Raw genomic sequence first — 72,089 nt, forward strand, 5'->3', positions numbered from 1 at the left:
ACCCACAAAAACCTCAATCCAAACCTTACCCTGCCTTACAAGACCTGCAGGGACACAGACAGAACAGCTAGAGCAGAGACTGAGGAAATGTCCAACCAGTGCTGGGACCAACCCTAAGACCCACCTCAGGGAAGAGATCCAATCCCTGTCACTATTAACGATACTCTGATATGCTTGCAGACAGGAGACTGCATTGTCTTTACACCATAGTTTAGGCTGTTTTGAAGCCCATTCTTTTTATATCCTTTAAATCTTTTATTAGTTCCATTCTGATAGAATGTATCCTCTTGAAGTGTTTAAAATGAACCTAAAATACAGAGTATTCATGGGTGATAAACTTAAAAATTGTAATGAAAATGATAAGGCAAGAATCTGCTCTCCTGCAAAGGCCAAGTTGCAAGGATACAACCAGGAAGCCATAATTCCTAGGTGCAGCTGAAGTCTTGTGGCCATGACCTGAAAGTTTTAAAATCCTGTGCTCCACTTCCATGTCCTCTCTAATTTTCCTGCCATCTGTATATGATTTGAAGTTCTTTTCAACAGATGTAGAAGTTGAGGTTAAGAGAAAGCGAGAAATTTATCGAGTCAACAAGAAAGAAGTAAGTATGGGAGCTAGAATCAAAATGTCAATGTCAAGGGAGATTTTCCTTATCCTCAAACAGAGCTCATTATAGCAAAGATACAGTTATGGCTGGCAGTGAGAGAACATGTGTGTGGGGGTAATTTGTATTTGAGCTACAGTGATCTTGATGGTGAATATAACCTCTATCATACATCTATTTTTGTGCCTGGTGACGCCTTTACACATACCGCTTCCCGTTAGTTCTCATAAAACTGAATATTTCAATGCTCTCATTATTAATTAAGAAACAACGTTAAAGGAGGAATTAAACACACAGCGTTTCACACCTCCTAGGAGTCAGAGCATGGATCCCAACCACCTGTTCCTTAACTGTGTGGCATTCACCGAGGCCAGAGAAGTGACCAGTTCCTCGAAAACAGATGATCAAGAGTGTTAGCTCCAGGGTGGAGACATGAGTTACATGGCTGCAGTAACAGAAAGCAAATTGAGGAGAAAGAAACTCTGGGGTTGAAACAGAAGAGTAAGAAAGGAGTTAAAGAGTTAGGAGAGGTGATAGGTAGGTCTTAAAGCTGAGCTCAAGGTGGTAGGCGTTAGCATTCCTGGCCTCGTATCTCTGCTAGCTGGTCTTGGGCAGGGTTGTGACATGCCATGGGAGTATGTTAAAAGGTGGCTTCTCTCACTTGCCCAGATATGAAAAAGAGTGACTGCGAGCTGGGTGACTGACAGGGATGTCTTCCCTAATCTTTTCTAATGTGATGTTAATGGCTGCATTTTGTGGACACCGGCTCTGAGCTCTCCTCAGAGATTGGATGTTTTAATCACTCCAAGTGTTTCAGGATGTATTATGATCTTCATTTGCCCTTTACAGACAAGGAAACCAAATTTTTCAGAGTGTAACAATCTGAAAGAGGAACCTAGGGAGTAGGAACAGAATTTAACAAACCCTATGGGACTTCTCAGCCCCTGCCCTTTCTCTTATATGATGCTGGTTCTAGCCACTCTGTCTATGCCTTAGTAGCTACAAGAGCCCCCACCAGTATATGCACATAAAACCCATTGTCCAGAAGGACCAGTGACTGTACTAGTTGTCTTGTTCCAGGTGTCTGACTGTCTGTACATGTGAGCTCTAGGTCAGTTGTTATTCCTCAGCCTGGGCTACGAAGTTCTTGGCATGAGATGTCTCCAACTAATCTTGAGATTTAAACAGGCTGTTCTGGGTACAATGGATGGAGAGTTTCTTTGATATAACAGTGGCTTGGCAAAAGCTTTGGAAAAGGTGCTAATTGTGTACAATTGACCTGCAGAGGTTTCCCTTTCATAAATTCTCTTTTTTATCCACTAAAAAAAATTGACTGTTGCTTAGAGCCAAATGTCACTGTGTAATAGCAGAGATTTAAAAATAGATCAAAGAGCATGTCAAACCTTTCCACTCTCCTATCTGCAGGGTATGTGAACGGAAACCCTAGGGAGTAAGGGGAATATCGCTCAAGGCCGAGATGCTTCTTTGAAGTTTTATTTAAAAAAAAAAAAAAACTGCATTAAGTTTCCATTCTCACACAGACATCTGTATTTTAAAATTAAAATGATTTTAAGGATTTATATAACAACCATGATAATTTCATGTACTATTCTGGACACCACCTCTTATCCCAAAGACAACAGAATCTGTGTAAGCATCAGACATAACAATTTTCCAGCCTGTCTCTGTGTGGTCATGGGAGCAGACTTTCCTGATCCTACGCTTTTCTATGTTATCAAAGCCAGAAGGTCACATCTCATAAAATGTCATGCACAAGGACACTGAATAGTGCACAGATTGGGTTTGGAGGCCAAACACGCTATCCAGGCTCTTAGAACATCCCAAAGCTAGGTAGTGGTTAAGGGCAGGTGTTTGCATTTGAAAAAAAGAAAGGTTCAAGTCTTCACTCTGATGATACAAGCATAGCACCTTGAGTCAATTATTTGAGAACATAAGTTTGAGACTCAGAAGATTTAAAAATAAAAACACGTTATAGTACTTAGAATAATGCTTTCTGTATTGAAGATGCTCAGTAAAAAATTACTTTATTTCATTTTTAGAGACCACAGGATTTACTGTTCATGTAAAATTTTAAGACCTGTAGTTAAGAAAGTTGTAAATGACTGTTGTTTCTTGTAACGATTATAGAAATGAAGTGGTTTTTTTGTTTGTTTGTTTTGTTTTTTTGTTTTTTTTTCAGAAGGTTGACGTGTTGAGGGCTCAGTCCCCAGGCTACCATTCCAGCAGGTTTTAGAAACTGTCTGAGGTAGAACCTAATGGATGAAATGAGGTCAATGGGAGTGGTCTGTGGGATTGTCTCCTCTTGGCTCCTGCCTGCCTCTCTGCCTTTGCCAGCCATGAAGCATGCAACTTTTTCCACCCAGTGCCCATGGAACCATGATGTTCTGCCCAAGAACATGGAGCCAAAAGAAACATTGACTGAGCTATCTGAAACTGTGGGTCACAATAAAATTGCCTATCGTTTCACTGTTCACTCAGTTATTGCAGTCATAACTTTGCCCAAGTAACGAATATAATTCTTAAAGGAGAGAGCAGTGTTTAAGAGTAGAAAATACTTAAGCATCATCTACTGGTTCTGAACCCCCAGGTTAAACTATTTACTAGCTGTGAAAAAAATATATAGTTAAAAAATTTCAGAGATGTGCTGCTGCCTGCTCTCAGCCCTTCAGAATATTTGAATATCCAGAAAAAAAATCATTAAAATACATACAGAAAAGCTTTTGAATGCAATCAACTAAGTAAACGTACTTTTTATTTCTCAGAAAGTATAACCACCAGATATTCCTATACACAGGTGTGAATGTTCAAATGGTTAAAAAGCAACATAAATTAGAGAAAAATATTAGTTTATAAACATCTAATAGTAATAGAAAGTAGTAGATGAAAAACATATAATAAATGTCAATCAAAAGTATAGTCATACTGAACAATGTAAAACAGTGAAGTCTTTTAGACTAATGGTTGTGATAGGCTTTCAGTGGGGAAGGGGAACTTTAGTTTTTCCAGTCCTCATAAGTTTATGGAGCTGTTTTTTGTTATAGTCTAGAGCAGACCCTTGTTAGCATGTCTTCCGAAGGAACCCACAGTAAGACTATGATGGTATTTCTCCTTCCTCTTTTGCGTATGTATGTACATGATCATGTGTGTGAGGGTGCATGTATGAGGGACACACAGTGAGGGTTTGTTTGTATATGCCAATTATCAAACTAAGGTGTCAGTTTGCAAGAGACACCCATATTATATTTGGAGACCAGGGTCTCTCATTGACCTGGAGCTTTCCCATTGAGCTAATATGGCTCACTAGGAAACCTTAGGGTTCTGCTAGACTCTGCCCCCTCAGTGCTGGAATTTGCTTCTAATGCCTGGCTTTTCTTACTGTATCGAACTTGTATCCTCATGCTTACAAGGAGAGCTCTTCACCAACTGAGCTATATCTCCCTACTTCCCTTTCCTTTCTCCTTGATGGGAATTCAGCCATTGGGTTTCTTTCTGATCCTTACACATCAGATCCATGTGTTTCTTGCTAACCACACAGCTATGATGTCAAGAAGTCATCTGTTCAGAATAGTCACTTGCCGAGAAATTCATTTTGGAGCCTTTTAGAAATACAGAAAACAAAGGAGGCAGTTTATAATAAAGGAAGGTGCTGATATATGACCTGTGTGGAGGAAGACACACATTTCTTGGTTGGATTAACACTACTTGGAGAAGAAAAGAAGAAGCAAGTACCTGCTTGACTTTTTCCCACTCGAGTGTGGGAAGAATAGGTGCAAGGTTGTGTGGTGACCCAGTTTTTAGAGATATCATTAGCAGCAACAGCCATCCCGGACCCCAAGGAGATGAATCAGACCAGCCAGCACAGGGCCAACAGGGAGATGAATCAGACTCAGAGTTATGCTAGGCTTCCTGCCAGAGACCAGCGTCCAGCAGCTTTCCCTGTAGCATGCAAATTTGATTTACTAGGTAGCTGCTCAAAACAAATAAATTTCTATGATTCTTTCATCATCACACGCAGGCACCTATTCAGGGAATTGCCATAAGCATTAATATTCAGGGAATTGAATGAATATTCAGTGCATGCCCAAAAGATCATCAGAGAGTATTCATGGAGTTCTCTGAAAAGCAGTGCATCTTCTTTTTGCATTCAGCTTCTCCATGGGGGACACATGAAGAGAGATGGAACACGCTTCCTGTGCAGTCCTGAGCTGGGTCCTCACTCATCAGGATTTGCAGGAGTATAATCCAAGCCAGATGGCTGGCGGTCCTTCCTGGCACATCCAATTAGATGTGGATTTATACTTACTTTATCCATGATACTTGATCTCCAGTATTTATAGAGTGTATAGAGCAGACAACCTTGGAAGCCTGTTGGATTCTTTTGTGTAGTCCTTAAAGTCAAGCAACAGGGAAAGCCAAAGCATTATGAATTGTTTTGATGCTGAGATTAATCAGTTTAATATATTTGAAGGCTAAAAATATTTCAGTGAGGAGATAGATACATGCTGGCATTTGAATCTTTGCTCTAATTAGTATGGAAAGTGGATTATGGTATCAATAATTCCTAATTACACTTTAACTTTTAAATGTTAATGATAACACTTATGCCACTAAGAGGAGAATTATATTATAATGGCACTATTTAAACTCCCAAAGGTTAATTATCTTACGCTCTGATATTTTAAATGTATACTTAGACGTATAAATACTTTTTGTATAGACCTCATTACAGTACACATACAGTTTTATACTCTCTCTTTAATTGAAAATTAACTGATTTTTTTAGTATATTGAACATGATGTTTTGAAGAAAATGCACCATGCAACTGTTAACGTCTAGTTAATTAACAAATGTATTACATTGCATAACTATAATTTTTGATATGGAACAGTTGCAAAATTCATTCTCTTATTCATATTTTTAATAGTGTGGTGCATCGTTAGCAACTATAGCCCGTGTGCTGTATGGTGTGTCTCTTGACATTTACTCCTCCTAGCTAATGTAATTAAGTTTTTACTATGATTTGAGTAAAAAATGTCATCCATGGGTTCATGTGTTTAAACACCTGTTTCCCAGTTGGTGGTGATGTCTGAGAACCTTTAGGAGATGGAAGTAAGCCATCACTCGGGGTGAGTTTGAAGTTCTATAGCCCTAACCCACTTGCCGTTCTCCTTCTCAGTTTCCTGTTCCTAGATGAAATATGATGACCCACCCTGCCTCTTGTCTGCCAGGCTGGCTTCATGCTTCCACTGCCATACATTGATGGACTCTGGCCCTCTGGAACTATAGGCCCAGATAAACCCCTTTCTCTTCTTTTTGTCAGGGTGTTATAACATAATGACAGAAGAGTAACTGATACAGCAATTTAACCCCAGAGAAGAGGGGTTAAATCTGGCCCTGCTCCTTGGAGGAATGTGAAAGTGTTAGGAATGTTGGGACACTGAGTGTTATGGGAAGAGCTGCTGAGCCCACAAAACTGAAGTACCAAGAGCAAGGTGGACAGCGAGGACCCAGCTCGTGAGAGTTCAGAGGGAACAAGGATTCAATTTGCTAAGGGCTATGCCGTTCATGTGAAAAATTGGCAAGGAATCTTCTGTATTCTGTTCATGTCCTGAGAATTTGCATGAGGCCAGATCAAAATATAATGGACTGACTTGTTTGGAAGAGAAAATTTCAAGACGGCATAGCACTGAGTCAGTGACATGATTATTACTGAGTACATTCCTTCAGGTCTACAATGAACAGGGCAACAAATGGAGCAGAAACAAAACAAAACAAAGCAAAACAAAACAAAACAAAACAAAACAAAACAAAAAAAAAACCCCTCATAGTCTAAAGAGCAATAGGGAGTTTATGGTCACAGCCAGGTCATGTGCTGAAAAACTGAAACAGCCTGTAACTGTCCACGAGTTTGCTGCCATTGAAAAGAAGCTCCCTGCCTGCACTGGACAATAGGAAAAGTGCACTTAGGTTAAAACCCCACCCAGCCACAGCTCCAGCCTGTGAAAGGAGAGTCTAAGGAGTTTCCCCTCCTAATGGCACGTTTTCCACCAGATTCAGCATACACAAGCTACTACAACTCTGTCCCCTGGAGGCCAGGCTCCATCCCAAGATGGTAACACAACTGTGCTCTCCACAGTTTTACTGGTTTTCGAGATATGAAAGATGCAAAATTGAGGTAGCCATGGATTCTTCTGCAGTTTAGGGAGCTGCTGAGGTCAAACAATCTGTGGTGAGGTCAGAGGCCCTAAGGAGGAGGTTCTGAGAATTCATCGTGTGTATCTACAAAGATGTAGCTTGGGTTTCAGTGGAGATTCCAAGATGTCAGAGATGCCAGAATCAGGAGACATATACCAAGGGGGATTACATACAAAAAAAATGGAGCCAGCTAAAGAGAGGAGATGTATTGCAGGTAAGAAAACTGGAGAGGCAGAGCCTCTAAGGCCTTCAAAACTAAAGCACCAGATACCAGGTATAGAGCTACAAGATTTAGTGTTTTCTCTGCAGGGCTTTGGTCTTGCTTTGGTGCAATCTTTCCTCCTTGTAACCAAATGTATACCCTTTGGGATGGAAACATACACTTTGTGCCATTGAATACTGGGAGTGCATAATTTGTTTCATTTCACACGTGTCTTAGTTATGAGGTTGCTTGAGTCTCAGAAGAAAGTATGGAGTTTGTACTTTTGAACAGTCTGGGGACAGTTAAAGATTGTAGGCATAATGGAGGTTGCGTTAAATGCAATTTCCATCATGCAATGCTCATAAGCCCTTGTGGGCCAGGGATGGAATGTGGTAGTCTGAATGAGAATGCCTACCATGAGGTCATGTAGTTGAACAATTGGTCCCCAGTTGGTGCTGCTAATTTGGAAGACCATGGAACCTTTAGGAGGTGGAACTTTGTGGAGAGAAGCAAATGGCTGGGTATGGGCTCTGAGGTCTCCAGCCTAGCCTCGCTTGTTAGTCTCCCTTGCTTTCTACAGGTGAATGAAAAGTGATCACTCTGCTCCTTGACTGCCAGGTCAGCCTCACCTTCAGCCACACTGCCATGGACTCTATCTCTTCTGGGATTATAAGCCAAAATAAGCCCCTTTCTATTCTAAATTGCTTCTTGACAGATTATCCAGTCATAGTAACAGACTAGAAAAATAATACATTATCCTTTGACCAAATCTCTCCAGCTTCATGCCCTAAACACCCTGACCTTTGAGAGTCACTATTCTTTTTAGTTTTATGAATCATTTTTTGGTACCCAGAGAGGGCCTTCCCTTCTCTGAGGATAATGGGAGGGGGGATGGGGTGTGAGGGTGGGAATGGGAGGAGAGAAGGGAGGGGATGCTGTGATCAGGCTGTAAAGTGAATGAATAAATAAAAATGTATCTACCCTAAAACAAAAGATTGCACTTAGGAGAGATATCATGTACTGTTTATCTTTTTGTCTGACTTTTTTCATTTACTGTAATGGCCTCCAATTTTAGTTGTATGGTATGTAAGAATGGCAAAACTATCACTCATTTTTTATGGCTGAGCAGCATCCACTGTGTATATATGTTGTATTTCCTTTATCTGTTTGTTTATTGCTGAGTCCTGAGATTACATGCTTGGCCTCTTACGAGAGGTGCAGTGATAAAAGCATATGGTGCTGACAGACATCTCTTCAACATACTGATTTCAATTCCTTTGGATACAGGCCTAGTAGGATTTCTAGGTGGTGTGATAGTTTGTCTGTCTGTTTGTCTACCTGCCTATACTGATATATTTTAATCTCTCATTTTATTCACACCCCACTCAAATGGTGCATCCCTAGGGAGCCCTTCTTTGACATCCTTATGAGATTTCTACACTGCTAAAACTGCCAGAAAAAACAGAGTTGTTCAAGTATTTGTTGAAATAATTAGTAATAATTAATAATGAGTCTTTCTAATTTGGCCTACTTAAGTTGTTTTGAGATAATTCTGAGACATGATTCATAAAATCATGAACTCGAGCTTGATGGGTGTTGAAAATCAATGAGGATGTGAAAGATAAAAGGAAGATGGTCTCACCAAAAATGTTTTAAATAATTATGTTGGGACAGTTCTGGGGAGATGGCTCAGTGGATAAGAGCACTGACTCCTGTCCTCTCCAGATCTTACTAACCCCCCCCCTTCTTTCATATGATTCCCTGTACTTTGTGGAAGGTTTGGTTATGAGTCTCATTATCTGCTTTGGTACACTGCTAGGTAGAGTCTTTCAGAGGCCCTCTGTGGTAGACTCCTGTCCTGTTACTTGTTTTCTCCTACATCCAATGTCCATCCCATTTGTCTTTCTAAGTGAGAATTGATCATCTTACCCCGGGTCCTCTTTCTTGTTTATCTTCTTTAGGTGTATAGATTTCAGTATGTTTATCATATCTTGTAGGTCTATATAAGTGAGTGTATACCATGTGTGTCTTTCTCCTTCTGGGATACCTCACTCAAAATGATTCTTTTCCGGGTCTTTTATGAGACTGTTTCTCCAACCAAGGACCATGTATGGATATAACCTAGAACCCCTGCTTGGATGTAGCCCATGGTAGCTCAGCATCCAAGTGGGTACCCTAGTAAGGGGAACAGGGACTATTTCTGACCTGAACTCAATGGCTGGCTCTTTGACCTCCCTACCCCAAGAGAGAAGCAGCCCTGCTAGGCCACAGAGGAGAACTTCACAGCCAGTCCTGAAGATACCTGATAAACCAGTATCAGATGAAAGGGGAGGATCAGTGGACTTGGAAAGGAGCAGGGAGGAGATGAGGGAGGAAGGGTGGGGTTGGGAGGGAATGAGGGAGAGGGGTACATCTGGGATACAAAGTTAATAAACTGTAACTAATATTAAAAAATAATTTAAAAAAGAGCACTAGTTACAACTGCAGGTTCTCCTTCTCTCTCTTTCCTCCCCCCCTTCTCACTCCCACAGACACCTATCTTGAGGTAACCAGGATTTAGCAGATGACCACTGTATACAGTCATTATAGGTTTGGCTTCCCTAATCTGAAAAATTCTAAGTGAGAAATTCTCCAAAATCTGAAGCTGACACCACAAATGGAAAATGGAAACTTGACCTCATGTGGCCAATCTCAATTACAATGTAGAGGCATTAAAGATTTGTATCAAATTACCCTCAGGCTATGTACAAAAGATTGCATGTAATATATGCAAGTTTCATTTTCACCCTGGGTGTCAACTCCAAGATATCTAATTACATATAAAAACATCTCTCAAACTGGAAGATGAAATCTTAAACGCTAGTATATCCTATTGTGTACTTGAAAACCTACCAAAGATGAAAACTGAAGTCTGAAACAATGCTACTTTTAAACATTTCTGGTAAGGGCACTCAAGAGATATTAAAGAACAATTCTTCATATCTCATTGATCCCTTGTAACGTAGTGGTTGGCTTAGAATATGAAAATAAGGGAGAAAGGAAAGATACAGCAATCTGAATAAGTGAGTTAGGGCAGAGGGGAAGGAGGACCACTTGGCCCAGTCCTCAAGTTCACCAGTTAGTTGCATGATGACATGCAGTTCAACAGACAGATGGTATCCACTTTGCATTAAAATATTAAACAGGTTGAATATATAGGCATCACAATTTTTATAACCCTATTACACTTGGTTTTAGCCAAAAGGCTGAGAAGTGACTTTACTCTTTTCATGCAATATTTGTCTTTTAACATGCCAGGAGATACTAAAACTGAGAGTGACTTGTGTAGTCCCTTCAATCACTGATGAACTGCAGTTCTGAGAGTTGAGGTGATTATCACTGATCTAATCAATTCTCTCCTTTGTAACATGTCTTCATCTCCTCCCTTCAGAAGGAAGCTCTCCCAGGACATACACACTGTGGTTCACCTGGCCACTTTTCCAACACTCCTGATGCTCTGTCATCACGTGGAGGATTAATGTTGTTTCTCAGTAGATGCTGCTGGCCTTGGTCCTGTAACTGTAGGAGTCAGTAAGCCAAATGAGAGGCGATATGCATGGACATATGTTGTCCCTTTTGTCAGAGAGAGGTTTTGTGGCAAATATAATAAAATTATATGTTTTGGGTTAGATAACATATTAACATCCTAACAGGAATGAAAAACGTCACCATGTATGATCAATCACCCAAACTTATCTTTTTTATTTTTTATAATTTATTTACTTTACATGTCAATTGTAGCCCTCTCCCTTGTCTCCTCTCTGTCCCCCCTTCCCTCCCTTTTCTTCCTTACCCCCCTCCACTAGACCTTCTCCCCCACCATCTGACCCCAGCCTATCAAGTCTCACTGGGACTGCCTGCATCCTCTTCCTCTGTGACCTGGCAAGCCTGTCCTCTACACACCAGGGGGAAGTGATCAAATAGCTGGCAACAGAGTCCATGTCAGAGATGGCCCCTGATACCCTTACTAGGGAATCCACATGGAGCCTGAGGTGTCTATGAGCTACATCTGAGAAGGGTCTAGGCCCTCTCCATACGTGGTCCTTGTTTGGTGCATTAGTCTCCTCAGGCCCTCTGGGCCCAGATTTGTTAGCTCTGTTGGTCTTCTTCTGGACCTCCTCTTCTCTCTGGGTCCTTCTATTCCCCCATTCTTTCCTACTACTCCCTGTGCTCTGCCTAAAGTTCGGCTGTGAGTCTCAGTGTTGGCTTCAATCTCCTGCTGGGTGGAGTCTTTCAGAGGACGTCTATGGTAGGCCCCCATCCTGTTCCCTATCTTCATCTGCTTTTGGTGTCTATTCTATTTGCTGAATGAGAATTAAGCATCCTCCCTAGGGTCCTCCTTGTTATTTAGCCACCCAAGCTTATCTGAAAGGAAACTAGCATTTTGAAGGTAAATGATGCAGCTGTATCCCTTTCAGCTCAGGCTTCTCTTGCCTTGGAAGTCATGCTTCTTCCTGAAGTCCTGTGATCTTTGGGATGTTAAGCATGTCAGATTGCCTAGGACTATGATATCCATAGCAGTGCTGTTGGCCTTGGATTTTGGAGGGGTGACTGCAGCCAGCTGTATGATCTCACTTTCTCTCTATTGTGAGGGAGGCGGAAAGGAATGCCCATAGCAGTGGCACTGTGCAATCCAAATTGTTCTGTATCAGGGCTGTTGTAGCTGATTTCAACCTCAATCAATTTAGCCCTGAGTCATTCTAAGCACCCCAGTAAAACTGTAGGAAATTTCTGACATTTACTCATTAGGTTATGTATGCATAAGTCACTGTGTTTGAAAAACTCAAAACAAGTGAGGGGAGGGAATGTACAGATGAATAATTGCAGATGGATGCACTAGACTATAACAGCAGAAATGCCCCAGTAGATACAGTGATCTCGTGGGCATGTGTGGGAGCCAGGGTTTCAAGCAGATGAAGTGGATAGAAATTACTGAGTTAAAGAACTGGATGGATGACATTACACAAACTGTTAAAAGAAATAGAAAATTAGAAAGAAAAAAAAAAGCACAATTTATTTAATAGGATCAATGGAGTGTTGACCTGACTATAGGGTGACATGGCTATAGAGATATGGCTAGGTGATTAAGGACACTGGTCCTCTGATTTTCCAGAGGACCCAGCTTCAACTCATAGCATTCACATGATGGCTCCCACATGTCTGTAACTCCAGTTCCAGGGGAACCATCCCAAGGCTTCTTCTGAGCCTCACAAGCATCAGACATTGACAATGGTATACACAGACATACAGGGAAAATGCCCATAGGCATAACATAAAATAATAAAAAATATTAAAAAGATATAGAACACACCATTGCAAACGTGCAGAGGGCAATTATGAGCAGTCACCATAGAGGTGTCGGTCGGGAGGAAGTGATGTAACAGGGTCTAAGGTGACAGTAAGGGGCTGAGCTGGTGTGTGGGAGAAATGAAAGGCTAGGAAGAGGTGACAAAAGAAAAGTCTGAGGCTGGGCATGATGGCACACTCTCATCCTGGCACTCCTGAGGCAGATCTCTGTGAGTTCAAGGCAGCCTGGTCTACAAATTGAGTCAGGCACAGCCAGGGCTCTTACAGGGAGAAACACTGTCTTAAAAAACAAACAAACAAACAAACAAACAAAAAACAAAAAAATGAGAGAGAGAGAGAGAGAGAGAGAGATTTCTCAAGAGCACCAAAGTCAATATCCAGTTCCAGGGCTCTCAGGAGTTCCCAGCTCAAACACACACTGTTATCTCCCTGTCTTTGCTTCTGCTCCATCCACTCTCAACACTCCACTGTCAATTTCCTGTCCACCCCTTGCCCTCTGTGCGTGTCCATGTCCTGTGTGTCTCTGGCTGTCCTCTTGGTAAGCTGTGTGATCTGTCTTAGATGTTGGCTGTCCGCCTGGATGCACTGCTTGCCTGGCCAACATGCCATGTTTCTTCCTGCCTTATTCCCTGGGGTAATCTTCTTGTTCCCTCTATATCTAGCCTGTGACACTGTAGAAATAGCCTAATTTAGAAATATAAGGGTTGTGTTTTAAGTTTGGAAGGAGTGGTATGAAAGTAATCATGCGTATGTGTATTTGCATATGCTAATTTTGTCTAAAATAGCATAGAACAGACTATGAGCACATTAGATTTTTTAAAGTCATAATTACCTTTTTTTTAAACTAAAAATGTTCATATTTTGTCTCTTATTTTTCTACTCTAAACTTAGGCCATTATGTATGTGAGGACCTGGTCCCCAAAAAAATTGAATAAAAACAAAAGAACAAAAGGCTTTTAATTTTTTTAGAAAAGGCATCATTTCTTTTTTAACTTTTGATTGTTTCAGATTTTCCCCTCAGATGTTTGCCAGTAAGACCAACAACACCTATAAACAGCCCCATCTTTTTATCCTGAACCCTACTTTTGCATACGCCTATGAGCTGTTTATTCAAACGTCATCATTTGTGTTACAAGATAACTTGGTTAGAGTGTCTTATTGTTTTTTTTTTTTTATTTCTAAAAGCCTTTCCTTATGTGCACATGTACATGTTTGGGTTTGTATGCTGTATGTGTGAAGAGGCCGGATGAGTGGATAATATCTCTTTGAACCAAAGTCACAGGTGATTGGGAGTCACCCGGAGTGAATGCTACAAGCTGAACTGGTGCCCTTAGGAAGAATGGTGAGCTATCTAAACAGTGAGTCACCTCTCCAGCCCCCACAAATGTCTCATTTTCCATGAATTAGTATATTGTTTTTGCTTTGTAAAAGTCTTTCGCTGTCATCAAACATTCATATCATCCAACAAGTACTTTCTGAGTAATGTTTGCATGTGTGGTACGTTTTTATGTGGAGGTGGATGCATGTAAGCCTTACTAGTGTGTGTGTGTGTGTGTGTGTGTGTGTGTGTGTGTGTGTTGGGGGGAGGGCAGCAATTATCCCATTGTGGAATGGGCTAGGACCATGGCACTTTTCATTTTCAAAACCCACACATCTAACCTTTGGGAGTAGAGCCGTAGTCCACTTTCCAAGTTTTCTTTCCTAGCATCTTTTCCAGTGGATGTGTCCATAGACCAACGTGTAAATCCAAGTGGCGGCACTGTGGATGTCCTCCACTGGCAGGGATGGAAAAGAATACAAAAACTGAAGGAAAGAGAATGAAGTTAACATTTATTATGCTTTAGGCTTTGTGAAGAGGCTTATGTAATTATTTAGCTCAGATTTCATTTTAACTGTGATGAAATTAGGATTATGAGAATTTTAATTATTATATACAATCTAGACATTCAGATTGTAATAGAATTGAGAGTAAGTAAGAAAAATAAGTGAGATTTATTGAGCAAACTGAAAAGTAAGACTATATCAGCCTCAAGATAAGGGCTTGGAGCTTTAAACTAGGAGACTCATCAGTGCTGTGGTCTGAACGTGTGCTCACATCCTCTCATCTCAATGCATATGCTGAAATCTTAGCCCTTAGGTGATAATACCAGGAGGTGGCCACCTAGGAGTTAATTAGATCAAGAGGATGGAGCCCCTGTGATAAGATAGGTGACCTTTAATTAGATACCACCCTCCCCAGCATGTGGGTTACATGAGATGGTCAGTTTCTATGGGAAGGGTCCTCACCAGGACCATGAACATGCTAGCACTTTGATCTTGGACTTCTCAGAGTCCAGTACCATGAGATATAAATTTCTGTTGTTTATGAAATTACTGGATGCACTATATTTTGTTACAGCCTATGTGGACTAAGACCATAAGTCACAATAAGTGTTATGTGATGCTTATTGATCAGGGTTCATTCACATCACCTGATCATTCTACCCAAAACTTTGGTCCAATGAGATATCTATCTACATCCAAGTTTCTGTATCTAATAAATACCTGTATTTATGTCTATCTATATGAAATCTATCTCTATCATTTATATCGATATTATCTACATATGACTTGTCTACATTTCTAGCCATCTATCCTTATATAAAGGGACTATTTCAAGGGATGGGCTTACATAATTGTTCTACTGGAAAGTCCTAAATCTGTAAAGCAGCCTTACTGGGTGGGTACTGTCACAGTAGGCATTTCAGTTCCACCTACGGAATTCTACTTCTAGTCAACTTCAGCTTTTTCTCTTCAGCTCTTTCAACTGATAGAATGAAGCTCACCCGGGATATCAGGATAATCCATTTCCTTACACTCAACTGTCTGTCAATACGAATGGTACCCAACAGTCTCACAGCAATGCCTAAATTAGGGCTTAAATCTCTGGGTCATGTACCCAGTCAAGAGAACACAGAAATGGGCCCTCACAGGTACTTTATAGCTATTGAGTTATTCTCACACACCAGACCTAGTGGAAGACAGAAGAAGACAATTACAGGACAGTTTCATGAACATTGTAACAGATGCATTAGGGAGATATGAGTATATAGGGAAGGGATTAATGGGAATCCCTTAGGGGAAGGATGGGACCAGTCGAAGTGAGTATTATATTTTTAAGATTTATTTGGATTATGACTATGTGCATCTGCCTGCATGTAGGTTTGTGCATGTGTGAACCGGCATTTGTAGAAGTGGAGCCCTAGGAATTGAAGTTACAGGCAACTGTGAGGTTCCTGACATGAGTGCTGGGAACCAAACTCAGGTTTTCTAAAAGAGGACTTATTGGCTGAGCTATTTTCCAGCTCCAGCTGGGACTGTATTGTGCTGGGATTTTTCTATGAATGGTTTCATTAGCTCCTTACAATACTGCATTGGTGGTATGAGTCCTGCTTTATAAGAATGGAATTAAAAAATTACTCATTAACTTTCCAGAACTGTAGTCACTCAAGATTGGTTGCATTAGGCTAAAGAATGATTGTGAGGCCCCATGCCAGTTAAACATGTACCCATAACCACTTAGCACCCCTTACATGTTAATGGAATAGAAACAGAAGGAGTCTATTGGGTCAAAATCAGCTAAAAGGGAATGCCCAAGTATAGGCTTATTCCACTGGAGTCTTGATGTCTCTCCTTTGGTCTCACCTATGAAGTAGATGCTGCTGCAGAACTTCATCTTCCAACCTCCCACCCCTTAGCCACCATTTTTCTGTGAATTGGCTTCCCTGAGGTCACACAGTGAGGAGGACAGCATTACAATGAAATGTTTTCCCTTGACTTTTATTATCCAAATGTCCTACTTATAACCAGAGATGAACGGCACTGGAATAAATGCAGCCAAGAAGAACGAGTAAGTGCATGTTTTCCAGCTGTCATTACTGTTTCCTGGGCAGAGCAGAAGCAGAAAGGAATTATGATAGGAACGAGATGAGCCACAATTTGTTTCCCAAAGAATATTGATTTCAGATGTTCCTGTTCCCCATTCTTTGACAATGGTGTTTTTGAGTGTTCCAATTGACCACCCTTGTCACCTGCCCCCCAAAACTTGAATAACTTGCCCTCAATGAACACCTCCCATCAAACTCAACACTGGCCTCATGGTGAGAAAAGGCATATTTAGCTCCCATTTTAACTTTGTCATCTGATTGAAGTGGGTGCTCCAAATGCCGGAGGACAGAAGCAATTGTGTTAGATTTTTCAGCACAGATTGTTACCAACATGGGGGAACATTGATAGTTTGTGGGAAGCAGAGTGATCTCAATCGAGCCCCTAGAATGACTTAATTGGCTGTTCTTCTTTGAAATCGCCTAGTACTGGGAATCTCTGCCATTTTTTGCATCTTAAATATTCCTTATAGAGGTCACACTTGTCAAAGGATGTCCTGAGTGCACATTCCCCAACCTGCAAGTCACATGTTGAATGTTCTAGGTTCTGACTACCTTTATTTTTTTCCTGGAAGTTCCCTGTGCTGTGTAATTTGGAGGCATTTACGTCTTGCTGGTACATAGTTGTTGACCTCTGGTGATATTTGTAGCTCAATGCAAAATTCTGTGTTGAGCTGATGTGCAGAATCTGCCTCAGGGTCATGTCAAATAGAAAGGGTATTATGCTTCATCTTTGTGGCTGGCAGTAGCTATATGACGTGCATTAATCTAGATCAGTGGTTTCTACATGTGGGTTGTGACCCCTTTGGGGTTCTCATAACAGATATCCTGCATATCCTATATTTACATCTCATGTCATAAGAGTATCAAAATTACAGTTAGGAAGCAGCAACAGACTAATTTTATAGTTGGAGGTCACCACAATGTGAGAAACGATGTTAAAAGTACACAGCTTTGGGAAGGTTCAGAACCACTAGTCTAGTTGCTTAACATAAGGCAACGGATGGACGAAATGAAAAGAATCTGTGTCTGTTGAAATTTATATTCTAGTCAGTAGAGATAGGCAACATACCTTAATGCAACAAATAAACAAATGTATGCTTGAGGAAAACAGACACCATGGGGGAAAAAAAAGAAGAAAACCAGGTCTAGAGGGATTGGGGTCCTGGGGTCATAAAGATTGGGAGCAAGGCAGGTAGGATGGCCAGGCTACTGCATTTTATGATGGAGAGATCTGAGCAAAAGCATCAACATCACTGAAAGAGTTTTTCCCAGCAAGAAACCAGCTAAAGCATGGCAATGTCTATTCTTTGAAGGCACTGCAAGGTAGCTGAATCAGAGTATGTGGAGGAGATTAAAAAAAAAACTGGAAAAAATGCTGACGGACAATATGAGACAGCCATAGAGCTGTATAGACCAATACAGTAGAAGGATATAATGTTTTTCTCATTGAGAGGAAAGAGCCATTTGGGGGCTTTGAGAAAAAGGGTGACAGATTCCAGTTCACACTGTGTAACTACTCGCTCCTGCTCTCTTGGTAATAAACTTAGGAAAAGGAAGAGGAGGAGAAGGGAGATCAGGCAGGAGATGGCTACATTTGCTAGTTTCCTAAGTCTGAAACAAAGGTCCACCAGCTCAGTGATTAAAAACAACAGAGATATAGTATAGCCAGTTCTGGAAATAATAAATCTAAATCAAGCTACTAGTCACACCTTGTTCTCCCAAAGCCTCTGAGGGAAGACCCTTCTTTGAATCCTCCAGATCTGGTGCCTCCAGTGGTCCTTAGCTTGTGCTAATATCTCTCCCGCCTTAGCCTGTTTTCATGTAACTGTCTTCTTCCTGTGTTTCTCTCTATCATCTTTCCTTTCTGCATGTCTGTCCATCCTCCTTCTATGCGTGTCTATCTCTGTGCCCAGATTGGTCTCTTCTCATAAGCAAGCATATCAGTCATATTGAGTAAAAGTCTCACAGAAACAATCCTACTAATAGACCTCCTTCTAAGTAAAGTCACATTTTTAGGTACAGGAGCTTAGGATTTTAGCATAATTTTAGAAACAGTGGGAGTCAGAGGCAACACAATTCCTTGTATAACATGTAGTAATCTCGATGACAAATGGCAAAGGCCAAGAGGAGGATGGGAGTAGGGGGCCTCCTGAGCAGTGAGTAGATTCTTCTTGTAGTGTGATGGCAGAGCCTCCAGACTTTGATGCTGGATTAGACATGAAATATATAAAGGAAGCTAAAGATAACTCCAAGAAATCTTACTGAACAAATGGAAGAACTAAGATATCTGAGAGTTAAGGAAGTTCGGGGAAAAAGAAGATTAAAAAATTTGTTGTTGATATGTTGAGATAAAAACTTAGATAACAATAAATGCTGAGTGAGAAATTGGAGAGATGAGCCTACAATTTATGGTTGTGGCCTAGGCTGAAGGCATGAAAGGTATACATTTATAAATATTCAGCACATGAAGAAAAAGCCAGAAAACTGATGATGACCATGAAAAAAGTAATGTATTCAGCTCCTGGGAATTTGTAGAAAAGACCCAAAATCAGTGCATCACACAGATACTTCCACATCAGGGTTCATAGAGGCAATGATCCCAGTAGTTAAATCATGACAGCATCATGCCTGCCCATCAACAGGATACTCACAATCAAAACTTAAAGAACACAACAGCAAAAGAGTGAGCGTATTTAGCAAAGATGACCACAGTCTGATTGGTGGGCCACTCCATGAAGAAGGCAGGCAGGAAAGGGGGACCTGGCAAAGGAGACTGAGTGGGAGGGAGGAGCTAGCAAAATACAAGAGACTGAGGGGGATACAGAGAAGGTGACGCAGACATTGTCAGTTGTGTAAATGCTGTGGGTTAGGCCAGTTAAAGTAAAGATAGGGATCTAATTAGTAGGTTCAGAAACAGGAACTTATATGACCTTGACAGGGATTGCTGTGGGTTGGGGGTGGAATTCAGGACAGAATGAAAAGAGAGGATTTGGGGTACTGAGGAAATATCTCAGGGAGGTAAAATGCTCCTCGTACAAGTGTGAGGACCTGGGTTCTAGTCCCCAACACCTACGTAAGAGCCATATGTAGGAGTGTGTGCTTGTATCCCAACTCTGTCGTTGGGGTGTAGAAGCATGGAGACAGGCCAGTTCCTGAAGCTCAGTGGCCAGCCAGCCTAACCTAATTGTTGTGTTCTAGGTTCACTGAGATACCTTGTCCCAAAAATAAGGTGGAAAGGAATAGAGGTAGAGAGACTCAGTGACCTTTTGTACTAGTGTGAGCACGGGCACCCACCCAAACTGTGACAGAAAGAGGGAGATTTTTTTTTAAAATACAAGTTTTTTGGGGTTTTTTTGTTTTTGTTTTTTTTTAATCTTTGTTTCCTTAAATATTTGTGTGCTGAAGGAAATGATCTGGAGATGGTGATGTCACACCCTTTTCCAATCGGTCCCCTGCTCTCTTGGTGCCTCACATCCTCCTGCTGTCAGGCAACTTTGTTCCTACCTACAACTCACAGGCTGGCTGCTTCTGCAGTAATGTCCTGTGCTCTGAAGTGTTCCCTCCCTTTGCTCTGCTTCTTGTTTCAGCCTCATCAGACCTCTATTCTCTAAAACAGCATCACAGATATCTCTGGAAACCTCCCTGGGCTTGCGCATAACTGACATCAGACTCATAAAAGCTAAAACATTTGCCAGCTCAAAGTATGCACCCACTTTTGATAATAGCATTACAAATCCAGTATCCACACAAGACAGCCTCCATTCTTTCACCTCTGTGGCCTTTGTACTGGCTAAACTGTCTTATTTTTCTCTCTGTGTTTAAAGAGTTTCCAAGTGAGTACCCCTGGTGTGGAAGCTTCTTCTAGCTTCCTTTCCCATGCTTGCACCAGAATCCCCTCTCAAAAATGCAAAGCAGAGCCTTTGCTTCCCCTCTTTAAAATCCTCCAAGAGATCATGTTATTCTCATGTATATGTGCTTTCGGCTGTCTTTTCACCCATTTCTTTTGGTTGAATTTCTTCCCTATTATCCCATGCCTGAAGTCAGTTTCTATTCATGCTTCTGTGTGAAGCTCCGGATACCTCTTCCCCAACATACTGTTTGAGACTTCCACCAACCAACACCAGGAAAGCTGCTTGCTCTTGCTTCTGTGCCCCCAAATGATTTGCCAGTAAGACAACGATGTTTTAAGATGTATATCTGTGTGCTTTTTTTCTTTCTTGCCCTACGACGCCATCTGTGGAGGTGGGGATTGTGAGGGGGTTCCCTTTCATTTTCACAATACAGAATATGTACCATTCTGAGAACACCATAGGAGCTGAACCCCACACATTAAATGAATCATGATCAAAGGCTGATACTCCCCAGTGTGCCTATCTTGGTCAGGTAGTTGTGGGTATTGAAAAAAATCCTTTCCTCTTCCCAGTCTGCTCTTTCCCAGGACAGGCTCTAGATTGAAGGAATTAGTTTCTAAGTGAATACAGGTGGCTTGAGGCCTACTGTCTGGGTTGTGGCTATAGCAGTAAACAGAAGTCACTGCTGTCCTTGGGTCCATGGAGAAACCTTTTTTACAAATGTCATGGAGACCAGAATAGAATCCTAGTGACAAATGTGAAAGGAAGGAGGGTATTTTGTTGTAAATAGCCTGCCTTTCCCTTCCCAGCAAACCAAAACTCATTCACTCTTTTTGCAATTAAGAGTCAGTTTTGTTTGTCTCAGATAGTGTCAACAAATTAGACACCTTGTCAAGGACCAGGCAGAAAGACCTACAGAGCTTCATTTTTGGTAAAATAAAAAGTACAGCATGAATTATTTTCACTACTTTCATTTTTCTACCGTTTCAGAGGATGAGGGTGACTGCTTTGGGTGACCTTTAAGCCAACCCTGCTGATTAACAAGAGGCTATGGGCCCAGAAACCAGACTGGAAGCGCTTCAGTCCCAGAGAATGGGGCAGTCTAAAATTAGACCTTATCGTTGCGTATTTGAATTATTATAGATGACCAATGCCCCCAAGCACTCATCTAGTATCTGTGTAATTCCTGTGACCCAAGGGAAATAAAGGAAATGGAGACGCACGTTTGATATAAGATCACTTAGGAGATTGCAGATTAATGTGGCTATTCCATCAAGTGGCACTAGGCTGAGGTACAGTCTGGGCATCTTGAAGGGATTTGCAGTAAGGGAATGTAAAAGCGAATTCCTCTCTTTAGAAATAGAAAACTAAAAAAATATATTAAATTGCATTTATTTATTATTTGTTTAGTTTGCATGTGTATATCAGAGGGTGTATAGGTCAGAAATGTCTTGTGTGCATCTGTGTGCATTTGTGCATGTGTATATACATGCGCACGCATGCATGTGTGTGTATCAAAAGACTTTTGTGTATGTGTCTATGTGCATTTGTGCATGTGAGTCTGTGTGTGTCTTTGAGTAGATGTGTGTGCGTGCATACACGTGGCGATTAGAGGGCTACTATCTGGTGTTGGGTCTCTTCTTCTACCATGTGGGTCCCAGAGATTGAACTCAGCCAGGGTAGGCAGCAAGCTCCTTTCCCTGCTAAGCTCTCTCACTGGCCTGAGAAATAGAATTTCTTACACCTATCTGTCTCTTCTCTCTGAAGCCTGCAGGAGGTCCATTTGTTATGAAAGAGTATGGCGGTCTAGGCTTGATAAACAATCCTGTCCTTTTTCACTGAATGAAGTGTGCCCCTGTTTCACTGTCAGGGATTCCACCTCCTCCTCCTTATGCCTGCCTACTTCAAAGCTCCGTGATGAGGGTCAACCATGACCCTGCGTGCGGTCCATGAAGCACTGTCCTCACGCAACCTGTGGTGAGTCAGCAGCGGTGGGTGTTGTTCTAGTTGGATGTCCTTGTCACTGTGAGGTGACAGGGATTTAAGCATTGCTGTGCCCATTTAATAATGGAGCTTGAATCACAGATCAGACAAGGCATCTGGAAGGATCATCCGAATTTCTTCAGAGCGTATCATGCTGCCTACCAGCTCATGCTTAGGGTGAATGAAGGTAGTACGGCGAGTCAGTTAACACCATTTTCTGAGACATCTATTCTTTTTCATGAAGGACCAACCTAATTTTTTTAAAAGACAGTCATCCTTGAGGGTCTTTAGGAGTTGAGATGTAAAGAATGGAGGAGGGAAAATAGCCAGCAAGTCTTTAAACCTGTTGCATAAAATGAACACAGGAGTCAAAGGTTTTATTAATCAGAAAAGGTGTTTTGTTTTTATTTTTGTTTTAAGAGATCGATTCAGGTTAGATTGGAAAGATCATTGTATTTCAAGCTATGTGACCTTCAGTTAGTTATTTCTTTAAGACTCAATCTCTTCCCAGGAGAAACTGAAATAATAATACAGTCTGACTAGACTTATTATGAGGTTTAAATCAGATAACGATGGAAGAGAAGATGTAATAAAACCCCAATATGGACAAATAAATCTGTAAAATTATATAATAAATAAAATAAGTGAAAAATTCAAAACATGCAAAAATAAACAGAATTGAGAGAAGCTGATTAGTGGGAGTATCAAATAAGTTTAAGTCTAGTGAGGTAGGTGGGGCTTTGTGGTCTGGAGTTGCCCTGGAGATTAGTCCATAGTCTGTATAGACCCAGATATTGGCTGAGGTCTGCAGGATTACTGAATTGGGCTCTAAGAGCAAGGACCAAGACAGTAGGACGGTTTTAAGACAGAGTCAGTAGAGCTGATGTGAAGATGAAGGGTCTGCATAGTCCTACCAGCCCAGATGGTGAGTCAGCTGCTGGGCTTTGGTGAAGGACAGAGAGGTTGCACAGGACTGTTGAATGTCATTCACCATAATCCAAATGTGTCTGGGTCCAGGAGCACTATGGTACCTCGTTTCCAGTGTAAAGATGACAGCACACAGCTGAGACAGTGGCCAAGGCAAGGGAGTGGTCTGGAGTGGGAGATGCTACTGCCAGCAGGAAGAACAAGAGCACAGAGGCAGATAGCAGTGCACCAAGTGGGATGGAAGAGCAGGGAGAGCAGAGACATGTCCTGAGAAACTGAGGTTATCAAACTGGGTGGAGGAAATTTTAAAGGTTTAGCAAAGGCAAGGGGTATTGAAAGATCAGCCTTAGTGAGAACTAGCTCAATAGTTATGAGATAGAAAGACTGAAAAGGTGGCGACAATGGACTAACAAACGCAACTGTGGGCTAGAAGGTCAGAGACGTTAGGATCAGTCCTAGACGGAAATCTGTGCAAAGCCTGCTGGAGATGGGCAGGCAGGACCCATTCTTTGTTGGCTGTGGTTCTCGTTGCATTCAACTCATATTTGAAAAGAACGGATACTTCCGGAGGGCTCCTCTGTGGATCTTTTAACTTAACTGAGGTTTCAAGAAACCTCAAGGAAACGTCAAGAAGCAAGGTTCTAGGAGCCTTCTGTTTCCTCAGAGCCTACTAGCTCCCAGAGTACATGCATCACTGGGACTCTATAGCAGAGAAGTCTGCAAAGAGTGTGGGACCTCAACTACTACTGTTACAGAATTATTACCAGCGGTCCCACATTTGAAGAAAGCTCAAGAGCGATGAGAGAGAGTGATGAGTAGGTGTTGACAGCGTCTAAGAAGTATCTACAGGTCCTCAGAGAGGACCTCCCCCATTACTGTGGTACTGGGGTAAATCCATGGCTTTGTATGTGCTAGGCATGTTTACTCTACCACTCAGCTACATTTGCAACTGGCAGAACTTTAACTGGTATCTCTGACAAGATGTTTAAAAATAAATTGGGAAAGGAGAGAAAAAAAATTGGAAGCGTCTTCATGAGAAAAAAAATGGGTTGCAGAGAAGGGTCTCTGTGCAAGAGACGTTAGAGTATACATAAAAAAGACATCTCAGAAAGTAAAAAGAGCATTTAGTGGGAGATAGCAAGGATGGTAGAACCCCACAGGTTAGAAGTCTCTGGGGATACTTCTGAAATGCTGTCAACACCTACTCATCACTCTTTCTCATCACTCTTTAGCTTTCTTCAGATGTGGGGCAGCTGGAAATAATTCTGTAATAGTCTCCCTTCTACCAAGAGATAGAAGAGTTTTGTTGAAACATATGATTCTTCATAAAAATACTTTGACACAATAGAAAAGCTAGAGAATTATGACTCAACATACTTGAATTCTTATCTCACCCGTGTCTTTGTGAATTCAGGGACCATTGCCATATCATACTGTCTTTCTGGTTTTGTTAGATCTATAATGGCATATTAGAAGATGTCAACTTTAATATTTAATAATTTTGAAATGCATAAAACTACAGAAAAAAGCATAATAGGGCAATGTTTTTTTTAATTCAAATTAGTGTACTTGCTTTAATATTTTTTTAACGATAAAAGAGATTTGAGACCCATTTAAAATTGAGTTTATTCATTAGATGAATAGAGTCCAGTGCTTGTCTGTTTCTAGCTTTAGCAGTATCATTTTCCTGTGACTCACCAGAATAGTAAATGTACCAGAAAGATAAAGGATCCTGATTTCTTATTTGCATTCCTTTAGAAATGTCTTATCCTATATTCTTTTGGAGATATATCTTGATTTAATCTGATTTCAGATTACTCTGGGGCCTTGCAGTGGAGTTTTAAGTAGCTATAGATTCCAATCTTAAAGGCTCTGGACTTCAATGATTTTTAAATAGATTTCACCTTTCTTTTAGCTGCTGTGACCGAAGTTATTGCCCTTGTTGTTACCATGGCAATCATAGCTGACATCACTGAGCCTAGAAGCAGACAATTCTCCCACACACTAAGTAAGCCTTGAAGCCTGAAATACTCAGAGAAAATGTGGTCTCTGAGAGATAAATCTGTTTTTTCCACATAGATCCTACTTTAAACTAAAATATACAACAACTGTTGGCATGGCATCTTTCTCTATGCCATTTAAAGTATTTTACAGAAACGCAGTCTTTATTTTCGCCCTTATTGGATAAAAATTATCCTTATATGTTTTTTCATACCACAGGGTAGATCCTGCTGTTGTTATTTTGACAAAATATCATGCTGTCAAATTGACTTCTGAGTATTTACATTTGTATAAAAAGAGCCTGGTTGCTCTCAACCATGGTCGGAGAAGTTTCAGTCTGCAGTGGACAACGGTCAATGGAGAGATTAATTGACCAACATGCCGGAAATAAAAGCCTGAGTGTTCAGTCCTGTACAAAACATCTTTATCAATAACCTCAATACCTCAATGGCTTGGGAACATTGTGGAAAAAGGAGTAGAAAGAAGGCAAGGGCCGGAGGATGGGAAAGAGTTGAGGTAGGAAATGCTTCCTTTGAACCACTGCACGGCTACGGTACTTATGGACTCAGAGCATATCATCCATGATTACCTGCATGAGAACTGCACAAGATCAAGCACCCAAACTTTTAGTGTAGTCAGGGTAGGCAGTCTCCAGCTGTACTGGAGGCCTATTGGCAACTGACAGCTGATAGAAGAGTGGGAATCTTTTCATTTTTATTTTTATTTTTTGAGGATGTAGCCACTGTTAGGTTTCCTATGATCTAATGAATGATCTTGCACACATGAACAAATGGGGAGCACTAAATGGTCTTAGCACGTTATTGAAAAGAATTTTTGCGAAGAGCTATGTTGGTGGGAATATGAGGACAGTTGGAGGGAGAGGAATGGAAAATACTTATAAACACGTTTCATCTCATATTTGTACTCTAAAGAATCAAGACAATTTTCTAAAGGGGATGTGGGAGGGAAGCAACTCTATGGTTTGGGTGCTTACAATATGCCAAAATATTCGTAAGTGCCTGCTTGAATGGATTACTCTGTTTAGTCCTTAGTCACCATGGACCTGAGAAAGACCACGAAAAGGCCTTTAAGAACAGAGGTGTTTAAAGCTATTTTACTGTGTTGTGTCAATCTTGTGTCGAATCTTCACTGAAGCCTGTTACACTTAATCTGGAATCAACCTAATTGTGGGGAATGAAGACACTGGTAGAGCAGCCAAAGAACAAAACGATGCAGGAAAGACAAGCCAGTGAGGGAGCAATTGGCAGAGCCTAATGAAACGATTTATTTCTGACTATTTTGTAAATATATTAACATGAAGGACTGAGGCAATAAACACCAACTATCACCAAATTCATTAGGTAAAATGTCTACGGAAAAGTTGACAATGAATGAATCAATCTGTCAACAGGCAAGCCCAGTGACTAAAGCGTTCTAGATTTTAAGTTCCCTAGTACAAGACGGTCATGTGCGTGCAGGACCACACAAGAGGTAATGTGGACCATTCCGAAAGACCAGATCTTGACCAGCCTCCAATCAAGCTGTCATCCTCATGTCCCTATTCTCTCTCTCGCTCTCGTTCTCATTCTCATGTTGATCAATCTCAGGGAGATGCAGTTAGTAAAACTTGGATAGTGGAAAACAAAAGCAATCTTAAATCAAGAGAAATTTAAGACATAGTACAAATGCAAGGTATGGATGTTTTTAGATCCCAGTCACCAAAAATCCAACTGTAGGAGAAAATTGTAATTGTTGAAAGCAGGAGAGCACTTAGTCATGGACATCATGAAGGAATCAATTACTTTTAGATGTGCAAATATGGTAAATATGAAAAATATCCTTTGCTTTTAGAGACATCTTGCATCAGCCAGGATTTTCTGGAGAGACAGAATCAATACTATATAATAAATAATGTACGATTATAATAACACTGAATAACACATGATTGCAAAGCCATCTCTGTAGGAGGCTCTTTGCCTTGCTGGCTTTGACCAGCATGGGAAGCTGGTTGCATGGGGAAGCTGGGACTTCGATATCAAGCTGTGTGTGGTGAACATTGTGATGGAGAGTTTGGCAGAGGAAGAGATATAGAGAGTACATGGAAGATTTTATCAAGAGTGTCGACTTGGGCTGGAGAGATGGCTGAGAGGTTAAGAGCACTGTTTGCTCTTCCAGAGGTCACAAGCTCAATTCCCAGCAACTACATAGTAGCTCATAACCATCTATAATGAAATCTGGTGCCCTCTTCTGGCATTCAGGTGTTCATACAGGCATAACGTTGTACACATAATAAATAAATAAATCTTTAAAACAAACAAACAAACAAACAAAAAAAAAGAGTGTTGAATTAAGTGGATATGGAGGCTATAAAATCTCACAGTGGACCGTGTACAAACTGGAGACCCAGGGAAGCAGCTGAATGGCACAGTACAATTCCAAAGAGCCCATAACCGCAAAAGCTGATGGCCTGAGAACTCTGGTACCACCAGCTTACATCTTGCAGTACAAAGGCTGGAAGACCTAAAGTTCAGATATTCACAGGGTGAAGAGGAGAGGCATGTAAGACGAAACAGAGCTATTTCACCTTTCTCTTTCTTTCACCAGGGACTCACTAATTGGATGGTGTCTGTATACACTGAGGGTTGATCTCTCATACTCAGTCAATTGAATTGCTTCTCAGTCTCCTACAAAACACCCTCACACATACACTCAGGGATAATTTTACCTGCTACCTATGCCCCTTAATCTAGTTAAGTTGACACCTAAAATTAACTGTTACAATATTATACTGGTTAGCTGGGGCTGTGGAACAGATTAGAATACACCTGGATGCTCAAATCAATACCTGATTATTATCTCAGTTTAGGTAGGGCCTGAATGTGGCATATCTGGGTTCTCTGTGAGGAACCAAGAATATCAAGGCATCTACAGGGCCAAGGGGATCATCAGAGTCTTGAGCGAGGAGGGATTCACATCTGAGCTCATGCAGTTGTTGGTGGAATTCAATTCCTTACATGAGGATAGCTGAGAATCTAGACTTAGGGCTAGAGGGGAGTTGGAGGCCACCTTCAGTGCCTTTCCTGGTGGCCCTGTGCACTATGGAACTTAGAGCAGGCAGCTTGCTTCTTCAAAGCCACCAGAGTTGTCTCCCAGAAATATGGGTATTATAAACTTCATTATTATTATTATTTGATGTATAGGAGGGTGCAGAAGTGCTATCATGTACCTTGTTCTATCGGTTGCATGTAAGTTACACATTCTTTCCACCTTTCCAGAGGAGAGAGTCATACAAGGTCATGAAATAGGAAATCTGAGTCCTGGGCCCACTTTAAGTCTTATTCACCATGTGTACTCAATTTTTGTGAATTAAATATTATCATTTCTTAGAATAACACTTTGTCTGGGACTCTCCTTTTTCCCTCTCTGTGTACATGTGCTGTGTGTGCGTGTGTGTGTGTGTGTGTGTGTGTGTGTGTGTGTGTGTGCTTGCAAGCATGTCATACACCAGAACATGCATGGAGGTGAAAGGACAACCTCAGGTGTCAGTATTTTACCTTCCATCCTCATTGACACAAGAGCTCATCACGGATGTGTGTTGCAGGCTGGTCGGTCCATAAGGTTCTAGGGCTTCTCCTGTCTCCATCTCTCAGCTTTCCATAGAGGCACTGGAATTACAAGCACTTACTTTCATGACTGGCTTTCCTAACACTCCAGGAATCCAACCTCTAGCCTTCACACCTGTGTAGCGAGCGTTTTACCCACTGAGAAATCTCTCTAGCCTGGTGGAATTTTTTATTTTTATTTTTTACTTTACCTATGTATACAATATATCTTGGTCATATTCACCTCTCACTCCCAGTTCAGGTCTCCCGGGATTTCCCATTATATTTTCCTTCCAACATCATGTCCTCCTTTTATGTGTATGCATTTGATCCACCGAGTCCATTTAGTGGTATACTAAGGTGCCTGGGCACCAGGCATTAGGAGCCTACCGTGGGCTCATCTCCTTGTAGACTTGGTGCTTGCTCTTGCTCCTCCTTTTTTTTTCTTTTTGCTAGAAATACATGGTTCATGTATCATTCTTAGGACCTATCTGGTATTAAACCTATGATACTAACCAAAATAACACCTATTACAAGTGGAATAGGGAGTTCTTTCACTGCCCTGTAAATGACATTTGATGGTTTCTTCTTGGCCTCTGACTTTTTCCTGAAGTTGCCAAGTACATTTCCATCTCACAGCCCTTACCCCACCTCCTACTGTATGGTGCCCTTGAAGTCTTTGGAGAATAGTAGACAGGATCTAAGCGGCTAAGTGAGTTCACAATGACTAAGATGAAAATGGCTCTGATTAAGTGTAAAGCCTTACTGGTAGAGGAGGAAACATTACAGATATTCCTTTGAAGGCCATGGACAGAAGGTCCTGAGACCTTGCTCCCTTCTGGAAATTCCTCGCAGCTTGACGAGAACATAAACATGGTTAATGAGAGTTGAGCCAGGCCTAAATGTCTGTTGTTATGCTTGTGACTGACCCTTAACTTGCAGCAGAGACTTCATCAGTAGATGGAGCAAGACAATCCTCTGTCCCAGAGTACTACTGTGCTTCTTGGAACTGATGTTCTTCTAGAAATAGACTAGGTGCTCAGAAGCAATCCAGCCTAGGAGGAATCTGAACTCTGTTTATGATCAGAGTCATTGATGTTTTCCCATGTTGCTTAATTGTTCAACATAAGAGACAGAGAGGTGCTGGAAAACAAGGAGGCTACATTTCTATTACAGGATATTGCAAGGTTGAGGAAGGTGGCACAGTGGGTGAGGCGTTCCCTTGGCAAGTGTGAGGAAAGCACAAGGACCAGAGTTCAGGTCCCCAGAAATCATGTAAGTGCTGATAGGCTTTGTAGCTCCCCTCTCTCCATAATCTCAGCATGAAGGAAGCAGAAACAGTGTATCAGGGAGCAATCGGGATAGCTTAGGTAGCCAGCTCTGGAAAGCTGGGGTTCCAATGAGAGACCCTGCCTCCCTCTATGAGGTAAAGAGTCTGAAGGAAGATACCAGAGGTCAACCTTTGGTCTCTACATGCATGCACAGATGTGTGCGCCCACACGCATGGGGACACACACGTCTACGTGTGAGAGAGAAATGGAGAGAGGGACATACTATCATCAAAACCCCATGCATGGGCTCAAGAAGTGGGTGAAATCCCATTAAACCTCAGTTCCTAATTTCAGATTACTTCATTGTTCATAGGAAAATTGAACAGTAGACAGTCTTCAATGATTCAGGGAGATCTTACTTAATGACTTAAGTTCTTTTGCAAGCTAAATGCTCAACTTCAAACTGGGAGCAAATTTGGGAGCAGATTCCACAGTATCCCCCCCTATAAACTCCTTATAGTTTCACTACACAAACATAAGCACACACACCCACACATGCATGCCTACACGTATACACACACACACACACACACACACACACATTATTTTGTTAATGATATCAGATGATTTCTCTGACTTGAGAAATTTTATATCACCAAACAACATGCTAATCTTCAACTCTAGTTCATTTCTGCATGGATAGGGAGCACGTAAAGGCATCTGGTTGAAGAAAGGGCATGACTACAATAGGTCTTATTATGAACTTACTATGTTGAGGACTCTGGTTTATTAATTTTTTTATTTATACAGAAATTTTTTATTTATATATTTATTTTTTTATTTATGCCTGCATGTGTGCCTGTGTACCAGATCTCAGTATAGATGGTTGTGAGCCACCATGTGGTTGCTGGGAATTGAATTCAGGACCTTTGGGAGAACAGCCAGTGCTCTTAACCTCTGAGCCATCTCTCCAGCCCTATGTTGAGGACTCTGAACTTGAACCCAGGTCCAAATTCCTGTACTTACATCAGTGACTGCACTGTCTCCTATTCCATTGTCTCAATGCTCCTTAGGGGTGGAGTCCTACCGCAAAAGGAAGAAGTGTCCCAAAACCCTGAACCACTCCATAGAAAAATGTGAACATTCAGGAGCCCACCATGAGCACACAGCTAGATGGGGTTCTTTTGTTATAAGTGAACTGGAGAGGACTCCATCTTGAAAGAAAATGGTTCATTCAATTTGTAGTTGACTAGAACACCATCATACTATTTCTTTAGTCTATAAATACCTTCTCCACCCCAATCCCCAGCAAAGAACTGTTCTTCCCAATTCACCCTTGTAGTTCCCTCAAGCCACAGTGTTTTGCTTTCCTTGGAAATAACTGAAACTGGTTACAATCTGGGATAGGTGTATGATCGTAGAGTAGAGGGACACTCCCTTTGTGTCTTCATAGGGTGTCATATCCCAGAGCGTCCTTGTGCCTGACCTGGAACTCTGAAACCCTACTCTGTGGCCAGTCACTCAGAACACATATAGATGAACCTAATGGAAATAAAGATAATTTGTTGAGGGACTCTGGCCGTTTCTGGGTCTTCGGGCCTTCAGCGGTCTGTTATTGCACGTGTCTTTTTGTTTATTGGTTTTCTGGCTACCACTGGTCCTCTTTAGTGGTAGCAGTGTGGTTCTTTCAGGGTCTTAATGGCCCAAAGCAGCCAACAAATATGGAAGGGAAAAGCTAACAAGAATTAGGTTTCGAGATCTCCCTGGGTTGCTGCCACTGCTGCCACCATTGTGCCAGTGAGGGGTCTCAGTGAGGGGGTGACTCTCCAGGATGGAAGACAAGCTAATTTGGGAGCAGACTGGACCCAGCTGTATTCCACATTACTACCAGTTATTTGATAACGACCGAACCCAACTAGGTGCAATCTACATTGCTCCGCCATGCCTTCCCTAGGAAGGACAGCAGTTCCAGGAAAACAGCTGCCATTTGTGGATCAGTGATCTAGCCTTCTGTTCCAGAAAGTTCACATAGTATCACAGTGCAGGACCATCGGCCTGCACCAGATAGCTGTACCATTACCACGGCTGTGGGTCAACTCAAGGCGGATGAAGATGTGATCATGGGTTTCCAACAGATGTTTCTCTTGAAGAATAGCAATGATGCTTACGTTTGTACCAATGACACGTTCAGGCTTACCCTGTACAGCTTCAGCTGACCTCCTCCTGGCCGGCTACTCACGCTGTTCCCTCCTCCGTCCTCTTCCTGATATTACCTTGCTCCTTCAGAAACTCCAAATACCGTGCACCCACGAGCAAGGCCGAGGTGGGAGTGGGTGCAGTGTGCTTCTATCACCAGGTTTCGTGCATGATGTTTGGATGCTAGGCTCACTGCATCTGACAGAAATTTGTGTTGTACTGGCTCATGGCTTGGAAAGACCTAAGCAATTCAAAAGACTGCCTGTTTTTGTTTATGTTTTATTTTGCACTTTTAATCTACTGACAAGTTGCTCTAGTAAACCAAAGAAATAAATAAGAAGCTGCCTGACCGCCCAGATATTGATTTTTTTTCAGATGTTTCAATGCCTCATGACACAATAAAGCCACAAACAATTTCTTAATTGTCATGATTCACAGGTGCTACTGCAGGGTAAGACTGTTTAATTGCTCCCCTCTCTTGGTAGCTTGCACATGCCAAAACTATGGATGTTGAAAACCAAAGGAAAAAAGTTTTCAGGTCAGATTCAGCATGAATCATTTGAATAGTATATCCTAAGGATATGGTGTCTTCAGCATACACACACATATGTATGTACAGGCATGTAATATATGCATATTATGTACATTTGTAATATGTATGTAACAAATACAATCAGGTCAATAGAGGCTGTCAGCTTAAGAGTTCAAGAGAGGATAACTGGGAGGGGTTGGAGGGAAGAAAGAGGGGCAAAGAAGTGAAGTGCCTCTATTTTAATTAAAGAGACAGAAGAAGAAGAAGAAGAAGAACAACAACAACAACAACAAGAACAACAAGAAGAAGAAAAAGAAGAACAAGAAATAGATACAGATCCTGGCTGATATCCCTACTTCTCAGGACCCCTGTAAAAGGGTGGCAAGACCTTAACTGCAGGGCTATCTAACCCCACAGGAATACCTAATAAAAAGCTAAATGTTGTATTTGGTAACGATCAGTTTATGTCCAGATAAAGTCTTTAACCACATAAGGCTTCTTCCTGTTGTAGTAACAAGAGAATGAGTCGCGCAAGAAATCCTTCAGTGTCTACCTGAGAACTTAATTTTCCAAATACAAGCTTTGGCTAGAGTTCTGGTGGGGCTAATAGGACAGATATATTCTTGCATAAACAGGAGATTATATTTGGAAAGACTACATTAACCTTTCCCAATGCAAATGATAAATGCTTTAAAAAGTATCTCATAGTAGTCTTACCCTTTAAAGGGTCCGGAGACAGTAACTGCCACCAAAGCACACCTTGTGTACTACAGATGACCTCAGGACTAAAATGTCATGTCACTGGGCCCATTTTAGTCCCTTTTTTCATTAATAGAGTCTCAGTCTTCTAGCTTCAAAGAAACCTTCTATAAAATTTTGTGACTTCAAAGGTAAGGATTATGCAAGCCCTGGTTCTGGATAGGTGGTGAATTAACAGCTAAGCACAGTCATTGAGAAAATAAAGAGAATCCATTTCTGCAAAATTGATAGTGAAATGACACCTAGGCAAGTAAGTATGTTCGGAGGAAGTTTGGAAGACAATTAGCTTTTGATATATTCTGTTACATCATTATTAAGATACAAAAACCTGACATGCATCACTCTGAAATTGTGATGCATCAGCTCTTCTCTAGTCGTGGCAAGTGGATGATACATTTACTCATTTTCTCATTCTAGAAGGTCCATGTTGCCAACGCCTTCTTTTCCATTGAGGCAGGATCTCCTGTAGCCCACGCTGGCCTCAAACTGCAGCACTTACATGAGCCATCAGGATTGGTTTGTGGGCCACTAGGGATCTAACAGAAAGCTTAGTGCACTCTGGGTGAGCACCCTCCCTGCTAGGCTACAATTGCACTTGGCTTTTTCCTTACTGTCCTTTCCTTACTGAAGTCCATTATCTAAGGTCTTTAAAGACAATCCAGAGTAGGAGACTGATGGTGAGCCTGACTGCATTGAGCCTCTTCTCCACATAAGAGGGAGGGTGTTTGTGTGCACTTGGGGTTTAGAATGGTTTCTGTTTTGAGTATAAAACTAAGGATCAGAAAATGAGCAACTGCGGTGTCTTGGTTATCACTGATTAAAAGAAAAATGAGAACAGTGGGCTCAGAGACATTTCTATTAGCATATATGATTGAAGATGAGGCTGGGGACTCTCCAAATGAGATCCCTAGAGCTGTATTAGAAACAGAGGATTGCAAGAGTGGGGGATACAGTTTGTGGCTCAGCAACACTGACACATAAACCATGACAGTAAACATGGTGCAGCTTAGAATCTTTTGCTTTGCTCCTTGGGTAGTGGAGGTCAAATCCAGAACTTCCCACATGATTAGCCAACCCTGTACCACTGCCCTCTACCTTTCTGAAGCTTGCATCCTTATTCTTATTCCTCTAGCTTTTCTCGTGGCCTCACTTGTATACCTTTCTCCTCATTACAAAGCTCTAGGGAGTAAAAACCAGGAGAATTGGATTTGAGCCCTAGTTTCTACTCAAAACATCTCTAAATCATTGAGACAATTATTTAAATTTCATATTTCTTATTGTAAAATAATATTATACTAGCATCCATTCCACTGACCCAGCCAGACTCCAATCAGATTAGATAGGTATCAATCTAGATCGATGATGACTTTTTACTGAAGAGTGACACAATATGTTATAGGAAGAACATTAATCATAGTTATGCTTGCGTTTTATTACATCAAACTCAGGTAAGTCCTTCAGAAGAAATCAGCCTACATGCCTTATGGAGGACATCTATTATTTAAAAGACTGTGCTAAAAATCAGAAAGTCCTGCAGTATATAGAGATGAGGTTCTTGCCTGAGTCTTAGGATTCCAAATCCAGCTAATGAGATGCGCTATGAGCTCCATATGTCTTCAGAAGCCCCACAGCCAAACATGGCAATGAGCAGATGGTCTATAGACTCTGGTGTGACTCATTTCGTAATGTAGAATTCTCTGGGTGACAGATCCTTTCGGCAATGTGAAGAAATCTGGGGGTCTTTTCCCTCAGGAAAGTATCCATCTGTATGAATACTCAAATAGATACAAAAACATAATTTCTATATGTTGGTAGACTTTCTTGAGATCCACTTATAAAAATCTCCCTTGTTTTGAATCAAGCAACAGGAAACAAAGAAATGAAAGAATTGGCTGCTCCCAGAAGTCTTTTTGAGAACTCCGTGACTGACACTTTCTGGGCATTCTCTGGCTCATTGTAACAAATACAGGACACTCCAAGGGATGTCATTCGAGCTCAGGATTGGATTTAAGGTTTAAGGAAGTGGGGAAACCTAGATGTTATTATTTTGAGAGCCTTAAGCTGCTTTGTGAAAAGTTGATTATGTTTCAGAACACCTGGAAGGGATGAAGAGGAGAAGGAAGAAGAGAAAGGGAGGAGGGAAGGGGAGACACACACACACACACACACATACACACACACACACACACACACACACACACACACACACACACACACACACTTCATCTATCCCTGATAAGGTATGTGAGTGAGCTATCTTAGGTAGTCCCAAATCAATCAATTACTAGAGGAGTCTGTATGTAGAGCAGAGGGTGTCCAGCTGTGGAGATCAGGTCTGTTGATAAAACTGTGAGAGATAATAAAGCTGCCCTTGTGGCAAAATGCTAAGTTTGGGGGTGATTTGTGACTGTAGGTATCAGAATCAAATTGCTAGTAAAGAACTAAGAATTACTGACTTGTGCTTAAGGAACAGGATGATGCTTGACTGGGTCACCTAGTGATGACAGAAATGTGGGAGGAGTGGGCTAGGAGAAAGGAGGATGGTAAGCTCTTGCCCATCTTCGAGAGTCACAGGTGTTGTGTGTTCTCCAGCCTTTCTTGCATCTGGAAGTGAGAAGAATGACATTTTCTACTTTGGGGTGAAGTGTCCAAAAGCAGGCACAGCAACTCTCCTCCACACCTGGCATGGGGCTGGCATGGGAAACATTGATGGCCAGCCTGCCGTTGGCCGAGCAGAGCTCTGCCCTGTGATTGCAGAGAAGGTAGAAGAATCTGGCCCCTCTCTAAATCCTCTGTTAGTTCCCAGTTTTTAAATTTCTAACTACCAGGAAAATACTATCTTTTAGCTTTTTTGAAAATGAAAATGCACATTGCTTTGGAGTAGTTTGCATTGACTTAGGAATTGGTGCATTAGGAATCTTTAAGGAATAGTGTGAAGATAGGCAGGACAAAGGGACAAAGATCATCTGTTTTTTTTTTTTTTTTGTTGTTGTTGTTGTTTTTTGTTTTTTTTTCAGTTTTCCACAGAACATTTACCAGGTGCTTTCATAGGATGATAGAGAGCTCCCCAAATAGACAGGAACAAGGCCAGCAACTTATGCAAATTTTGTTAGAGCAGCAATAGAGGCTCATTAAGGAAAAACTTGTGGTCAAGAGGGAGAATCTCAGGCAGGCGTCGGTGGAGTTGCAACATTCCATTTGGACCAGGTTAATCACTTGGCCAAGGGAAAACCCCTAGGTAGATGACTCAGCTTAAGCCACGTTAAAGACTTAGGTGGAATAATTTCTTCTTCAATAAGCTACTGGCTTTTTCCTTCCCAGAATTCCTGCCCCCCTCAGTGCAATTGGAGGTCAGAAAAAGAAGATTGTGTGGGGATGCCGTAAAACAAGAAAATCTCTGATGGAATCTCTAATACGCCTCTAAGTTCCTGTTTCTGAGAAGTCTCATTGGGTAACAGAAAAGGTCTGGCTCTCACGCGTGGTAGTACTTTGTTCTGGTTCTGCTGCTGAGGTTCATCAATAATTTAGGCAAGTTACTTCTCCCCTTTGGACTTCAGTCACCTTTTCTATAAAATTAAGAAGTTTCACTGGTCCAGTGCTTTTCAGAATTAGCACACAGATAGACCATATGAGAACCCTATTAAATAAAATGTAGGTTCTAATTCAGCAAGTCTGTGTCTGGGGCTGAGCATCTCTAAGTAACAGGCTCTCAGGTTGCATCAATATTGCAGATGCGTGGCTCATACTTTTGAGTAGCAAAAGACCAGCTGATCCCCCAAGGACACATTTCAAGTCTGTGACTCTGATTCTATTGGCCTTTTGAATCTTGAAATTATGAGATCACCAAGCCAACTCCAACAATCTCTTCTAAAAGCCTGTGGAATTTCCAGTAGTTGTCAAAAGACCCTCAAGTTTCAGAACCCATTCTCTGAACATATGTGGATTTGTGGCTCAGAGATTTTACTTTCACGGGCCCTAAGATTTGTGTCAAGTGACAGACAGCATTTGGATTTTATTCCGAGAAACTAAACCAGACTTTGCAAAGAGAATCTTACTTCAAAAACAACAATGACAAATTTGTCCTTTGACAAAGCAGCCCAGTTGAGCAACACCCAACATTGGTGGCTCTCCTCTTAGCAATTTGCCAGCAAATGACTTTTGACACCCATTTGCTAACACTAGCCTAATGCAGACACATGGGAACACACTGAAGTAGCAAGTTGCTGCCCTTTTAGATGACACAATTATGATTACATTTCCAGGAACTCCTTTCTCGGTTCCCATAGCAACTCAGCTCAAATTAGCTTTACCGGACACTGAACAAGTTTGGTTTGGAGAAGGAGAGCGCTGAGACTGAACACTGGTAGAAATATCTAGTTGTCTGACGCCTGTCATTTCACCTCAACTTTTATCCTACTCGTCGTATATGCAAGTCCTGAGTATGCATGAGGCTGGCTCCTCCTTGCTCTATAGTTTTCTGCCTAGCCATGTGATCTCTTTCTCTCCTTTGTGTGTGTCATGATTCTATCTATCAATTGCAATGCAGCCAAAAAGGTTAAGGCAGAAGGGCGGAGTTGCCCAATCTTAGATTTTTAGTTTCCAAGCCTGTAAACTAAACAAGCCTCTTTTAGTTTTCCTAAGTACCTATGTCGTATATTTTGTTATAGTAACAGAAAATGGACTAACATGCATGTCAATATGTCCCAGGGAGATTTGCTACCATGTAACCTGCTCACTGCAAAGCTGATAGTCTGGGGTTTGTGTGGTTTTCCTTTGATTTCTTTACTGTTTAAAAGATATGCTGTCCAAGAAATTCTTTATTATGGCTAAAGAAATGATATCCTGCATTAGAAATATCTACAGACTACAAGACAGAAGAAACTATCTATCTATCTATCTATCTATCTATCTATCTATCTATCTATCTATCTATCTATCTATCTATCTATCTATCTATGTCTGGGGAGCTGTCACAGCTTTGTGGAATCACTCACTTCTCTCTAGGTGTCTTGAAAGATGGAAAAAAAGAGAGTGAATCTTGCTGACAATGTCCCTGAGGATAGGACAGTAAACACAGAGCAAGTAAAATTATGAGGTCAAATATACATTCTTTGGAGTTATTCCAGTTTTGCTTTTTTTTTTTTTGACAGGGTCTTGCTATGACTTGCTATGAGGACCTGTGATCCTCCTACCTCCACCTCCACTGTGTTGAAACACTGGCATACATCACCATGTCCAGCTTTATTCATTTTTATAATCAAATAAATTTGAAACAATCCATGTCTTCTCTTCTTTAAGGTGAATAATATTAGCCTTCCTCTTGCCATAATTTCTCCCTCTACTTTTAAATACTAACATTTTTATGCATTTCACTAGAAGCGGGTAAGAGTACATGGAGACTAGATTAAAATTGCCTGTGACATTGTTTAGACAAGTCACTCGGTGCAGGGAGGCTTGCTGAATGCTGTAGATACTGTCACTATATTTCTTTGGTCACTGATCAGGATATATGTTTTACTTTTTGTTTCATTCCCAGCTTAGCACTGGCCTAGGAGAAACTATTTAACTCCCCATTGCTACCACTGCTATAAAACCAAACCAAAAACAAAATAATAACTAAAGAAAAAAAAAACCCAAACAACAACAAAAAAAACCTTACATGTGTAGCAACTTCTGGAAACAGAGTTTTACTGTTTCCCTATGTTTTGGGTCCATGATTAGCACTGACACAGAGCTAGACAGCTTCTTAACATGGACGTGAGTCAGATTAAAAATCAAAATGATTGTCCTAAAATAAATTCAGTCATTGTATAACGGGATTCATATAAACTCTAGTATCTGTACTTTTTTACATTTTTATGTATATCGTTAGGTATAGCCCAATGGAAAGCCTCCATCCTTCCCTGCGTTTCTGCTCACAGGTCTAAGGAGGGAGGGGCCATGATGACAGATATCTTTTCTTCATTTAATCTTCATCTCAGCCATTCAAGGCTGTGCTTTTCTCTTTAGCCTCAAGGGGATTTAGGATACTCCAAAAACTAGGTCACAAATTGCTTCCGTCTCTCAGAAGAAAGGAGTGAAATGACATTGTTTTCTCTCTGCTCCTCTTATCCGGAGATAACAGAGAATATGTGCTACTTCAGAAGAGTAATTATGAATGTGTGAAAATCTACCATGATTCAATGCTGCTGCACATTAGTCAAAAGCCCTTTAGTAAAGCCAAAGCTTGCGGTAAACCCAAAGCCAGAAACCTCAAGAGATGGAAACTGAGCGGATAATGAAATTTAATCATAGTCATCCTGTGAGTCAGAGACAAATAGGCTTGCAGCAGGAGGGAAGGATCCGGGTGTTTATGGCTCACCTCAGGCAAAGAAGAGAGAATGTTGTTTAGTAGTGGTGAGCTGAGAAGGGCTTCTCCAGCTCCTTTTCCGTCCCTGAATTCCCATCAGTACCATCCCCATGGCAATAAAGCTTTCACAGAGGTCCTGCTGGTACTGCAAACTTTGTGCCTGGCAACCATTGATATTTTTGATGTGTCTTACCTTTTTGCTCCACATGAAGAATCTTGATTTAAGAAAAGTCTCCTTGCTTGGAAGGATATCATTGATTTATAAAGGTGGAGAAGAAAAAGAATAGGGTTATGTCTTACCTGCTTTACTTCCTTCCGCTGCCCTTTCTGTTCCTTTACAAGGGATCTGTACTGAGCTGATCACTGAGTACATGGAGCTCAGGTGTGACCCCCAGCCATAGTTCGCTGTTTCATCCGTCTCTACCCCTGAACAACTGTGCTCTTGAGTGACTGAAGGGTGCTTAAGAGGTCAGATAAGTTGGGCTGTCATTCCTACTGGTAAGGTCCTGAGAAATGCCATTTCCTACTTGCGGGCATGGAGCGGAGCATAGCTGATCTGGCAGAAATGCTGCTACAGTGTCTGGCTTTGATAAGTCTAATAGGTAAGTGTAGCATGACAACAAACTAGCTAGCATTCTAGGATATTTTGAGGGTAGTGAGTGAAGGGAAAAAACAGCAAGACAAATGGCAGGTAGCTTAAGCTACTTGGAAATGGCAGTTATTAAAGTGTCCAAGGGATAAGAGAAAAGATGGAGATCAGTTTTTTGCTTTTGTGGGGTACATTTGCGGGCAGTGATGTCCTTGACACAAGAGTAGCACCTAATTTGAGGCAGTTTCACAAGGCCATTTGTCGAAGTTCAGCATTCCCTGGACATGGTAAATGGTACCCCTCTCCCTTTCATTTTTTAGACTCAACAGGACCAGCCACACTAGAGGTGGTAAATGTACCACATTTCTTTTCATCCTTTAGAATCACCGGGGCCATCCACACTAGAGGTGAAGAGAACAAAAGGTATGGAAAGAATTTGGAAAACAGGGAACAGAGAGTGGTCCTCATCCTTTCTTGAAAGCCACTCTGATTTGAAATCTCCTTAGCCAACAGACATTAACGGCTACTGGAGAGAATTAAGGAAGCTTTCTGGCTAAATACAACCATTATCTAGATCCTCTCTGAAACCATCTAAAATATCTGGACGACCAAATGAGAGATACAGTCCTTATCTCTTCTAATGCCCAAGTGAGTCTAAACGCTCTCATTATCACACAAAATTTAACCCCTCAAAAGAAATTAGCAACTCCTTACTATTTGTTACTTTTTTTCCCCTCTTGAAGGATGAGGATTTTATGCTTGAAATGGGTGTCAGAAAGAAAATGGCAGGGACCATGTGGAAAAAAATCTCCCGGTTTGTATGAGAGATCTGGATATCTGGTTGTAAACCTAGTCTTCGGTGGCTGAGCTGTATCTCTCCAGCCTGGGAATACCAATAGATACCTCTGAATCCAAAAGGCAAGAGAAAGTCCTCACCATCAGTTTTCCAGAGAGAAAACTAGAGAACGCTAGAGGAAGGCACAGGTGTGTTCTGAGTCCAAGGACAGGCTGGAACATTTCCCTCCGTCCATCAGCATTCCTCCCACAGCTATCTCCTTACAGAATGCTTCGTGTTCTCCGGCCTCCAGCCTGAAGTCTGCTCTCAAGGTCTTTCTGTGTAGATGCAATTGCAAACTAAAGTGTATGCGATAAATGGTTGCTCCTCAGCGAGCACCTTAGAATATAGCCCTGCTTCACTCCTAGAATCGCACTGAAGGGCAGATCCATCTTTGGGTGTGGGTGTTCCCCAGCAGCACCTCTTTCCCACTCCCGCCACCCCCTCCTACTTCCATCTTGCCCTTCTTCAGCAATCTCAGTTGAATGGAGTGGCTGTCCAATGCGGAGGTTCTGTTTTCATCAAGGATCACAGGGCTTTGGTCAGTCCTCTTAAGTGGAGGGTAATTTTCGAGATTTTTTTTTTCCTTAAATGTGTTTGCATCTTGGCATCTTCCACGCTAAAAGGAAGATTGGAGGCTCTACATTTCCCAAAAAGCTGGTGATGTTCCTTTTGATCTTACTAAATGTGGGTTTGAAGAGCCTTGGGAAGGAGACACGTTGCCCTTTCCCGTCTCTCGTCTTGCAGGGCTCTACAAGCTGTCCTTTATTTTATTTGTGTGCCACCTCTCCATGGGCTTCAGGAAGCCAAGACAAAGAGCTCTTCTGAAGCATTTCACAAGCCTCTTTTCCAGCAATCACATAATTGGAAATTCTTTCAGTGCTGGAAGGAAGGTGACTTCAGAAGCAAAACAGATGTAGTTCATGGAGTTTCTTTTCTACTTTGAAGACCATTTATAGATTAAAGTGCTCAGTTTTTTCCAGGGCACCTGAAAGTAGTATGCTTTTTAAAAAATAATAGTTACCACTGTTTTATACAAAATTTATTGTCATAAATCTTATAACCATAAATATTGGCATTTTCTACAGAGAGACTTAAAAATACAAACAAGAAACTTTTTCCCTAATCTCATGTACTTGCCTTCCCGTATTCTTTCCCATTAATCATTGTGCCTCCTTTGCTGATACTCATCTTATTTCAAGAGGGCAGAGTAAAGCTATATATCAACCCTCAGACATCATCAAACTCCAGATGTTCATTAATATTAATACTGGATGGTAGTTCCTCCCCCCAAATCAATAAGACATTATTCTATCCTCTGAAGAGCTGACACTCGGCAAAATGAGTAGAAAGATTGACTTAAAATAGTTCTGAATAATGCGGTGGGTGGAAATGGTGAGAGGTAGTCTTAAATGACGGCTGGAAGACAGATCAGCCAACAGAATGCCACCTAAAGCATGAATGAAGTCCAGAAGGAAGACAGACAGAAATGTGACCAGAGTTTTAAAGATTCAAAACAAACTTTGTAGGTGGGGAAGAACATTCCAGTGAGAAAGAACCTTACTGTAGACACATGGAAACAGGATTATGGATGTTTGGGAAACTCTGAAAACTTCAGCATAGGTATGGCTTGGTGTAAGATGGGTTAGGGTGCAGACCACCTGTCCCAAAATGTAAAAGGAAACAGAACCCAGATGAGGAACGAGGGTTCCAGTCCATCCTCGGTATTACAGATCTCATGAAAGGAGCAAGAGATGGGAAGGAAGAGCTGTGAACGATACTTTCGTGCAACAACCCAAACTTCCTGAATCGGGGGCTCTCAAAGGCTGCTCCAGAAGCAGCAGTGCCCCCTGGCATCCTTGAGAAATTCCATACTCTTCACCTGCCTTGCTAAGTGGAAAACTCTAAGGCTGGAACCCTTCAGGAGACCCCAGGGTGTGCTCAAGTTTGAGAAGCGCTGACCTCAGTCAGTCACTTTCTCTTCTGGGTCAAGCAGACAATGTTTTAGAGAAGGCGAATAGATTTACTCTGTGTAAATGCAAGACCAGGCTATAGATACTAACCTTGTAGAATCAAGTGTGTGGGGGGGGGGGGGGGGGGGGAGGAGTGCATTGCCCTGGGGACATAACTTAGTGGTTAAGAGAGCTTACAGCTCTTGTAGTGAGACCGGCTTTGGTTGCCAGCATCCAACATGGTGGCTTACAACTGCCTGCAACTCCAGCTCCAGAGCTCTCTTCTTATCTCTACTGGTTCCTGTATACATGTGTTGTACATGTGGTACGTGTGCATGCACTCAGGCATATACATTTGCATAAATTATGTAAATACATGTATGTGTACATGCATATATTTAGATAATGTGCATATATGTCTACTATATATTATATATAATATTAATATATGTATAGTAAATCAAGCAAGAAGGTTTCATGAGGGGAAAATTGTTTGAACAGTGGCTTTACTTTAAACACAAAGAAGGGGAGTATCTGTATATATATATATCCAAGATCCAGCACATACAAAGATGCCCAACAGATAAGTAAATCAGCACGGAAGCGAACTCCGGGAAAACCCGACAGCCAGCTTTCACACACACAACAAACACACAAGAGAAGCAGAAACTAAGGCATGCCTTCAAGGAACCAAGCCAAGGAGCAATTACTCAGACCCCGGGAAATGTCTCTTGTTATTACCTACCCAGATGCAGTGGAAAATTTCTGTCTACCATGTAAGCCTCTTCAGGAATAAAATAGAAGGATTTAGGCCACGGGATCTTTGGGTGTCAGCCGTTTCTCCGGGAGTGCGGGGGCCGGTGAAGGAGGTGCAGGCTGCCCTCCATGCGAGTGTGCTTGCACGTGTGCGTTGCTCGCTTGCAGCAGCTGCTGTGAAGAAAATAATCATTTTCTAGAAATGGAAACCCATTTCCTCCAGGAATTAATCAAGACAAAAGCAATCTAAAGCCCATTAAAACACATTTGATCAATTCTCTTCATGTGTTCCCTGGCTGTGGGGAAGCTGAATCGCCTCAAATCACTTCCCATTACACTTTTGTGCAGCCATGGCAATTCTTCACCTCTCTGTGTTCATCCACTGATGAAACCATTTCTTTTAAAGTCAGATATCGGCATTCAGTCAGTCTATCAAGCTGATTTTGGTGAGAGGCCATGCTGAGATCAGTGTGCACGCACGTGCGTGTGTGTCAGTGTCTTTGTGGGTGTTTGTGTCTAGGTGTTTGTGTGTATGTCTCCGTATCTCTCTGTGTGTCCGTGTATCTGTGTGTGTGTGTGGGGGGGGTGGCTAGAGCTGAGGCGTGTTGCAAAGCTCAAATTCCTGGTTACAAACACATGGCTCTGAAAGTAGCCGAAAAAAGATCATTTTAAAAGCCTAAAGTCTCTCTCTCTCTCTCTCTCTCTCTCTCTCTCTCTCTCTCCTTTCACAAAATCCTCTAGGATGTTTGCCATCAGACTGCAAATAATTGAGTTTATTCTTGGATAAATCAAGCTAGAAAAATAGTGACTGTGTTCAATACATTTCAGTGTCCAGGTGCATGAAAAATATGTTAAATAAACGAGATTGAATCTCGCTTCTAAAAAGCTAACCATGCAATAGATGAAAGGACATATAAACACAATAACTAAACTGAGGCAGAATGAAATAAATACAAAACAGAAGTATGAAGGAGTATGGGCTGAAAAGAAAATAGGAAACTGTAAAGTCTTCCAGGAGGAGAGAAACTTTAGCCAGCTTTGAAAAATGAAACTTGAATAATTAAGAATGAGCAATGAGAAGAAATGAGGCAGGAATTATTATTGAGGAAATAACATGGGAAAAAAAAATCACAAAATCATGAAACCTTAGAGCTTGCTTAGGTTTAAAATGAGCAGTGGAAAAGATAACACAGTGGGTAAAAGGATAAAGAGAACTGCAGGATGGAAGAGCAGTGAGGTCATGTTGAGGAGGACCTTTAATGTCGTGGGCTGGTACTAACTTGGGCAAAAGGGGCTGTCCTCTTTTAATTTGCTCATGCCCATGCAAATGCATGTGTGGTTTTGTACTGAAATAATAAAGCTTTGCTTTAGTGCAGTACTCTGGGATACTACAAAATTCTATTTAGTCCATGTATTTCTTTAGAGCTCAAACATCCACCTTTATCTGTTGCCCCTCAGAAGGCTTTAGAGAAGGCAGCTTAGTGGTGGGGGCTTCTGTTTGGTTCTGTTCTGTCCCTTTCCTCTTGCTGTAGGACAGCTCCCCACTTTTCTTGCTTTACTTCAGAGAAACCGATTGGCCTTGAGCTGTGGCAAAACAAGAACACAATTCTTAGAAGTGCAGCCGTCGTAACCGAATTGCATCGCATGGCATTTGAGTGGTGTCTGACCTTCTTTCTCTGGCCTGTGAGCTGTGTCTCTGCCGCCTTGGGGACTCAGGCTGCATGTGATATTCCTTTCACGTGTGCAAGACCCGGTTGCTAAGCCACGGAGAGCACAGAGCAATGCTGCTTTCAAAAGATCAATGATTGTTTATCCACTTCTGTATCTGTGTCCTTTTAAACTCTAATACAAGCAAATCTGTCCCTACCGGGATCTATCTGAGGGCCAGTCTGTCCCTGCTGACAAAACTCGGGGCAGCTGAGAACATCTTTACCTGCAGAGGAAAGGGTCTTTTGAGCTTAGAAGAGAATTTACACTGTATGTGTACCCCCAAGTCTGTAAAGGATTGAGGGCAAGCCATGGACAGCGCAGGGGTCACCGCAAATGAATGCTGACTTAAAAAATCACATTGTCATTGGTGGCATTTGTGTGTATACAACACCTGCATTCACAGCAGGCCCAAACAGCTCAATGGTTTCATATGTGGAAGAACCACTAAATGATGAGAAAGATTTCAGAAAGCTTATAAGAAGATAAAGAGAGGGTCTAGATTCATGAACGGAGCCGTCTGCAAAATTCTTAAGACTGGCTCTCAGATGTGGCTGACCTTGAGGATTTCCTGGAACATTACTAAAGCCCCATTCCCAACCTACACTGAGCATGAAAGGCAACTCCAGTCAGTCACTTCTGATAAGCTCTGCTTGTGGTATCTACGGAAGCCACATGTGTGTGTCTGGATGACTTGCCAATTCCATACCTTTTGTATACTCAAACAACACACACACACACACACACACACACACACACACACACACACACACGCTCAAAGGCACACGGAGGAATCCCACAGCAGTGCCGTTGTAATAGGTCAAAGTTGAGATCTGAGAAAACACCCAGTGCTGTGATGCTAAGGAAGCGATTCTGGAGATCCAGGTTAGGCTACATTCTGTACGTGTAAAGACTCCTAAGAGCGTAACGCTGAGTGAAAGAAGCTACATGTAGAAAGCAGGATTCTATTTCCAGGCGAAGCTGACATACGGTAGCGGAAGTGAAGTGTGTAGCCATCTTGGAAGGTGATCTGATGGAAGGCAGAGCACGGAAGCTTCTGGAGGGCTCGTGCAGCTGGGCTGAGAGCCAGTCACACAGGCGTGCTCACTTTGTGCCTGTTCACTGAGCAGAGCGCTTGTGATTCATTTACTTTACTGTGGATTGTACTAAAGTCCACTTAGAAACAATGCTAAGTCAGATATGGGAGCACATCCCTGTAATTCCGGTTATCTGAGACTCTCAGATGACTCTCGGCGGTTCTCAGTCCTCCTAATGCTGTAACTCTTTAATATAGCTCCTCATGTTGTGCTGACCTCTAACCACAGAATCACTTTGGTGCTACATCATAACCATAATTTTTCTAATGTTGTGAATTGTAATAAAAATACCTGGTATGCAGGATGCAGGATATCTGATATGTGACCCCAGGGGCTTCACGACGCACAGGTTGAGGATCTCTGTCTGAAAGGCTGAAATGGGAGGATTGCAAGTTCGGGGACAGCCTGGGCAGGTTGGATGGATCTCATCTCAAAGTTTAAAAGGAGGACAAGGTGTTGCTCGGTAGTAGAATACTTGCCAACATGTGTCAGGCCCTGGGGTCAACCCTTTCTGCTGGAAAAATCCACATATCACAGTATTGACAGAAAAAATAGACATAAACTGGTAAAATAAGAAGCAGAGAGCCCAGAGGTAGATCTCCTCCAATAACGTATATTGTATGATTCCAATTATATTAAAGTCTGGAAACGAGGAAATGCTAGAACTAGGTAGAGGATCAGTGATCACCAGATGTACATTTTTGAGTGGGAAAGAGAAGTCCAAGGAATAGGTGAAGCACAAAGACTGTTTTTAGGCTGATAAAACTATTTTGTAGAGCTTTATAAGATGGATGCACAGGCCAATAGCGCAAGCAAACAACAAAGAGACCATGCCTCACACAAGATGGAAGGATGGAATAGACACCCGACACTGCCTTCTGACCTCCGCGTACCCATGCTCACACACCCATGAACTTTCACACATATGCATATACATGTACACAGAAGTTTAAGAATAAAAGAAATGAGTAAAATAAAGTGGGATTTAATAAATGCAAAAAAAAAACCCAAATATTTTTGGAAGCTAGGTGGTTATAGTAAGGCTCATTGTGACAAGAAAATTCATCCTTATTGTAGACAGATGAGATGATGGTGACTAATGCTATGAGAGAAGATGTTAAATCAATGGAGTTGGTAAGGACAACAGCTCTGATTTTGCCATACATGCATCCGGTACCCGAACAAGTGAATGGCAGGTGATGGAAACTAGTTTTCTCCCTGTTAAAGTTTGAGTGAACAAGGACAGGACGCTAGCATTGCCCATGTGGTCATTGGTTAGAGCGGAAGATGCTAAAGCCTGTCTCCCTAGCAGATGGTTCTGGGAGAGTGCTTTTACATGGGTTGATGTGTTGTGTTGCTTTGAAAGCATAGGGGGCCAGGAAAGGACTTTCCAGCAGCAATGAGAGGGTGTAAGACCCGAATCGTGACTTCTAATTCTGTTCTCCCATGAAAGGAAGCGACTGATAGCATACATTGAATAGGCAGAAAATATAAAAAGATTAGCCTGGGATATATTATAATTCCATTCCAAAAGACCTACTGAAAAAGTGAGACTGCTTTGAAGGCAAGGCACACATCCATATCCTCAGAAACCCGTACATTGCCAGTGATTAATAGTCATTTAGAGAAGACAAACATTTCTGAATGGAGGGTAGGAAAGGAGGACAGAGATGGATGGAGGAATGATGAAGAGGGGCAGAAGGCACTGTCCTGTTAGAGACTTAATTGGGTATAGCCCTATAGGAGAGGGCAGAAGCTGAAATGGGTGTGGAACCATCTGGAGACATTCTAGACCCTTGGGACTGTCAAAGGAGATGAAAGAAGAGGACCAGACAAGCAAACACACAAAAGCTTGGAATTCTGAGCAACTCCAAGGGGAATCAATGCAGCCCACAACAGATCTGCTGGTTCACATTGTTGCTCTCTACCTCATTCTGGATGCTGCAAGTACTTGTTTTAGAGAGGTTAGGCTATTGAAAATGAATATTACCTTGAGAAGAGGAGTCACAGACCCAAGTACAATGCTTAGCAAATTAAACGGTGAATGTATTTAAATGGAAGGATAGACAAAGAAAATACCCTCCTTCATCTTTTAGTTCACTTTTCTACTACAAAAGGATTACAGAACACATACACACAGAAAACAAAAGAAGGCAGTCAGAGAAGAGAAGAAAGACAGGAAAGGAGAAAATTAAAATCCATTTAATGTCCAACATGTGCTGGACAGCATATGCAGTGCGTTCTATACAGCAGCTCATTTAATTAGCATCCTTTTACGGATGAGAACAATGGGACCTGGAGTCCTTGCTGCTTGGCAAAGAGGACCTAGCCAGATCACACTGGTAGAGTTTATACAAGACTGCAGGTATGTTTAGTCAGCACTTTGAGAACGCCAGAGATTTTCACGGCTTGTGATAGACAGTAATTCTAAGTAATACCCACACAGTAACTAGGAAGTACTATATCTGTCATGTAAGTTGAACTTGAACTTGAGCAATCCTATGAGAATTGTCTTTTTATTGAAATCTCCATTTCACAGGTGACGGACCTGAGAAAAAGAGACAGAAGGTAACTGGCCCTAGGCCACACTGGTAATAATGGCTCAAGAATTTGAATCCAGCGCTTTGTCTTAGGAAACCATGCCCATAACTTCTTCAGCACTTAGTTTAGGTTGACCCCCATCATGGCTTGCCTGGGAGCACTGTTTTCTGTTTGTTATTCTGGAGCAACTGTTATGAGCACCACTGGATTACAGATATTAATATTGCAGTTGAGCAAATGTACTCAGTTTGTACAGCGGTAGCCTGCTCTTCAACTGTGCTGGCTCCTACCACATCCTCTTCTTTACTTGAAATTGCCTTTTCGTTCTTAAGGACTGACTATAATGCTCTGACTTTGGCTCTGTGGCTAAAACTAAGTTTGAAATTACCAGAAATGCCATTTACTGTGGCTACCACCTCTCTGTGCTTAGCAGGCTGAGAGTGCGTTTGCTTTAGCTTAACATTTGTCTTCCTTTCAAATTTTGTTTGTTTTGTTTGAGACGAGGGAGTCTCACAATGCAGCCCAGGCTGACCTTGGTTTTTCAATCATCTGGCCTCAGGCTCCCAACAGCCGGGGTAACAGGGGTAACAGGGGTAACAGAGATGCATGGCTACTCTTCGCTCTTGTCTTGCTTTTGACTATTATTTAATGACAATGTTAGTAGCATAACTTAATAATTAATCAAATCATATTAACTGTCCTCATTACACCTGAGGATACAGTTATTAAACAAGGTGCTGCCGCATGGAAAGCCTTCAGTGTGCGGCTCCATCTTTCCCCTTCCCTTTGCTCTGAAACAATGGGGAAGTCAGGCCCCTTTGGAATGCATCAGCATCTCTCCCCATTTTCAAAAGGTTCAGCTAACAAGAAGCACTTGAAAGAAATCCAGCTTAGAGTACTCATATCTCTGTCTGCTTCCTCATCATATTTACAAGATTTGTGGCACCACCTCTTGCCCAGAGGGTCTCTATAGATTTGAGCAGCCATACCTTCCCCATGTCCTTTTAGACTTGGGCTGGGTACAGTACCAAGTCTTGGTTAGCACCTTGGTACTGTTCACTTTTTTCCCTTTAATTATGAAACAGACAGACAGACAGATGACATACATGGAAATAATCATCTAGTAAGACTCTCTTCTAACTGCCCTGTTTATTCTGCCACCAATTTCTATCTGGAACACTTCAAATATGTCTAAGCCCACACTTTAAGCAGATCATGACATGCACCTTTCAATATCATTTTTACTATAAAGAAATCCAACCAGTTATCCCCATAATGGCCCACTGTGCATGTTCCTCTGTCTCTCTGTGTCTCTGTCTTTGTCTCTTTCTCCTCTGATTGTATAGTGGTAACATTTTTCTTGCCTCAATTCAACCTATGAACTGAGGACTCTTGCATTCTTCCTGTTGGCCTCATCACTTGTCTATGGGACAGAACGGTGCGTTCAAGACCAGAGTTGCATCATATCACATTGTGTTTAAACCTTGTCATGGATTCTGTGAGTCTTGAAACCAAGGCTCTTATGACCTACATAGTACTGCAGGCCGAGGTTCTGACTACATCTCTACCCCAGGTTTATATTGGTAACCAACTCCAGCCACATGCATCTTCCATCTAGTTCCTCAAACAATCCAATTTACTTTTGTCTTGGACTTATTTCTTGCTACCTTTTCTGTCCAAGGTATTTGTTTATGTCAACTTTGCTGGCTGACATCTTGTTCTTCATGCCCCAAGTTCAATGCCTCCTCCTCCTGACATCTTTCCTGGCCACCACCTCTGAGTTGTACATTCTTTTAATTTCCTCTTTGAGTAGTTCTTATTTTTAACTAATTGTAGCAGCAGTATGTGACCTCTGAATGCTTAAAGATTCCTTTCATATCATGGTACTAAAAGATTGAACGGGCACTGTAACTTCTTCTCGAATATAGCTTCATTTAAATCAGAAGACACAATTGGATGTAGGTATTGGTTCATCCACTAAACGCCATAAGATCTTAGCTTCTTACCTCACTTCTGTGAATCTCATGGGAAACTCCAAGAATAAACATGTTAATATCTCTTCATTGATAGGGTGATCATTAGTTCCTACACATTGGAGCTCACAGCATGATAAAGAAGGCAGACATTCAGAATTACTCCCATGAATAAGCATGTGTGTGTAACAGCTTCTGTCAAGACTGAAACATTCCCTCCTACAGGGAAGCTCCTAAAGCAGCAATGTAAACAGCTCAGGATATTTAGACCAACTGAGTCCACTGGGAAGGGCTACTCTCAAACCTGTTGAGCTTCAGTCTGTGCAGTGTGCTTCTGGCTTTGTGAGCTGTCACCCATGCTAAGGTGGGCTTTGGTGATGTCTGAGTCATTCTACTCCTATTAATAACCCATGACCCATACTCCTGTAAATAAACCCAATAACACTCATTTGTTCATCAAGTTGGACTTTAAAGCTATCTGTACTTTGGTCTGTAGGGGGTTCTCTATCTAGAGTGAGTAGATGTGTATGTCCTGTCTCCCCAGAAAAAGTTTTGTCACACAACATGGTTGGAAAATGTGCTAGATGCCATGATGGAAAACTACAAAGTGCCATAAGAGGAGGCCTGGGATCCAATCCATACAAGATTGGATGTATTAATTATCTATCACTACCCTGGACTTTACCACCTCAATCTCAGGTCTTGAAAGAACAGTCATTTGTTATCTCTGTCGTGGTCAGCTAAAGCACAATTTAGACACAATTTCCTCATATGGCTGTCCATCATCTGTATATTTCGCAGTTGAGGCTGGACTGCTCTGGTGTGGCTACTCTCCACTTGTCTTTCATTTTCCAAAGGCCAGTGGCCAACACATCTTCCTCTCATGGAGTCATTAGAAGTGTCAGAAGACAAGAACCCTGTGCTGTGGGGAGCCAAGGAAGTCCCGAGTAAGCGAAGTCCTGAACGAATGTGCGTTGTTGACATGAGCTGGCCATGTCAAGGACTCCAAAGCCTCAGAGCCATGGGGAAATGGCCTAACCTTCCCCAAGCCCTGAGGTAGGACTCAAAAGGGATGACAAAGCCTTATTCTTATCCCTGTGTGGATGCTGACAGTGTGCTCAGAAAATGTCCACCATAACACTCTCCCCCTTGATAATTACAGTCTCCTCATTCAGCTACATATAATTAACATCACCTCTTTGTTCAGCTGTATGCAAAAACTCTGCTTCCCTATTCAGCTGTATATGACAAATGTGCTGAGCTTCCAGAGTGATGCATCTTCTCCATCAGAAAGCCCAGTCCATCTGACCCCAGCTTTTCCATATGTCAGTGTATATTTGTCTTTTCTTCATTCCCTTGCTGACCCAGTCAGGTCCATCCGTGGAGTCGTGACACACATGACATTCTCCCAATTTTAGATGTCAGCTTGGTTATTCATGATTATTCACGGTACCTTGCTCAATCAAAGAATAGTCTAGATATTTCTTTAAAGGTAACTGTAGGTTAACATCTACAATCTTTAACACAATCTTTAGCACAATCTTTAACTAAAGATTGTGCCCAAAATGGGATTGATCTTACAAACCAGATATAGCCATTAAGAATACAAACAGAAATTCTGCTAGAGTGTCTAGCCTGCTGGTCTGCTCTGCAGATATACAGGCCTAAGTAACCTAATCCAAGTCCTTAAAAACATCTCTCTTCATATTTATAGTGTATTTTTCTGGAGATTCTTGGCTGATTTTCCAATGAGATCTTACAAGACATAGGCTCATCCTGTCCTGGTTACAGAAGGTATTAAAGACAGGGGAGCACCATCAGCCACTGATGGGGACATAGGCTATGGCAGAGCTATGTGGGTGAGAGAATAGTCAAATCCAACAATATGATCTACCACAGGAAAGATTTTATTTTTGAAGGAACCATACTAAAGTTTTGAATTAAAGGCAAGTGATAGCCAGTAAAAAGGGAGGTTGAAGGAAGTTTTAATCAGAAGACATAGGATAAAACACAAGAAAATCTTGAACAAAGAAAAGATCCCATGTTAGGAGACTAGTGGCTATTGGGGAAGGAGGGGTAAGCACTGTAGGACACGGCCATTGTATAAGAGTTAGAATATGGGGTCTTATCCTACCAGTAAATGGAAGTGGTGAATGTGTTTTAAGCACAATGATAATATAACATCCTTTTAAAAGTTACCACTGTAACTGCTGTATGGAAATCACAGAGCAAGAAGGTGTGAGTCTGTTTTAAACATTCTTGTAAAAGTCTAGACAAAAGCTGACTCTTGGATTAGCTTGGTAAGAACAAAAGAGATGCAGAGGTAAGATTTGGGAAGCTTATAAAATGACTAGGACTTGGTAGCTCCTGGGAGGAGATGCCAATTATTGAATGAAAACATGAAAGAAGAACCAAGATTAAGAAAGATAAATAAATGTAACTTTTACATATTTACTCTATTGAGGGATGGGTTTAATTTTAACAAACAAAAAAAAACATTTTTAAGCCTGTTAAATATAAAGAGAGTGTGAGCATAATGCTGACTTGAATTAATCTCAGATTTATTTTTATTAGTCCGTGAAACTCATTCTCAAACTTACTTCTTAATATTTAACTTGAGATCAGTTAACATGAGCCCAGTCTACCCTAATAATTTTTGGAGTATGTAGAATGAGCTAGAATTTTGTGTTATAAATATCCGTTTCAACAAAACGAGCCTATTCCAATGCTATTCATAAAATATGGTGACACATTGAAAATTACTTTTGTAAGGTTCCAGGGTAAAGGATTTCAATATGATCATTAACTCTAGTTCTTTACAATAAGATATTACTATGGCAACTACTGAAACAAGTCCGAGAAAATGCTTTAAGGTTGGCTTGTGTCATATAGCATAGCTATTATTAACAAAGCTGATAAAAACAAAATGGAAAAAGTGCTAACAGAAAAGAAGCTTCATTGTGTTTTCTGATGGTAGCTGATTGCATGTAACATCCATACGCTTTGCCTGGAAAATAAATGTGCTCAGGATTCAGGCTTTCTTCTTGCCTTCTGTAGAAACCTTTAGAGATGTCATCTGTCGGGCGAAATAGCATCATTATTTTTAGCTCAAACCTGGCTAATAATACATGTTTTGCACTGACATATGTTCATAAATATTCAACTTTGAAAATTTTTGGAGGAAAAAAAAATCATGCACTTCCATTTTTAGGACGCGAACACCCAAGAGAATTTCCCACGCATAAAAATTAAAGAAGGACTAGATAAATGGGTAGATCTTAGCTCAGTGTGGGTGGGGAACTTTAGCTGGTGATTGAGTGACAGGCAGCTAGCTCTTAATGTTCTATATCAAAGAGGTTGAAAGTTAGACTTGAAAACAAGATATATTCAAAATCTTCATGGCTAAGGTACATATTTCTGTGTGAAACTTTTAGAGTACATTGTTCTGAAATCTTGAAAATGCACAGCATTTTTAGCAAAATAATGGGGCCACTTCATAAAGAAGCATCTTTTGGAAGAGGGAACTGCCTAGTTCTTTCTTTTAAGTCTTTGTGGCAGCTCTGGAGGAGTGCCTCTCAGATCTTCCAACGAATTTGTCAACTGGAGAGCTGCCAGTTTACAGCTGCAGCATCTTCAGAATCTATTGTGGTATCCAGCCAAAGCCCACTGTCTGGTTAAAATGAAATATCCAGAGAGAACTAGAAATTCTGGGTACATGTAGAATGTTCTAGAAGAAAAGACACTGAATTTAATCTTAAAGGACAAACAAGTGATACTCAGGCAAAGGGGGTGAAAAGCCCATTCTAGGCAAACCCACAATGGCCAGAAGGATCAAGGAGTAGGAGGAGCATGGAAGACAGTGTTCAGTGATGGGTGTGTTAGCTCAGTGGTAAGGAAGCACGCATTCACCGCCATGTTCATTGCTAAGCATGTGCCATGATATGCATACTCAATGCTAAGTAAGTACTAGGCATGCTTGGTGCTGAACCTACTCAGTGCTATGTTTGTTCAGGGCTGAGAAAGTTCAGTGCAGTGTTTTCAGTGCTAGACCCATTCAATACTGAGCATGCTTGGTGCCTGGCACATTATTTCAGAGGTCAGTGTGTCCCATGCACAGCATGTCCAGTGCTGACGATGTTCCACACGTGTGCTCGGTGCTAAGCAGCAACATTGCATAATAAGGGTGCGAGTGGAGGAGAATAAAACAGAGGACGAGGGAGGGGAGGAGTGCGGTGCATGCCCAACCAGGAGCCTCAACTCACTCTATAGTTTACAGGGAATCCCTGAGTTTTCTGATCAACTAAGTGCAAGCATTTCCAATTATTCTTGAAATACAGTCCTCAAAAGCCAGAGTCTTAGACGAATGGCTGTGGTGATCGTATGGAGAAAAGACAGACAAAGGGATCTGCGAAGAGCTAGAGCGAACACAGTGAGTTAGAGAGGTGGCTCAGCTCTCAGCCCCTTCTCCTCAAACATTCACTCTGCAGCCCAAGGGAAAATTTAAGCTCCTCCCAGGGCTTTTTTTTTTTTTTTTTCAAATTCTGGAGTTTTCAGAGGAAGACTTCTGTAATCGCTTCAGACTCACATGGCTTACCTAGGTGAAATCGGTTTAATTTACAAACTGTCACGTCCCATCCCTTGCTCTCTTCTTTCCTCACCATATCCACCCAGACACAGAAGGCAGTGCCTACTCGAAACCCAGCTCACCTCCCCCATCTGCACACACTCCTCACACAGTCCCACAAACACAGCCTTTAGGTATATGGCGAATTTTGCTTAAGATTTTTTTGGGAGAATGAGTGGGGGTGTTGAAGGATGGGAATGAATTGGGAATGCTTTGTTTGGAGAAATCAAAAGCTTTCTACTGTTTTGTTTTAATCTCCTGACTGGTTGTTTCTTAAAACATGCTTAGTATGTAATCCATCAACCAAATTCCTACTTATTTACTCAAATCTCAAAACAATTGAGTTGTGTGTCTATTAGGGAATTGATATACAGCTGCTAATATATTTATACAGTGGAATATATTCAGAACTAAAAAGAAATGACTTAAAGGCTGAGAAAAGATATGGGGGAAACTTGGTAAGTCAAAGAAGCTAGTCTGAAATGGCTACACACTGTATGATTCCAACCAGGTGATATTTTGGAAAAAGGAAAAAGGTAAAGAAGGTAAACAGATCCAATACTGAGAGATTTAGGGGAGAAGGAAGAGCTAAAGGAACAAGGGGTGTGTGTGTGTGTGTGTGTGTGTGTGTGTGTGTGTGTGTGTATGTGTGTGTGTGTGTGTGTGTACACAGGATTCTAGGGAAGAGAAACTTCCATTTGCCAAATCCGAAGGACATCATGCATTTGTGAAAATCTGTAGAGGGTACCACACAAAGAGGGAAGTTTAATGCAAACTGTGGGCTGTGGCTAACAGTGTGTCAGTGTTATATTTTAGGCATTATTATAACGTAAGCTATTAATAACAAGAGAAATATGTGTAGGAGCAGATGAATAGAATTCCAGCTTCTTTCTAATCAATTATTATTCCATAAACCTAAACCCACAGATTCTTAATTCGAAATATCACACAAGTGGCCTTGGTAGAGTCTTTGGTGGAGCCTCAAACGTCTGTCTGAAATTTCCCAAGCAAAGCCTCTCTCACTTGCATTGCTTTCAGCATTTTTGTCTTCCCAGTTCTCACAGAGCGGCCCAGAACTCTTAGAGCTTTAAGCCCCAAGAATCCGTTCGCTTCCATCCCAAAGTTCTAAGCACTTCCACAGTCCTCTCAAAGCCACCGTGGTCAGGTCTTTCACAGAAACACCCAACTTCTTGTACTAATTTCAATGTTAACTTGCTTTCTGTTGTGATTAATACTGGCCAAAAGCAACGTAGGAAAGAAAGGATTTATTTCAGTTTACAAACTCCAAGTTACAGTCCAGCATTGAAGGAAGTTAGGCAGAAACCTAGAGGCAGGAACTGAAGCAGAGACCGTGGAGAAATAATGTTTACTGACTTGCTCCCACGTTCATGCTCCACTACTTCCCAGGAATACCTGCCCTGGGTAACACCATCCAGAGTGCGCTAAGCCCTCCCACATCAATAACTAATTAAGAAAATTTCTCAATAGATTTGCCTATAGGCCAATTTGATGGAAACAATTTCTCAATTGAGGTTCTTTCACCCCAGATGACTCTAGCTTGTGTCAATTTGATGAAAACTAACCAGCTCAGACATTTATTATGTTAAGTAGCATATTTTCAGGCCAGATATGTAGTTCAGTCTGTAAAATGCTTGGACTGTTAATGTAAATACTTGAGTTTGACTCCCCAGATCCACTGTAGTGGAATTTGTGGTGGATTGATAGTAATTTTTATGAAAAGGTGTTAACTTTTGTCAAATGCTTCTTTTGCATCTAATTCGATGATCTTGGGTTTTTTTTTTTTTTTTTTTGTCCTCATTTCATTAATGTGGAGTGTCATTTATATATTTATGTGTGTGATGTGGAATACTTTCCAGAAACCATCCTTTGGAGAGGGGTATGTAATACCTTATTTGCTGTTGAATTTGGTGATTTCAGTCAGAGATACTAAGGCCTGACATTGAGGCAGGCTGAAAACCGTGGGTGGTTTGGACTGATCTGAGTATGAGCTAGGCTGAAGCATGAAGCAGGATTAAACCTCTGGACCATGAGAACTACCTTAGAGTTTGGCTAGCCTAGGTCCTATGCCTATGTGAGTCTCTAGTTCTTTAATTCCTCTGGATGAGTGTTCGAGTCACATGAAAACTAAATTACTTGGGTCATGGTTTTATCACAGCAACAGAAAGGTGATTAATACATAGCCAGCCAGCTAGTTATTTAGTTATTTAGTTATTTAGTTATTAGTTAGTTAGTTAGTTAGGTAGGTAGGTAGGTAGTTTGCAGGGCTGGGAATTGAAGGGCTAGAGCCTAACATATGCCAAACACTCTACCATTGCGCTGTCTCCCAGATCCTCTGCCTGAAAATTATAAATGAGAATCCTCAGTGACACGGATCAGGAAAGGTCCACATCTCATGGGTGTGGAGGACTCTACATGTCAATTTGTTTACCAGCCTGTTCACCAGCTCTGAACTGTTCACTTCTGTTATTGAAATTTGTATATGATTCACTGCACATAGCTATTTGTTTCCGTACACCAAATTAGCTTAAATTCTGATTATTTTATCTTTTGAGACAGGAACTATGGCAATCCACGCTGGTCTGGAGTCCCATCTCATGAGTGCGGGGATTGTAAATTGCGCCACCATGCCTGGATTTCTAAAATTATGACCTTTGATAAACTAGCCCTCATTAATTCAAGTTTTGAGGAAGCTTTGATTTTTATTACCCTATAAAATATAGGCTAATTGTGTCTTGGATGCCTACTTTCTCCTTTGATATAATTCTAGGATGTGAGATTGGCCAAAGTGTTGTCGGCCTTGTTCATTGTTATTTTGCCATCTGTCTGTCTCCCTTTGTCTTTCCTTCTATTTAACAGATCGATTAAAGGAGAGATGTCTTTCTTCTGTTTTGTTTCTTTATGGGTAAAATAAGATGACCACTCTCTAAACTTGACATTTTCACATACACGTTTTATGAGACTGCCTCTGGCTCTGGTTCAACATTTTGGTCCTCGATCTCCCCACTTTCTGAGAAGCTGTCCGCTGGCAAGCTAGGGTGGAAGTATTACAGGTGATCGTGGTTGAGTCAGTGATACTAATCTCATCTCTTCTGGGACATCTCGTCTTCCAAGCTTCTGTCCAGGGATGCATGGCAAGAAGAGAGGCGCTGGCCTCCTGGCTTGCAAAGTCCCAGCTGTGTTCGCTTTGACATTCCTCATAGCTTCCTCTGCCTGCTCTTGTTTAGGAAAAGATTCGAGGCCATGGCACCATTCTGGTCCTGAGGAAGTAGAACATTCTCTAGAGAAATGGTTCTCAACTTTTCTGCTGCTGTAACCCTTTAATATAGTTCCTCATGTTGTAGTGACCCCCAACCATAAAATTATTTTGTTGCTATTTCATAACTGTAATTTTGCTACTGTTATGAATTGTGATGGCTATATCTGTGTTTTCTGATGGTCTTAGGCCACTCCTGTGAGAGGGTCATTCGACCCTCACTTGGGTTGGGACCCACAGGTTGAGAACCATGGCTCTAGAGGATGGCAATATTAGTTTTCTGTCAGAGAGATTAAGAAAGCTATTTTCTGAAAAGAACATATTTCATACTTAACATTCTACTTACAAATGAATATGTGTGACTTAATTCGCTGTAGTTTGTCCATGCTGCGTAATTGTTCTGTTTGAAACTCCTGTGATTCAAGTACAAGAAAAAAAAATGAATTTCAAGCTAAAGAAGAGGAGTATATGACACTATGTGAGTCACTCAAGAGCGTACAGGAACTAGTCCAGCCACTCTTCAGAACGTATTGCACTTTGGGGAAATTGAGGACAAGTTTTGCTGAGCTCCTTACAACTCTCTTCATGCCTGCCAAGCACTTTGGGGTACATCAGTAAATGAAGGCTGGACCTGTGGCTGTAGAATTTAGAATTTAGAATTTTGTATGTGTCAGTTGGCTAGATAATGACACATGATGGAGCAATGAGCTGAAAATAAGCATTTGAGAGGTAGCTCAGTTGCCCAGCAGGCATGAGCCCTGGATTCTACCTGCCACAATGCACATACAAACAAACAAACAAACAAACAAACAAACAAACAAACAAACACCAACTAACACTCAAAAAAGGTATTTTAAAAATGACATGATTTGAAAAGAAACTTTCATGGAGGAAGTGGAGTTAGGTGAGATAACGTATGATTTTCTCTTATGTCTGATTGGCTTGGTGATCTAGCTTGGGGATCCTAGGAAAGTCTCTGAGCTTGGTTCTTTTAACTACAGAATGAAAAAAGATAATAGCTACTTCTCAAAGCCATGAAAATAATGTGATAATTGATGTAATATATTCTCCATGGATCAACTGATGCTAAGTATGATTGAGGAAGGTGGACCAGGTTCAAAGTGGCCCGGAAAGGGTTCCTAAACAAAGCTGTATACACCAATGGGAAGACTCATTGTGCTCTGATGAATGGCCAGAGTTGAGCTATCATTAATAATTTTAGGTTTAGATAAATTAGCATTTCCTAAGTATGGTCCGTAGGTCACCAAAATCAGAATCACCTCAGCACTGCTTAAGGATGGATTAACACCATGACCTACATATCCCTGTTCTTCTACACACAGCCCAGGTACCTTCAGTTACTCAGTCACTGCCAACTAAATTCCCTTGGAAACACACAGGTTAGTCAGTCTCCATGTCAGTGGAAGGTGAGTCAGTGGAGCTACATCATTTGGATATTAGAACATTGTTGACTCATGAGAAAGTTGTATTCTACCCTGTCTTCCGTTCTAATACCTGTTCTGAATTCACCAGAAGAAACCGCAATTTTATGTAAGAAAAATGGGGACTATTAAACTGCACTCTGATCTCTTCCTCCTTCTTTGTCCACTTCCATCCTAATGAGTGAAGTCTCTGGGTCATCAGTCTCCATGACTTAAGCGTCTGCATCTCTTTTCTATATCTTCAAAGAACTTCTTAGGTAAATGTTTCCGCTTCAACAGAATCCATGCTCATCATCCAAGGGTTTCTGCCTCTGTGAAGTGTTGCCTAACCACCTCTGCTTCTTTTTATTCACTATTAAGTAGTCTTTAAAAGTTTACTCATTTAATAAATATCTATTGAGCATACACCAAATATTCCATGCGCTAGGAATGCATGAGGGTACAGACACATAGAAATCCCCCTGCTTTGTGGCTTGTATTGAATTGGGGTTGAGTGAACTGAATGTTGACAAGTTTTTAAGGGGTAAAATATGTAAATTATAGGCGGTAAACAAAACAGAGGGCAATAGAACAGAAAAAGGTAGAGTTTGGTATCAAATAGGGTGGTCAGTGTGAGCCCCACTAAAGAGTGAGTGTTTGTGCAGACTGGAGGGAGGGAAAAGAAAGAATCATAGATACATCTGGAAGAGGGGCAGTTCCTCGAGTGAGCAAGAGCGAGAACCTCTGGGCGTAAGTTCATCTTATTATTTGCAGTGGGCATAACATGGTGACTAGTATGGCTGAAGTACCAAGACCTGTTTGAGGTGGACATATGGATCTGCAGCCATGAAAGAATGTTGGCTTCTACTCTAAGAGGTATTTGAAGATGTTCGAGAAAATAGAAGAGTTGAAAGTGACAGTGACGTGAGGCAGAGGACAACCTACGGGAGTTGGTTCTCTTCTTCCATCACGTGGAGCCCAGGGATCAAACTCAGGCTGTTAAAGTTGGCACCAAGCACCTTTGCCCTCTGAGCCATCTCATCAGCTCTCAGCATGTTTTACTGCCATAATCTGTTCTTGAAGGCTTCATCTTGAAAGGATCAGGGCACAGAACATGAAAAATTTGTCAAACTTATTAATTGCATTTTCTCTTTGAAATGTAGTGCAGTCTTTTAAAAATGTGGATTTTATTAGTTCTTTGAGAATTTTGCATGATGAGTTTTGATCCTATTCACCTCTCCTCCAACTCCTACCAGATCCTCTCTCCCTTCCCAGTTTTGTGTCCCCTCCTCCATCAAGTCCAATCTGTGCGGTCCATATATTTGGGGGGGTGTGGCCTTCCACTGGAGTGTGGTCAGCCTCATTCTTTACACCCCATCTCCCAGCAGCTATCAATTGCTAAGAGCCCCTCAGCTGGGGGAGCGGGTGTAGTGGAACTTCATGTCCCTATCCTGCCTCCGTGTTGGGATTTGGATGGATTTCATCTTGCACTGGGCCTGTACGTGCTCTTGTGATTACCATGGGTTCCTATGTGCTGCTGGACTCTTGTTCCCAGAGCGTAGTCTCATATTCATTCAGCATCTCTGGCTCTTAGAGCCTTTCCACCCTGTCCTTTGTGATGATCCCTGAGCCATTTGAAGCATAGATGCAGCATAGATCTTCTTGTAATATTTCAGCATCAATTTGCAACCTCACTGGTTATTGTTCTCACACAATTTTACTTTCTATCTTCTATATGAAATGGTGTAGGCTACATATGAGATAAGGGGTGTGAAAGTGTCCCGATGGAATGGAGTATCCTGTGATGCCGTCTGTTCTTGACACACTGTGTTTTTTATTATTCTGAAAAGTTTAAAGTTTCAAAGTTTACTAACACAGACCACCATCACTGTCCATTTCTAACAACTCAGTCACTGCTTGCATGTTGTCAGTAGATAAAAATTTCCCAAATGGTACGAGCTGTTACCATTGCCTTCAGTTTTCTTCCAGCACTTGAAGGTAAGGCCCTATTGCTGAGGAGCTGCACACATCGAAAGGAGAACCTGGAGAGAATTGATCTAGAATTGACTCGGAAGCCTCCTCCCTGAGAATTTGGTTGAATAGTATCTGAGGCTGCTGTGCAAGCTGCCGTGGAGAAGAAAGAATTAGTAGTCCTATCAGCTGTGAAGCATAGCAATGACTGGATTGGCAAGCTATCCACCGTGGTGAAATAGTGGCACTTTTATTTTGAGGGAATTGGGCAGTAGTCCAATTGGACTTAGGCAATTAAGTGCCCTGAGCAATAGGAGGGAATTTATGGCTGGTACTGTCAACCTAGCCGACTACCTGTGGTTCAAGAGCTCATAGGTGCTAGAGGAGAGAGCCCACTACTTCCATTTCCCCAACCCAATAGAGTTTCTAACAGCATTCTAAATAGTTATTGTTATACTCACAGGTAAGTGTAGTTCTCGATTCTCATTAAAGAAGCTTCTTTTTGGATCAGATGGAAACTATTAAAGATATCTACAACTGTCAAGAATACAGAGAACAGGTAACTGCAGGGTACTCAACTACAACTTACACCACTAGCCCCAGCACAATTGTAGAAATGAGGGCTGAAGTCTGTAAGAGCCAGAGGCCCAGGATGTCTGCTACTAGCGTTCCTTAAACATGGCAGGCAGCAGCCACTTATGAAATCTCAACAACATCATTGCATGAACAAGACCATCACAATAACAACGCCATCTGGCCCACTCTTAGATGAAAAGCTGCAGGTACTCAGCTGATCAAAGAAGGAGGAAACAGTTTCCTATAAAGGGTGAGCTTCTTCTTTAAAATTAATTAATATATATTTTTATTCACTTTACCATCCTGGTTGTAGCCCCATCCATTATCCTCTCCCAGTCCACCCTTATTCCCTCCCCACAACGACTCTTCCTCAGAAAAGGGGAGCTCTCTTTCCCATCTACCCAAGCTCATCAAGTTGCATCAGGAGTGAGCGTGTCCTCTTCCTATGTGGCCTGGTAAGGTAGTCCTGCCGGGGGAAGTGATCAAAAAGCTGGCAAGTGAGTCTATGCCCACTTCCCTTACTAGAGGACCCACACGAAGTCTAAGCTGCCCATCTGATACTTCTTTGTCCAGTTCATAGATGGTCCTTAGTTGATGCTTCAGCCTCAGCAAGCCCTTCTGGACCCTGGTTAGTTGGCCCTGTTGGTCTTCTTGTGAAGCTCCTGTCACCTCCAGGTCTTTTTCTCTTTTCTCCTACTTTTCCACAAGACTCCCTATACATCACCCAATGTTTGGCTACGAGTCTCAGCATTTGTTTTGGGACACTGCTGGATAGAGTCTTTCAGAGGACAACTCTGTCGGGCTCCTGGCTGCAAGCTTAGCAGAGTATGGTTCATAGTGTCAGGAGTTGGCACTCTCCTATTGGGTAGGTCTTCGGTTGGGCCAGGCATTGGTTGGGCATTCCCTCAACCTCTGCTCTATCTGTTCTATCTTTATCTCTCCACATCCTGTGGGCAGGTTGAATTTGGGGTCGAAGTTTTTGTGGGTGGGTTGGGGTTCCCCTCCTTTTCCTAGGAGGCTATTCAGGTTAGAAGGTGTCCTTTTCAGTCTCTATGGCCTCCATTACTAGAAGTCACTTCTTGAATCCCCTTCATATCCTCCCAGGGGCCTACCCTGAGTTACAGGGTAACTTGTACACAGAGGTACCCTCACCCTCCATTTCTCTTTTCTGTGCAAGCCTCCTGTCCTCTCTCCCATGCTCTCTGCAGGTCTGTTCTCCACCTTCTTAACTCTCTATGGCCCCTCTTCTACCTTGTTCCCTCTCTTCAGCCAATGCCTTTGTCTATTCTATCTTCCCTTCCAAGTGATATTTATTCATCCTCCCTTGGGTCCTCCATGTTATTTATCTTCTTTGGGCCTATGCCTCCTATTATGCTAATCTTGTACTATTTGGCTAAAATTCTATACCATGTGTGCCTTTCTGGGTCTGGTTTACTTCACTCAAGATGATCTTGGCAAGTTCTATCTATTTGCCTGCAAATTTCATGTTTTCTTTGTTTTTAATAGCTTAGTAGTATTCCATTGTGTAAACATGCCACATTTTCTTTATTCATTCTTTGGTTGAGGGACATCTGGATTGTTTCCAGATTCTGGCTATTATGAATAAAGCTGCTAGGAACATAGTTGAGCAAGTGTCCTTGTATGGTAGAGTGTCTTTTGGGTATATACCCAGGAGTGGTATAGATGGCTCTTGATGTAAAGCTATTCTCAGTTATCTGAGAAAGCACCGAATTGATTTCCAAAGCAGTTGTACAAGTTTACACTGCCGCTAGAAATGGAGAAGTGTTCACCTTTCTCCACACCCTAGTTAGCTAGATTACCTCAGATTGTGTTTTCTTTATTGCCTCTAGTTCTATTTTTAGGTCTTGAACAGTTTTATTCGTTTTCTTCCCCTGTTTAATTGTAGTTTCCTGTATTTGTTTAATTTCTTTAAGGGATTTGTTCAATTCTTTCAGCTGTTTGATTGTATTTTCCTTTTCTACCTTGAGGGATTTCTTTTCCTCCTTTAAGGCCTTTATCATTTTTCATAACCTCAGATTTCAAACCTTTTTCTTGTGCCTGGGTGTGATAGTATCTCCAGGGTTTGCTGCGATAGGACTGCTGGTTTCTGGTGATGTCAAATGGTCCTGGGATTTGTTGCTTAGTGTTCTTATGGTTCTACCCATTTTGATGTCTCTGGTGTTAGTAGGTCTGGTGGTGTCTGATGATCAGAGTTTTTTAATAGGTAGAGAAGATTCTAAGTTGAATGTTACTGGGACCTCACACTGGCCTTCTCAGAATGACAGAGGCTGTGGGCCGGAGCCTGAGCACAGCTCCCTCTGCTGACTTTGTCTCGGTTGGGTCAGGTAGATCAGGGGTCAGCATAGAGTGGTGTCTAACCTGAATGTGGGTTGCGTGGTCTAACTTGATCACAGGCTGGAGGACCACTCGCTGGAGGACCTCTCAGCCGGCTGTGCCCGGGGTGGGTCAGGCAGATTAGGCAGATTCCAAGTGGGCATTGGTGTTAAAGGGTCAGCGGCCATATCAGGCAGACGGGGCTGGTGTTATGGATTTAGATTCAACCATGTGGCTGCTTGCTGGTCCAGCAGTCCCACAGCTCCTGGCACTCAGATTTGGCTTGGCTTCACCATCTAGGCCTAGCCCCCTGTAAGTTTGTCCTGTCAGGCTGGTATCTACACTAGGACCAGAAAAAAACAGGGATTAGGGGTGCTGGCTCTGGTTCAGACACTGCCTTTGGGTAAGTGGGAGTTATTTGAGGTCTGGTTGACAGAATGAAGTGCTTCTGGGTCTATGGGCCCAGCAAACCCTGGTCTGCACTTGGTTCCTGGGCTCTGTAGATTGAGGTTGGGATTCTGACTTCAGTGACCAGGCAGGGGAGCAAAAGTAATCCTAGGTCTGTTTGCTGGAGGAGATCCGGGGCCACACTCACGCAGGCTGGAAGCCCTGTGCAGCACCCCCAGACTTGTACTTTGCCAGGCAGAAAGCACCGTGTCCTGAACCGTGCGGTCCCTGTACCTGGGTGAAGCAGTGATGTCAGTGTTTTGTGGCTCATCGCTAAGTTGCTCACCCGTAACCGCAGCCTCTGGTCTTCTGCCACTCAGACACAGTATGCCCTGGCCATCTTGGCAATCTGGGAGTGAGTTTCCTTAGAGGTTATTCCACCTCAACTAGTCAGCCTTGGACTCATGTACACATGAGCAATTCTAAATGGCCTCAGTCAGTCATTTACAATTATGCATCAGTAGTAATTTAAACAGAGGTGACGAAATTAATATCAGAGAAGAGGAAATTGGAGGACTAGAAGGTGAGAGAAAGGGTGGGAGTGCTATAGACACAGTGGTCATGGATGAAGTTCTGAAAAATTAATTTTTTTCCAGATACCGCCAGAATAGATGACACACTGATGTCACAATGAAAAACAGAAGTACAAAAGATCAATGTTTTAAAAGTCTTTTAAAAGTATTTTTATCTATTCTTTGAGAATTTTATACTTTTATACAGTGTATTTTTCTTTTGTACTTTATTTTCTTTTTTACATTTTAATTTTATTTTTATATATTTTAGTATCACTTCCCTTACCTCCTTCCGGCCCCTCCTGCGCCTCCCCTTCTCAAGTTGATAGTTGATCAGATTCCCTCTCTACCCTCCCCCTCCAACTTCCTTCAGACCACACTTCCCATGTCCCTTCCAACTTCAGGTCTTCTACTTTTTGACCCACAGCGTCTGATTAGTGTTTCTGGGATGTGAGAGGAGCAGGGGTTCTCAATCTGTGGGTCTCCACCCCTTCTCAGAGAGCCTGCCTATCAAATGCTTACATTGGTTGTAACAGTAGCAAAATGACAGCTGGGGAGGAGCAAGGAAACGATTACGATTGTGGGCCACTACATCACAAGCAACTGTATTAAAGGGCTGCAGCATTGGAAGGCTGAGAACTTCCCCTAGAGCCTGGGCAACCCACCATGGACCACATCCCTGAAGACAACTGACCCTTCCTCCTCCAGTAGCCATTGACTGCCAATAGTATCTCTGCTAAGAGTGAAGTGTCATGAGCCTCCCTCCCAACCCTGACATACACACATACCCCCTTCCATGCTGGAATTTTTATCTGGCTCTATCTTATACATGTCTTACTGTAAGAAACTGTAGATTCTGTGAGTTCATGTATTCAACAACTCCTCCGTGTCTGGGGGACATTGTTTTACAGCAGCTCTCCCCAACCTTTGTCTCTTATGATAATTTTACGTACAATGGGAGCTATAATTGTTGTGGCAGTACTTATTTCTGAAAATTTTCCATTTTCCCCATATACTCATTTGAATTTTTAAGATCCATAATTAGATTAAAATGTATACCTACAAAAGGTTTCAGAATTCTGTTATATAATGGGAGGATCTGCTTTAATCAACAAATATTTATTAAAAATACCATGTCTTTCTCTCAATCTGCTAAATCTACCAAGTGTTTCAGTTGGAAATTTGAGCTAAGCCTGAGAGAACAAGAACATCTCAAGGTGGGTCCCCAGCACTGAGTGTGAAAGTCACATGAGATGAATTTGAATTTCCCTACTTATGAGGAGGATGCGGATGAGTTAGCAACTGGACTGAGAAAGAGGGCTTCCATCTCTGAACTTTCCATGCTAGACATCTCTAAGCTCTGGTAAGAAATTATCCCCCCCCCCCAAGAAACACAATGTCAAGAACAAATCTCAGCATCAGGGGGACTTTGACCAACCCATGCAGAGGGCAGCTTCAAATGTATGACTACTTCACAATGTGACAAGCCAGATCTCCAGTGCACTAAGAGCTTTCATGTTCCCTTCGCTTCATCTTCTTTTCATACTCCAGCAATGCTGATGATTCCAAAATCCTCATTATGCAAATGAGGTCTGCTTGAGGGTCTTGAAATCATCCTTCTGTAGCTTTCCATGATTTATGCCCTTCTACCAGCAACCGCCTCATAAATTCTCTCAAAAGTCTCACCCACACCTAGCATCAGCATGAAATCTGGAAATGTGTTATCTCTATCAGGTCTAGGTGTAGATTATACTCCGGAGGTGTAGTTTCTTCAGAACAGCTCCTCAAGTTCAGTTCCTCTCCACCTGCAGACCTGGGACACATCCATGCATTCCATATGGACAAAGTCTTGTCTCCAGAGGAGAAGAGTGAGAAGAGTGTTTGGGAAAGGAAAGGACTCAGTGCTGTTCCCAGAATCTGCAGGTGCATACAAAACACATATTCATCTTTTACTATGATCATCTCCAAATTCACCAGTCACACCCAGCAAGGCAAAAGCCACCAAATCACAAGAGAAGTGCTACATGCAAGGTTGTGCATCAAAGTCAAAATACAGTTGCTTTTAGATAGATCCCATAATATAACTACAGGATCACCACCTGAAGTTGCCAACTTGTTGCTAAGAGAAGGAAGTAGCAGTTCAAAACCCAGGCAGTGTGACTAGATCTCTCAGAAGGGACTTACTTGGCTTTTTGAGTGACCAACCATATTCCAGAGACAATGGTCACTATGGGAGATTAGGATATCTTTTCATGGGTGGAAAATGATACCATGGAGCCACCCACACAAGATGTCAGCTTAAGGAACTGCCAGACAGGAGCCCATACCAAGAGCTGCTGCAGAGGTAGAGCCTCTGCAGAGAACCATTAGGGATGTCTCTGTTCTTATTTATAGCCAAGATGCCTTTACTAGGCCATAGAGAGGTGTCTTGGGGTGGGACCAATGAGAATGGAAGAAGAGGGAGTTCAGAAGAGTGGATTATAGACTGCATGTCTTTAGAGAAGCCTTAGCTCTTTTCAAACTGCTCCCAGTGCCTATATATCTGTTTCCAGCCTACTGACAACTGCACATTACATACAAGTGTCTCCCCAACTTCCTGTTTGTTTGGGCTCTTTGCACAAGAGACTTTGTGCAGATGATGCAATTTCTTTGGGTCCATTTTTTTTCTCATCTCTAGAATGAAGGTTGTCATCTATGACCTCTGATGCTGTCAACAGATGCGAGGGACTTTGACCCTTTGTGTTTGTCTTTTCCATCTACCCTAATTGTCTTCTAGGAAATTCCAGTGGAGAGCATTCCAATCTGCCCCCACCTCAAAGCTGGCCCTCACTCCTTCTCTGGACTGTAAGGGCTTTATTTAGGCCAAATTGTCATTTCACAGCTTCTTCACAACCAAGCTTCAGTGATCTTAAAAGAAGACTTTAAGAACCACAGATATTAAATTATTATTTATTTTAGACTGTTGTTTGGGATGAAACCCACCAAATATTATCTCTTGGTGCGTACTATGCAAATCATTGTGTCTGGCATATAAAAATACGTCATTCATTTAAAGCAGTAATAAATAACATTTCTTCTTTCTTTTCTCTCCCTCTAAAATGTTCCATTGAAAAATTGAGGCTACCTTAGATTTGAAATTGCCTATCAGAAATTGGGGTAAGAGTAAGTCCAATCTACCAAATAGAAGAGGGACCTAAGCATCTTCTAAGTCAGGCTTCAGATGACAGGGTACAAAGGGATTCCTTTGCTCAGGGAGGTTGTCAGCCAGCTGGCTCTGTCCCAGTTGAGACTCCTCCTCTTACTGTGATGTCGGCAACATACTTCTTGATGATGGTCTGCCCACTTCTAGTTTACCCCACATCTGTCTATTGACCACTCCAGGTCGTCTCCCTATATCTGTTGATTCTCATCAATGAGTAGAAAGGCCTCGGAGAAAACCATTTGGCAAGGATTTCAAGCATCTTTGTGCTGAAAGCTGAAAGACTCTGCTGAAACATAAATTCCAGTGTCCCACCGTGATGTCTGTGGTTCTTCAGGATCCCACACAGAGCTGCTCCCCAGGTGTTTCTCTTTAATTTCCTGGTAAGGCCTTCATTTTCAACTTGGGATCTCAAGCAGTTTGGAAGCTGAGGCAGGATTATCAAAAGTTCAAGGCATGTCTGTGCTACAGAGTGAGTTCAAGACCAGCCTGGGCAACTTAGGTGAGCTTTTCTCAAAAGAGAAAGTGAAAATAGGGCTGAAGGTATAGTTTAGTGTCAGAGTACTTGTGTAGCACTGCTGAAGTCCCAAGTGCAATCCCTGGTTAAACAAAACAAACCTCTCAATTTCCAGACACAGAGAAGATTCTTATGCCCTTAACCTATTATAAACTATTGAATGTATCACCCCACTCATCATTCGAGTCTGGAAGGTGTTCCTCCATGTATCTGCAGTTTCTCTCTTCTTACGGCTCCACTCGGAACCTGTCTAGCCCTGACATTCTTCTTGATGGCCCTGAACAACTCAGAGTTGTTCTGTGTTCTACTTTCTCCAAACCATATCACTCTGTCTTACTCATTTCAGTCTGTTTGAAAATTACAATTACTCATATTTCTTTCTTCCTCAAATGCCATAAACTCCACACAACTAGGGTTAGAGTATGCTGTGGTAATGTTGCACACCCACGGACTTGGCACAGTATCTAGAGCACAGTGACAGTTCAAAGTATATTTGATGAAATTTAAGGCCATGCCTTAACTTCGACTCACTGCCTCAATTTGTCATACCCACATCCTAAAAGCACCAGGAGGAGAAGCAATACTACAAGGAGGCTAGCTCGTAAGGTCTTGGGGGCCTCAGAGAACAATGTGGGAAATGGTTTGGACAGGAGCCCTCAGGGAGACACTATCACAAATGGGTGTCTTGGCAGGTGGTCTTATAGTCAGGAAGTTTAAGAAGTCAAGGATTATAAGGTTGAGAAAGCTATGTTTTGGGTTGTTGATTTATAGGATTCTTTCTTGGCAAATCCTATCATAATTCTTGCAAGTGGTTGCTGGTGGAGGACAGTAGCTAGGGATATGTGTGGAGAAAAAAACATGAATCCTGAACCATGTAAGATGCATTTGGAGAACGTCGTAGAAAAACAGATGAATTTTGGAAGAAGAAATACAAATCCATGTCTAATTTATAACCCACACTGGATCCAGCATTTGGAGTTGGAAGGAGAGGGCCAATGGCTGTCATGCCCAAATGGTCTTTATCTGTCTGGAGGGTAGCTCTGGCTGGGGATCTGAGGTTGCTATTGTATCCCCTTTTCCTGGCCAAAAACACATCAGTCAGCAGGTAGAACAGAGCTAAATGTCACAGGCTCTGGGGATTAGAGCAGGGAAATGTGAAGAAGGTGTGGCAGGGTAGTTGGGATTAGCATGGCTCCTGCCAAGGTAAATCACATACTTAAATTTCAATCCATTAGGTTTGAAACCATCTTCTAAAATCTGCCTGCAGCATCTGTGGGGATAATAGAAAATGTTCCATTGAAAAATGTAGGAAGCACTCTGGGATCATGTTATAGTTTAGACAGGATTTTTACTTCTTATACAGAGCTCTGTAGACTTGATTTCTTGGTTGGCACTAGAGAGCAGAGAAAATAAAGGAAGGGGTTCACTTCTCTGTTAATTTCCTTGCCTATATCACATCTTCTGCTTACTCCTAGGCATTTTCTTTTTTTCTTCTTACATATAATCTGAAGTCCACCTGATACAGTTGAGCCAAAACACCAAGTGTGGACCTACAATCTGACTTCATCAATTATCTGCAGATCTGCCTTTATTATCAAAAGATTAGGTTTCCCATCTGACACTCAGAGAGTATTCAACTCCTGAGTTTGCTGTGGGAACAAAGTATTATTGTCATTGTTGTTCTTGTTGCTATTATTATTATTACAGAATGTGGTTACTGTAATGATGACTATCAATGTAAAAGGTTTCTAAATGCTACTTTTGAGTAACAAGTACAAAATAATCACTTAACTGCAAGACCCTTTTTGAAATAACATGTTTTACACTTTGTACAACAAGGCTTCAATGCTCCATTTTTATATAATTGTTATTATCTTGCCAGATCTCTGGGCACCAGTTTCTACAACAGTGAAACACAATTACAAAGCCTAATGGGCTTTTAGAATGCTAAAACTGTAATTATCTCCTAACTCCATGTTTTAGTAGGTTCTCGTGTCTAG

General features: G+C 41.7%; 1 pseudogene; it reads left to right on the forward strand.

The window, feature by feature from the left end:
- The first annotated feature begins 31,759 nt into the window (after positions 1-31,759).
- On the forward strand, positions 31,760-32,144 carry LOC129689244 (nuclear transport factor 2-like; annotated as a pseudogene).
- The last annotated feature ends 39,945 nt before the right edge of the window (positions 32,145-72,089 follow it).

This window comes from Psammomys obesus, unplaced genomic scaffold (genome assembly GCF_907164565.1).
Source record: "Psammomys obesus unplaced genomic scaffold, mPsaObe1.curated_primary_1811, whole genome shotgun sequence".
Classification (NCBI taxonomy): domain Eukaryota; kingdom Metazoa; phylum Chordata; class Mammalia; order Rodentia; family Muridae; genus Psammomys; species Psammomys obesus.